Below are 72,089 nucleotides of genomic sequence, written 5' to 3'. Positions count from 1 at the left end.
GGTGTTAACACCATGACCATATTTTTGGCATCGAAAACACCTCAATGGATTTGGGATGTAGACTGCAACTGTGATACTACAGTAACCAACTTTAACAGACTGAGGCAGACTTGGAGTTGAGAATGAAAATAGGTATGTGTTTGTCGGAATTAGTTCGTTGTTTTGCGGGTGGTAAATCGTTTGACATATGTCACACCCTGATCTTTCATTTCCGATACAATGTCCAGTTCTGACATGTCAGCTAGCAAACGGTCTCTGTCTCTTATAATGCCTTTGCATGTGTTCAAGGTTCTATGGGGAGTGACTGAAACAGGGATGCCAGCAAAAGTTTGCATTGTCAATAGGTTCGATGCCTGCTGTTTTCGACTGCACTCAATCAGTAGAGAGCCTGAACGTAAGCGTTTGATGTTCTTAACATCGCCTGCAATGCCATATATCCCCTTAGAAATTATAAAAGGGTTCAACTTGAGTGGAGTCTTGTCAACAGTGTCAAGAACAAGGAAACGTGGCCAATTTTCCGTAAGTGTGGATTCATTCTCTTCATTGTCATTGTCTAGTTGTCGTTTGGTCTTTTTCGAGGGAGTTTGGTAAGCCATGTTGAGTTAGTAATTGTTTCATCATCCGAGCTCCCCACCCACCACGGAGTATCATGAAGACAGTGCTAATTACAAGTGGGTCTCCGACTTGCAGCACCAGGGATACCCGGATGACATACTCAAGCAGAACAAATGAAAAATCAATTATTCTACCAGATTGGCCCATGAGCCACCGCCTTCTGGCACCAGCATCTAGGCAAAATTTCAGAAATTTGAAAATCCATATATATCACAGAGAAGATACACAAAACAAAACATGTCAATATTGTGTCCAAATAAAACCAAGCCAAATAATGTTAGAGCAATGAAATTTAGTGCTCAGGGCTCGGCATGACCAGCCGATTGGTTGAACCGGGCCCATTCAACCACCCGTCTAGGTGAAGTAAGGGGCGAAGTGGTGTGTTGGGCAAAGGAACACTGTTCCTGGAACCAGTGCCCTCAACCACCAGACTCCCGTCCTCCACCGACACAGGGGCGCAACCCACGGCAAACGGGTTGGTGGACCAAAATATCCCCCCCGGGTCCACAACGGGGGGTTGAAAGGCGCTTAGCGTGACCCAGCACCCACCACGAGGAGGTGGCCTTTCATGGGTGCCATTACTGCTGCCGGCATTGAGCTGGAGAATATAGCTCCTTCCCGTCTTCTTTCTTCTCCTCCTTGGCAATTGGTTAGGCCTGAAGTTGACCTAACTCTGACAAAATTTAAGAAATCTGGAACTAATGAATTACAGTATAAAACAAGAATATAATCAATTAAAAATCAAATATAACACATACAAATCCTTATTTACAGATGGGTCCAAGGACGGTGGCGCAGTGGCATGTGCCACTGTCATTGGAGCCAGAACAATATCTTCTAGACTACCTGATAACAGCTCTATATTTACAGCAGAAGCAAACGCCATCTTAACAGCTCTTAAATATATTCAAAGACATCCAAAACATAACCAGTATATAATATTTTCAGACTCTCTTTCTTGCCTTCAGGCTATTAAAAATCTCTTGCAAACATCCACTTTTAATTGAAATAATCGAATTATATAATGATCTTGCTACAGGCCAATGCGACATCGTCTTCTGTTGGTTACCCAGCCACGTTGGCATTTCTGGGAATACAATGGCCGATCTTGCTGCCAAGGTAGCACTAAATAAATCTGTGACACCACTTCTTCTTCCTTACTCTGATTACAAAGCTTGCATTAGAACCTACATCCGTGATCTGATGCAGAAGAAGTGGGACACCCAAGTAGGTATTAATAAATTACATGCAATAAAACCCTATATCGGTTACACTTACTTGGGTTGTCAGTCCAGATTTGAAGAGGTCATCATGCGACGATGTCGTATTGGCCATACAAGGTACACTCACAAATATTTGTTAAATGGTGAAGATCCTCCGTTTTGTATCCCTTGTGATGAGAGAGTCACGGTCAAGCATCTCCTGCTTGACTGTGTTGAATTCTCCATCATAAGGGATAAATATTTCAATGTTAAAACTGTTAAGGATCTTTTAATTCTGTTCATCTTCATTTAATTCTTGGTTTTTAAAAGAAATTGATTTCATTAATGAATTTTGATTAATATGTTCTGTAACTAGGTGTGTTTTAATAATTGGTAGTTTGATTAGTAACTTAGATTGTTAGTGGCTGTACTCTCAAGGGGTTGAAGAATCGTAAAATATTGTCCCCTGAGGGGTACGTAAGTCCAAAAACTTCGAAAGTCAATTTAAACTTACCAGGATTTTTAAACGTAGCATTTTGTCATTTTAATTGTAGCTAACATTTCTTGCAATCGCCAGCAGCTGAACGGATGGTGTAAACCAACTAGGGTCCATGCAGGTAGCCAAGGTACTGTAAGTCCCCATGGTCCCTAGTATGGTGATCGACCTTCAGTTGTTGGCGATCTATAGCCTGTTTTTATCTTGTATTGTCCTAATAGTGCTATTAGTTTTAACCTTACACACTAGTTTTAAATCCAAGTGTGATATTCTAGTTGTTTTACTGTCCTTCGATGACAGGTTTTATAATATATACATATTCCATTACAATGTCAAATGTTCTCGTCACGATATGGCTGAAATATTGCCGATGTGACGTTAAATAATAACTCACTCACTCACTCACTCAAATGGCCTAAAAATAATATGTTCCTTTGTATAGACCGTTAAGCTTTAATATAAGGCTTCGATAATTTCTGAGGTGTGAAATCATGGTTAATGTTTTTGCTGTCAACATATCTTTGTATTACAAGGGGGTATTAAACGAAACCCCGAGAACAAGAAGGGTTGGTTTCTACGGTAGTCTAAGTTAACGCTCACCACGCACCGCACGTGCATTTGTTTCACTGTTCCAATTACTGCGCGTACCCTCTTGTAATACAAACCAATAATGGCGATCTAAAACTATGATCGTTTGTTAAACAACTTTTCTCAGAAGTTGAATAAAATTCTGAGATTTAAATGTTCAATTAGCAAGGTAAACTTATGAGATCAGGTTGCGTTTTGGAGACCATTTCCTGGGTTCCATTCTGAGTTAGCGAAGGAATGTCTTTGCTGGAGTTTGAGATGCTGTCAAAAATATACAATCAAAACATTAAATGAGTTTACGCTGTTTATATACAACGATTGCCATTTCAAAAGAAACTTGGGATGAGTGCAGAGAATCTCAACAACAGTAGATTCTTGAAGTATGTCCGATTTTCGAAGCACAGTAATCTCTTTTCCCTCACATTTGAGTGCCATGCTGAAAGAAGCATGTGACGTACAAGGTTAACGTTGATGTAGCAATAGACTACGATGGTTCTGTTGTGGAGGGGAATGTGAGTGTGCTGCAGGCCAGCGTCCATCGGGCCATTTCAAGCCCATTTATGCAGTATTATTTGCTTGGGAAATGCTTTGACGTGTTAACTGGTGAAACATGTACACAGAGATAGCATACATTTCACAAAAAGCAAACCCAATACAGACAGCCCATCTAAGGTCTCTGATCTTGACATAAATATGCAAGAGTGAACTGGGGTTATATACTGAGTCAAAAAAGAAACTTCACAAAATGTAATTTTAAAAATAATGAATAATTTTTCTCTGATGATACATCTATGTATCCGAAATGGGATCCCTATCTTTCGACTCTAGAAAAACGTTAGCAAAACCCACTCAAACCCATCCATTCGTCGTGCAAATGACGTTAGTGCCAAATCAGGTTTTGCACGTGCAGTCGATCACGTGATCTTCGCATCGAAGTTTTCTTCATATGCACGTGTTTGCATTGGCCTCAAGAATTAAAAAAAACACTTTTAAAGCACAGTTCTAACGGTACTTGAAATGCCACGATTGTCAAATGTGCAACGTGAACGTGCCGTTGGCATGTTGCAAGCGGGAAGATCAGTTATTGACGTCGCAAGAGCAATGGGATGCAGCCGTCGTACTGTGTATGACTTGCGAGGTCGTCTACAACAAACTGGCACCACTTCTGATCGCCCAAGGTCGGGTCGTCCACGTGTGACGTCACGAGCAGAAGACCGTCAAATCGTCCTACGTCACCTACGTGACAGATTTCTTCCGGCTACACGAACCAGGGCTGAAATGTTTAGAGGTCGACTGTCCTCACAGACCATTCGAAATCGGTTGCGGGCTGCCAATCTCCATTCTCGACGTCCATATCGTGGGCAAATATTGACGCCGTTTCATCAACGTCAACGTCTGCTGTGGGCCCAACGTCACCTCCGATGGACCCAGAGAGACTGGAATCGAGTCGTCTTTAGCGATGAATCCAGGTTTACCCTCAGATTCGCGGACGGCAGGCATAGAGTCTGGAGACGACGTCGTGAACGGTATGCCCAATGTTGTGTACAGGAAGTCGACAGATTCGGGGGCGGAAGTTGCATGGTGTGGGGTGCTTTCTGTGGGAACAACCGTTCCCGACTTCTGGTCATCCGTTGAAACCTCACAGCTGCTGCTTACCGCGACCAGGTGCTTACCCCCTGAACTTGTTCCTTGCATGGCGGCTCATGGCCCAGGTCTACAGTTCCAGCATGATAATGCTCGGCCGCATGTTGACACGAAATTTCCTTCAAAACGCTGGGATCACCGTCATGGACTGGCCATCGAGGTCCCCTGACCTTAATCCAATAGAGCACGTTTGGGATGCACTTGGGAGAAGGCTTCTCGGTCTTAGGAACCAACCTCAGCATTTGCAGGAACGTGGCGCTGCCTTGCAAGAGCAATGGCGCAGAATCCCCAACCACGTGTTCACAAGCATCAGGCAGTCGATGAGGAGACGGTGTTTGGCAGTGGTGAATGCGCGGGGCGGCCATACACGATATTGAACTGAGAAATTTCGCATTTTTATTCTTGTGACTTGACATTCTGTATACCCATGTTTTGGAACGGCGGTGTAGCCTAATGGAACCGATTATGGCACTGTCAGTGTATCGAGTACATCACACAGATCTCAGCAATGAAATAATACCAATTTAACCATCTTACCATCTCTTGTTCTTTTATAGTGCCCTGAAGAAAGAATGTGAAGTTTTTTTTTGACTCAGTATATTTGACCACAACCAGTAAAATATCGCAAAGTGACAAATTATCCTGATTATTTCCGTTTTGTGTGGTTAAACCACCCTTAATAATGCATTAACAGTTGATCAAATGTTTCCTGAAGGAACTACGTTTGCTGTTGGTCATGATCATGGCCATGATTATATTGAATTAACTTCAGCTGACCAATACTTGAATTCTCAGAAAACATCAGAAATATCTGATATGGACAAAACCAGTTTTGAACAACTACCCTGTAAACAGTCAAAGAGTTAAGAACTGGACACAAAAAGATAATTTCTTCGTCCAATTTTGGTAAAATCTTTCTGTTTTCGTGAAGGTCTTTAAGGGTCTTTTATGCTCACGCTCAAGTTTTGCAGTGGGGTCTTTTGTGATGATGAGATAGGTTGGGGTATCAGAAAGGCTGTTGTTTATGAGCTGTTCGAAGTCTTGTGTATCCATGATAACAGCTGCTTTACCTTTATCGGCTTCAGTGATGGTGATTGCTTTATTTTGTCCGAGTTCAGCAATTGCTTGTCTTTCTTGCACAGAGAGGTTGCTGCGTGGCCTGGGCGCTTTCTTGATGGTGTCTATAATCTGGTGGTTGTCCACGTTGCCATTCGGTGCAAGTTGTTGGAGACCACTCTCTATGCTTGTGATGAAGGCATCAGTGTTTATCTTGGCGCTCACAGGTACATACTTTAATCCTTTAGCAAGGAGCAAAGTCTGGGCATCTGTCAGATTCTTACTGCTTAAATTCACTACAGTCTTTTACAGTCCATTTAGACTACAGCCTTTACAGGAGACTTTAGTCTCCTTTGTACAAATTCACTACAGTCTTTGAACAATCTGCTTTAGTCTTTAAAGCCAGGATACTAGTCTGTTCACGAGGATCCGTCTTTTACAGTACTGCGCAGCACCTCTCACGCATCCTGGCACCCTTAGGTAAAGCAGGGAAGGCATTCATCAGCGATTCATCGGCCTTTATAAGCAAGTTGAAAGAAGATCAACTTTCCGGTACCATGGTCAGCTATGATGTAGTTGACCTCTTCACTAACATCCCTTTGCAAGAAGACCTGGAAATTCTCCGGAACAAGCTCCAGACTGGAATCAAAGAATTTGATACGATAGTTAGCATCATTAACCTCACTACCACCTGTTTTGAATTCTCTTATTGCACATTTAATGACAAGATATACAGACAGATACATGGTCTACCTATGGGCTCACCATTGTCACCTCTATATATGACCTCCTTTGAACAATCTGCTCTCTCCACAGCACCCTTTCAACCTTTGTGCTGGTATCGCAAAGTAGATGATACGTTCCCAACAATAGACAAGCAAGATGACCCAGCACAGCTACTGCAGCACCGAGGATAAAGTTCACAATGGAGACTGAGCAGAACCGGCAACTTCCTTTCCTAGATGTTACCCTCGAATCTACTGACAAAGTTCTCGTCACCTCTGTGTACAGGAAGCCATCTCACACGGGTCAGTATATCAACTACAACTCCTGTCGCCACCCACAGATCAAACAAGCAATTATTGCTACTCTCACTAGAAGAGCCAAGTCGACCTGTCACCCAGATAATTTAAACAGTGAAATTGATTACCTCAAGAGAACCTTTACTGTCCTCAATGGCTACCCAGCCCGTCTTGTCTCCAGTACTATCACCAAAACGCTTGAATCATCAGAACCGCGCCTCAAGCCTGAACCATCCCCAATCAGGATCACAATACCCTACGTGGGACCAGTCAGCCATCAGATAGTCCGACTAATCAAGAGCAATGCAAGCTTTGATGTAACTTTCTCGAGCGGTACAACAATTAAGACACTCCTCCGGGCAAATGGAAGAGGATCTAGTAATGGAAGCCCCAACCCTAGAGGATGTGTATACCAAATACCATGCAGCTGTGGCGATCAATATATTGGCGAGACTCTCAGGCCCATCAACACCCGGGTTGCTGAACACAAGTCGTCAATATGCAAACAAAATGATAAGTCAGCTATATCGGAGCATCATGTGGAATGATAACAACGACTGGCATCGGAGGAAACTACAGGAGGCTGTGGAGATAAGGAGACATATACCGGCAATGAATCGTGATCAAGGTGTCTACCTGCCAAGTGCGTGGGACCTCTTGATTAACTTTTGATGAACTTTAGATAAATAAAAAAAAGCCTACTATTTACTTTTTGGAAAGCCTGCTATCAAGTAAATTTTGTGTAATTAGCAGTCGTTGTGTATTGACAATTCAACTTTCAACTCTATTATCCAGCATGAATTTTCATCATTATGTAATTAACACTTCAACCTCACCTATACTGTACTCTCCCTCGTGTATTGTGATGTCACTTGCATTGGGACGTCATAACTCAGTTATGACGTCATAGTGACAACGTCATAGTCCTAACTGTCAGTTCACCTAATGAAGGGACCTGGAATGGTCTCGAAACGTCGTGAGGGAAATTAAAAAGAAGTTTAATCCATAAAAATATCTTGGACATCAATGTACAACTTCTAAATGCCATTATCATTTGCAGCGGCCCGCTCATTTCTAATAAACTTGGGGGTGGTTTCATGATAATTCCGTCCAATTTAGGTAAAACACTTTTATTTATTCATCATTGTCAGATTTAGTCAGTGTGCACATAATAAACATGTTGAAGTTTGAAAAGGAGCTACTTTTTCTGGCGATGGTGTAAGTTCAAGGAGTGATATGATTCACCTTTGACCTAGATAAACTTTGACCTGGTTTAAATAATGAATTTCGTTCACGAAAAAAACAGCGTAAAACCAGTTGAATTAGAATGGGGATAACTGTACTGTTTTGACGAATTGGGGACGTACATATTTCGTCAAACACAGTACAGTTATCCCCTAATTACCCACTGTTTGGAGATGCCAAACAAACGAAAACATGACAATATACACATAACACAGGGATGAGCAACGCATGCTACATACAGCTAAGAGGCATTCAAAATCAAGATTAGACAAACACAAGTGCCGATACTCCCCATATAAATGAGAATATTTCTCACATCAGTCTGTAATTGTCCCTGAGGAAACCTGATTCCTGTCTATGAAAAACCCCAATCTCGCTAAATTATTAATATGTTAACACACGAACTGCTATTTATATTTTATAGTTTGTCACGCAGTAAGCGTGTGTGCGTATATATAAACTAATTATTTGTATATACCAGTTGATACAATATTGTAGCAGCTACATGTGTCGTTTGTACATCAGCTGCATCTTCCATTACGTCCGTGAGGTAGGTGTCACATCATATCTGTTCTCAATAGGGCGGTCGTTCAAGGGTTATATTTCCTTTCGTTGGTTATCGTGGTGCAATGTGAAAGACCTTCACAATGTACTTCACTTTTGTTTGTGCGTCTAATTTCACGACGTTTATTTTATTTGATTCTTTTCAATGTCATTAGTGTTTGTCTTTGCTAGTGCACAGCCTTTAGAAAAGGTCGGACCAGGCAACGCCGTCTTTCTTTGCCCGATTTATCTGGAGGCACCAAGTGGTGTAAGAAGCTCTAATCCGCCCGTACAGTATCGTCCTCTTGAGAGGATACAAAGAGTATTTATTTCTACCACATTTTTATTCATAGAATGTTTGTTCGTTTTGACAAAATGTGTCAATCGCCAAGATCTGAAAGGTAATTCCAGCTAGGGTCCACACAAGTAGCAAAAGCATTAAAAGGCCCGATGGTCCCTTGTCTGGTGATCTACTTTCAGTTGTTGGCGATATATATAGCCTGTTTTTATTGTATTGTCTTCAAAAGTAAACCATTTTTAAATTCACGGGCTACGTTTCCGTGATAGTCTAGTTATTTTACAGTCATTTGATGACTGGATTATAACATCTATTCATTATGTATGCAAAACATTTCTAGAAACGGTATGGCTGAAATACTTCCGACGTGACTCTAAACGTTAACTCACCCACCGTACAGGGTCATGTCCTTTCCAATGCCACAGACCTATGATCTGGTGTACAGTTCCGGTTCGTCCTAATTATATTTCAGTGTATACCAGTATTGTAAAATTTTTGTCCTCCTGAGAGGGTACGTAAGTCCCAAAACTTTCAAAGCTAAATTTAAACTTACCAGACTTAAAAAAAAGTATATTTTTGTTCTTTTAAAGTTGGCTACATATTTCCTACAATCGCCAGCGGCTGAAGGGATGGTGTAAATCCAACTAGGGCCCATGCAGGTAGCAAAGGTACTTTAAGTCCCCAATGTCCCTAGTATGGGGATCTTTTAGTCACGATATGGCTGAAATATTGCCGATGTGACTTTAAATCTTAACTCACTCACTCACTCACTAGTATGGTGATCTACCTTCAGTTGTTGGCGATCTATTGCCTGTTTTTATGTTGTATTGTCCAAATAGTGCTATCAGTTTTATCTTTCCACACTAGTTTTAGTGATTGTGATATTCTTGTTGTTTTACTGTCCTCCGTCGACAGGTTTTATAATATACATATATTCCATTTCAATATCAAATATGTTCTCGTCACGATATGGCTGAAATATTGCCGATGTGACGTTAAATATTAACTCACTCACTCAATGTATACCAATGCTGACAAATGTCTCAACACCTGCATCAAAAGCTGACACGCCGTGACAACTGATATTCTTTCAAAGCCACAGGACCCGTGAAGGTCCGGGTTGGAATGAGCCTTCAGTAACCCATGCTTGTCGTAAGAGGCGACTAACGGGATCGGGATAACTAAACTCACTCACTCACTCAAAGCGGCAGTAAACCAAACTGTCTGACTCCATCAGATACGCTTTGTTCTTGACCAAGCTTCCGATTGTAATTCGTGTTGCTTAACTTCGTCAAGTTTTACAGACAAGTATATTCGTTTACCTCTTTCAAAGGTGACTTACAGGGACGCCGATACATGTAAAGTACACTGAACAGAAATAGAAGCTTGACACATGTAGTTTCTGAGGTGGAAAAAAATCGAACGCAAATTTCGAAATATTGTACAATCAGTGAACCTTATGAATACACATTCGCCGCAACACAGCCAAACTTTTTCACCAAATGCCTTTATTGCACGTGCAAATTGAAACAAAACACATGGAAAATCACAAAACTTGGTGTTACCCCGACAAATTTGCAATCAATCAGGAAATTGTTTCTCCATACGGCTCATGGTGATCGTTTCATACAGGAAAACACTTTAAAATTGGAATAATTTAAAAATTGTTGAAATGCCAAGACTGTCAAATCAGGATCGGGGGCGCGCCATTGGAACGATGCGCAGACTGTCACGTATGTTGCACGCGCATTTGGACGCAGTCGACAGACAATTCATAACCTCAAGACACGCCTGCTTCAACAGTATTAACAGCTGATCGCCCACGGCCAGGGGCGCCCCGTGTGACGTCACAACGAGATGACGTTGCAATACGACTGCGTCATCTTCGTAATCGATTTGTGACCGCTACTTCAACTAGTAGAGAGAGATGTTCAATGGTAGAGTGACAACGAGAATGCGCAATCGTTTACGACCATAAGAGCCCGGAGACCATACACCGGACCCATTTTGACTCCTGTTCATCGACTTCAACGTTATCTCTCGGCGCGACGTCACCTGAGATTTACCCAAAGACAATGGAACAGAGTAATCTTTAGTGGTGAATCACGTTTCACATTGCGTTTTGCCGACGGAAGAGTGAGAGTATGGCGTCGGAGAGGGAACGACATGCTCAGTGCTGCGTCAGGGAAGTTGACAGGTTCAGGGGTGGAAACATCATGGTGTCTGGTGCCTTCATGGCAAATGGACGTACTCAACTCATGATTGTTCAAGGCAACCTAATTGCCAAGGAATACAGAGATCAGATTCTCATTCCCATTCTTCTTCCTTTCTGCAGGCAGCATGGCCCAGGTCTTACGTTTCAGCATGATAACGCTACACCTCACGCTGCGGTTTTAACCAGAAACCTCCTGCAAAATGCTGGTGTTGACGTCATGGAGTGGCCAACTCGCTCATCTGACCTCAACACAATCGAACACATCTGGGGTGAACTGGGCAGGCGATTACGCATGCAACAGATTGAACCACAGACGTTGCAGGATCTGGGACGTGATTTGGTGAAGCAATGGCGTCGACTTTTGTTACGATTCTTTGTTCAAGTCTTGAGGTCAATGAGGAGACGTTATGCACGGGGGCCAGCGTCTGACGGCGGCCACACAAGATACTGACATTACTTTGATTGCCTTTGTTACCAGTGTGATTTCCTTTCCTGACAGTCACTATACATTTACCCTCTTCATCGACAAAATATGCTCTAGAGAACAATAGTGGGTGTGTCTTTTTCTGGAACAACGGAACAGAGTAATTTTTAGTGATGAATCACGTTTCACATTGTGTTTTGCCGACGGAAGAGAGAGAGTATGGCGTCGGAGAGGGGACAGTAGATACTGTCTTAAGCGCAATTAAGGGTAAAATCATCCATTTTAAAAAGTCGTGTTTGTAGGGTCGAGTTTTACCAGTGTCAAGTTTCTAATTTTGGTTGAGTATATTAGTGTTGACAGGGAGATGCATTATAATGTTAATGCTTTACTGTTGGCTGATACATCGTCAATATCAGAGGCTCATCATATGCTGTTACCTTTAGTACGACGACGTACAATGTACGTAACTCACCACGTGGCCCGTTCATGCAACATCGTCCTTGGTGCTACACCAGCATCATACGTTTGAATTCTACAGTCACAAATGAAGTCGTTAAATGTAGATCGATGTTCATACTTTTTGTCACAGGATTGTCTGTTCCAGACTGGATTATTTACAGACCTCCGTCATATATACGTGTAACTATAACATTGCCGATTGCAGTGTCAAACAACAAACCATCATTATATTAGGGTCGGAGAGAAGTCGGAAAACAAAATAGGAGGTAACTCTGTTTACAATGTGAGGTGGGCGAGCTACTGTCAGTCATCAGAAATACACCCACCAACGGTTACTGCCAAATAACACTAGGCAATGTCTGCGTTTTTGTATATTCCACAATCACTGTGTGTTGTATATCACGGCACTCGGCGATGTTCCGGCCATGTGACCCCACTCTGTAAATAATCCGCAGTCCATGTGTTGACATCTGCACATCTGGGATACGGGGGCATATATTCTGCCATGAAAACGAATCTGACAATATAGAATCCCCTTGCATCAAGCATAGGTTTGTGGGCACACATATTTTTCGTTTGAAAGCGCGTTCTGATGGTTTCATATGGATGGCCAAAGCAGCGGTGCTGATAGACATTGTATTTTACTAAGGGTAAATCTTATCACACCATCATCGAAGACATCGCAGTAAATTTGATACAATAAATCATCCCTGTTGCAAGGGTCACAGACTATTATCTTCAGTATATATTTCTATCCATTACCTTTTGTGTCAAATTATTATTATATTCTGATTATTCATTGAAAATGTCATTTGGTCAATAATTGACATGTGATGTTTGTTGTCCTGGTTCATGGCCGCAAAAGCTAAATTCGAGACGTTTCTCGGTTGAACAAGCGTAACATTGGCGGTACTTGCAATGCAATGTTGTGGGTGAATGAACATAGCACCTAACTCACACAAATAACAAGGAAAACAGGATTAACGTGAACACTCTTCAATTTGGGAACCCAAAAAATATAAGTAAAGTTATTAACACATTTTCATGTCTATTCTATGTATGTATCAAAGATAAATGCACGTACGCCGATATCAAAGGTATGGAACATGATCCAGAAAAGCAAGGGTAAGGGCTCTAAATCTAGCATTCACCACCTGCAAGATGGGGACCAACTATTGACTAATAAATCAGGTATTGTAAACTTGGTGAAACTCTGGCCAAACACTCTTCCTCTTCAAATTATGTACCTGATTTTCAAACATATAAAAAGCAGCAAGAAAGTAAAACTATTAATTTCACTCCAGTTAAAGGGGAAGATTATAATGAAATATTCTCTATTCATGAACTCCATACTGCTCTTGAACAAGCTCATGATACTGCTACAGGAGCTGATGATATAGATTATCAGCTCCTGAAGCACTTACCAGAATCCTGTTTAGAGACCCTTTTAAATATTTTTATGACATTTGGACGTCGGAGACATTTCCGTCATAATGGCGAGATGCTATAGTAGTCCCAATACCTAAGCCTGGACGTGATCCTTCAAATTATCGACCAATTTCACTCACAAGCTGCGTTTGCAAATACATGGAACGCATGATAAATAATAGACTAGTTTGGTACTTTGAAACCAATAACCTCATAACAGATATTCAATGTGGTTTCCGAAAAAACAGAAGTACCATTTCACTTAGTGCGTTTAGAATCATTTGCCAAAAACGCTATAATTAATAAACAACATACAGTGTCTATCTTTTTGGATCTAGAGAAAGCATATGACATTACGTGGAAGCATGGGGTTTTAAAAGATTTACATGACTTTGGATTACGAGGCCGTTTGCCTCAATATATATCCAATGTGTTAAATGACAGACAATTTCAAGTCCGAGTGGGTTCAACCCTGTCTGGTCATTACACTCAGGATCAGGGTGTCCCACAAGGTAGTATTTTGTCCGTTACATTACTTAGGAATAAGATTAACAGTTTATCAAAGGTTTTATATTATTCAATCGATGGATCACTTTTTGTGGATGATTTTAATATTTCTTGTCGCGGTAAAAATATGCATACTATTGAACGGCAACTGCAGTTGTGTTAAAATAAAATAAATAAATGGTGTCTTAAAAACGGCTTTAAATTCTTTGAGTCAAAAACTAATTGTATACACTTCTGTAGAAAATATAAACCTCATAAAGACCCAGAACTGTTTTTAAATGGCACTCCCATCAAAGTTGTCAAGGAGGCTAAGTTCTTGGGTCTAATTTTTGACTCCCATTAACTTTTCTTCCACATATCAAATCCCTTAAAAATAAATGCCTTAAGGCACTAGATTTATTGAAAGTCGTCTCTAATTCAAAGTGGGGAGGGGATCAAGCTACTCTCCTACGTCTAGTCTATATAGATCACTGGTCCGTTCGAAGATTGATTATGGCTCCATCGTATATTGTGGAGCCTGCACAAGTAACTTAAAATTATTAGATTCTGTCCACCTCCAAGGTCTAAGACTTTGTCTTGGGTCCTTCAGAACTTCTCCTGTTGACAGTCTCTATGCCGAGGCTGATGAGCCATCTCTTAATCAACGCCGTATAAAATTAACTTTACAGTCAAAACAAAAAACTATATTCCAACAAGTCTAACCCTGCACATAACTGTATCTTTAATCCCCTCTATGAGGATCTGTATAACAAGAAGTCTTCTCTTGTTCCACCCCTTGGCATAAGAGTGAAACCTTTCCTTTCTGCTGCTGGCATTGAACTAGAGAACATATGTCCTTCCCGTCTTCTTTCTTCTCCTCCTTGGCAATTAGTGAGACCACAGGTTGACCTAACACTGACAACTTTTAAAAAATCAGAAACTAACGAATTACAATATAAACAAGAATTTAGTCAATTAAGAAATAAATATAATGCATATAGATCTATATTTACAGATGGGTCCAAGGATGGGTGCGCAGTAGCTTGTGTCACTGTCATTGGATCCAGAACAGTATCTTCCCGATTGCCGGGTAACAGCTCTATTTTCACTGCAGAAGCTAACGCCATATTAACAGCCTTAAAATATATTAATAAACACCCTAAATATACAGAATATATCATCTCTTCAGACCCTTTTTCGTGTCTTCAGGCTATTAAAAACTTATCGTGTAAACATCCACTATTAATAGAAATTATTGAATTATATAATGAACTTGCTACTGGCCAATGCGACATCGTTTTTTGTTGGTTACCAAGCCACGTTGGCATTTCTGGTAACACAATGGCCGATCTTGCTGCTAAGGCAGCACTCAACAAATCTGTGACACCACTTCTTATCCCATACTGCGATTACAAAGCTACCATTAGATCGTACATCCGTGATCTGATGCAGAAGAAGTGGGACACCCAAGTAGGTAAAAATAAGTTACATGCAATTAAACCAACTATCGGTTACACCTACTTGGGTTGTCAGTCCATATTTGAAGAGATCATCATGCGACGATGTCGCATTGGCCATACGCGTTATACTCACAAATACGTGCTAAAAGGTGAAGATCCTCCGTTTTGTATCCCCTGTGATGAGACAGTTACGGTCAAGCATACCCTGCTTGACTGTTGAATTCTCCGTCATAAGGGATAAATATTTCAGTGTGAAAACAGTTAATTAACTGTAGTAAAAAGATCCTTATCATTTAATTATTGGTTTTTTAAAAGAAATTGATTTCATTGATGAATTCTGACTAACATGTTCTGTAGATAGATGTATTTTAATGTTTGGTAGTTTAGATTAGTAACTTTGATTGTTAGTGGCTGTACCCTCAAAGGGGGTTGAAGTATTGTAAAATTATTGTCCTCCTGAGAGGGTACGTAAGTCCCAATGCATTCACAGTAAATTTAAACCTACTACTATATTTAATCGTATTATATGTGTTATTTTAATCTATGGCTAGATTTATTTAAATTACTAACGGCTGAAGGGATGGTGTAAATCCAGCTAGGGTCCGTGCAGGTAGCAAGAGTACTGTAAGTCCCCATGGTCCCTAGCATGGTGATCTAACTTCACTCGTTGGCAATATATAGCCTGTTTTTATATTGTGTTGTCCTCTATAGTTCAAGTATTTTAGTGTTAATTACTAGTTTTAGATTGAAATGTGTGATATACTAGTTGTTTTACTGTCCTTTGCTGACAGGTTTTTATAATTTACCTTTATTTATTGTAAAATTATAACTTGTTTGTAGTCACGATATGGCTGAAATATTGCCGATGTGACTTAAAATCTTAACTCACTCACTCAGGTCTATTCTTCATATACATTTTCATTAATTCAACATTAAACTACCATTCCCATATTAACACTTTATAAACCCGTTCTAGGTTTTCATCACAATAACAGACTATTGTCAATGTACTTGATGTTTAGGAAAGTAGTTCGGACACGTGGTCTGTGTGGGCGATGTCCCCGATGATGTAGTTCATCGATTATTTTTCCGTTAATTATTCACAGTATCTTTACCATTGACGATACACGCCTATTCCCTGAAAAACTAGCTCTCCCCTGATATCCGATATATATCTTAGCCTTCGCAGCACGACACTGTTGTTCTCGCACTAAAGCGTTCATAAGCTGTAACGGTCTCTATCGCCTAAACGCAACCACACGGTCCCTGTGACCCAAATTCTTGACCTGTGCCTTTATCACAATCCACAATGTAGAATTGCGTCAGTATGTGTTACAATAGAGAACCTGCATAATCTCCTGAGAGAATCAGTTATATGTTGTGAAATCACCTGCGTTGTGTCTGTGAAAATCTGTTTTAAAATGAGTCGGCGATTTTTCGAGGGCGCGAAACACGCAATGATCTATGCTGCAGCTCGACCTCGCTACTCTGACAAGGTGTTCGATCACATCTTCAAATACTGTCAAACAAGAGGAGGAAAATTCAAGCTGGCAGTAGATGTGGCGTGCGGAACTGGACATCAGAGTACTCTCCCTTTGGTGGGCCGTTTTGAGAAAGTTATTGGAGTTGATGTCAGTGAGGAACAGTTGAAACAAGCACCTAAAAATGTGGCAAATTTGGAATTTAGACAGTCGACGGCGGAACATTTGTCGTTCCTTGATCCAAATTCGGTAGATTTGGTTACTGCTGCGTGTGGCCTGCACTGGTTTAATATTCCGGAGTTCTTCTCAGAAATAGAACGGGTACTTTCGCCGGGTGGATGTTTGGCTGTCTACTGTTATGGTTGGGTATCACTTCAGCAATCTGCTGCACAGGATATACTACGAAGGGTAAGTATTCGGCATACTCACGATCAACTATCAAACGACATGTGGTTGAACAGATGTCACTGACAAGTTTTAAATAATCTTCTTCTTTATATCTTGTGGCCGTGGTCTATCCATGCATCTGAAGGTCAAAAATGAACTGTCATGACTTGGGTCTTTCGGGCGTTCTGTGACATTGTGGAATGCGTTCATTTCCCTGATTCGTTCATATTAAAATAACCTTGTTGCTGAGCACCATGCACATGCTCGTTGTATTCAGCAAAGAGGTATATGTCACTACCACGTTCAGTAGACGAAGATGATATTGTTCAAATGTTAAACAAGTAGCCAGGTGGAGAACGCATCTGTGAAACTTATAACGATGTCCTAATAACAAATCTAAAATACGAAACGAAAAAACGATAGAAAGCAAGTAGTGGCCATTAATGTGAATTGGATGAGGGTCATTTATGATTATATGACTGCTGATGTGATGTTCAAAGAGCGTTTGAAGTTTAAATGAGGGAAAATCAATTTGATTTCCATTTGACAAATTGGAAATGTTCAGTGTTCAGTCAATTCCTGGTGTCTCCACACCTTCCCATTTGTATTACAAAACGTAGCTCAGCTCTTCAAACGTCTGAGGATAAATACAAACTACACAACGTTTAGATTCCGTCATGCGCCATGTGTGTCTGCCGGAGACGGGTATATTATGAACCCAGATGGTTTATTATGAACCCAGAGCATTCTGGCAACAAATGTTGATCTTGTGTTGATGTTTGGTTAGGTGACCAAGACATATTGTTTATAAAAGCGTAAAATCAACTCACTGACAAAGGCTCGGTGACTTGAGTACTCCAACGGAATGTCGTGAAACGTAATATTAAAATGTTATATTTGACAACTTTCATTTTCCCCATGATTACAAGAAATGTATTGACTCATTTTTCATTTAGTTCATCAGGTCGAAACTGTGTGACTTTCACAATGACGGTACTCGGATGTGCACGGATGGCTACAAAGACGTGGAACTTCCGTTCCAGGACACACAGAAGTAAGTCCTTAATTCGTATGTACAAAGTCAAATCCGAAAAGTGTACCAAAATCAGTTTATGGATGTTATAAAAGAAATGGTGTCATGGGTAATAAGTGAATTTGGTCACTTGAAATGGCCTAGTTACGTGAACATCCTAGTCCTTTATAAGAGGTAAGACGGACATGGGTAATTGCTGATGTATTATAACAATCACGTTAAGGTTATGGATATTTTAATCCATCGTGGAAATAACCTTGAGACATGTAAATTAACCATTCTTTATATTGTTCATGGAATATTGCCATTCCAGACATTCAGTGGACTTGAAGATGGACTGGACAGTTGATCAACTGTGTGACTTCATTCAATCAACTGCGCTTTGGCAGAATCGTTTGAAGAAAATCCCTAACTGTGATAGCCTCAATGTTTTAGCAAAGGAGTAAGTAAACAATAGCATGAATGTAATTATATAAACTAAAATGATTATGTCCAAAGTAAAAAAAAATAACCAATAAAACGATTGTAAAAATGCATTCCTAAGTGAAACCTTTTGGGTATCACTGTCAATATTTGAAGATGTTATGGAAGGACGTTAACAACGAATTTTTGTCATTTGGTCAGATAGCATGTCTTCCACGATCCAAACAGGAATATCACCGATCTTAAATCGTTCAATAACGGTCAAATGCCAATTCCCTTCCACAAATGTACCCATCTGACCAAGAAATATAAGTGATCAGAGCCTCATCAGTTTTATAATAAGACCTTTGCATAAAGATGAAAAAGACAAAATATCTTCAAACACTGTATATCAAGTCGGAGATGACTTTCATTCGTCCACCCGTATATTTTGAGCGGTACCTCCAGTCGTCGGTGTACGATCCTGGCATGCTGTTGTTTTGCCAATTTCAAAGAGTGCCATACAACTCTTGCTCATAAAGTATCTATTCACGGCTAGATGATTCAAGCCCCAGTTAAGTACGGGTGCCAGTTGACTTTGAATATATTGACTATGCAAGTGTGATATGCACCATTGATGCCATACTCCCGTTCTGATAGTGACCCATAAACACAAAACACGTCAGATTGAGTGAAAGTGCAAAGTTATTTTATTAAAAACTTTTGACAGGGAATGGTAATTTTTCAACAAATTTTCGTTTTATCACGCGGTAACACGAGTATTAGAGAGCCGCAGGACACATATGCAACACTGAGTGCATTTGGATGTTTTGTATTGAACGAGAAGATGTCATGGGAGCAGAGTATCTCGAAGAGCTCGTTGTTTCTCTGCTCCCATGACATCTTCTCGTTCAATACAAAACATCCAAATGCACTAGTATAACGTTCTATATATGTATTATATACACTCTTATCTTGCATTAATCTGTTACTAAATAAAACAAATTATATCGTAGCGATACTTATTTTCACGCCTTTCGATACTTCGGCATTCAGGTTAGTTTGACATTAAGTATCACTCCGCGCGTGGGCGGATCACCCGACTGACCTAGATCATACAAGCCTCCGCATGACGTCATGAATCAAGTCCCACTTTCACAACTTACCATAGGCACCATTGGCACCATTCTAACGAAACTGATTCATATTTTCATACATACAAACTTGTATGAAGGAACGAACAAGCTATTCGACTTTTAAAATCGATCCGAGCTCGGAGAAAGTAGAACCGGCAGGGGTTCAATACGGAATCTGGGTTACAATACGGAATTTAACCACATCATCCGTATTGCACCCCTGTATAACTATCCGAAGTTTACATGGGTATATAATAAGGTAGAAAAACCCTTTGAGGGACGAACTGAAAATCAAAGATCACGAGAGCAGTTAGTGATCACACACAATAATATATATTGTTTCACATAATATTTAAGCTTCATTGAAATCCTCATAGTTTGGGTTTCATGGTGAATGATATCATTTCTATCTTTGGTGCCTTACTGTTTTTCTAAACGAAACCCCCACAATAACCCCGGCATGTTTTAAATGACGAATGAGAACTGTCGGAATATTCTTTTGACAATCTACCATAATTCATAGCTGAGGTTAATTTGTAGAACAGGCACGTGTGATGTTTTCATTTCTAAACAATATCCTTTTCAACTTTGGAACTTCAGAGTTGAAACAAATGGAGACACAAATGACACTTTGAGTCCCCAGACGACATCCAAAAACTCAAAGATTCAGCAGCAATTATCCCCACCACTGATTATGGCATCCACTCCACCATTCAACCCTTCAGTCAGACGTCGGATCTAAAGAAGGAGCAGCTTTTGGTGGACGATTGGTTAGCCATTGTCATTGCAAATCAATGTGCTTCAGTAATCCTCCTTTGGTCAATAATGATGACAGGACATTATTGAACATTGCAACTTTTGATTTGAACATTTCACTTTGAACAAATGTGTGACATGCAGCAGGTGGATGGTCATATTTTGACGATTGTCAACCGACAACAGACCAATAGCATGGAGTGAGTAGCTCGTTTATCTAGTTGTCTGAGGGCAATGGAGTGGCAGAAAGTGTAAGAAAAGTGGACTAAATCCTGGAGGATAAGACAGAACTCTCTCATTTGCCACCCAATCTTCAGGCTACAAATCCTCAACATTTAATCGACTTTACCTCAACATGGAATTTTATCAACGCCTTCAATAAACAGAGCCAATCTTTAATACTCTACCGTTGTCATCTTGTATGACCAAAGTAATTTGTCATGCAAGTGAAAAAAGACATATACGTTCCAACGTCATTGTCAAACATCCTCACGATGCGACGACACTCTGAATAATAGTTTTCACTGACAGAATCGTTGATGGCAATGGTGACATGTTATATTTCATTATATCAGACGGTTAAAGTAAAGAATATTGATGTTTTGTTTGTTTTTGTATTGCCTCGAATTAAAGAGGTTTTCAATATTTATATTATTCATAAACTGTGAGGGCCTTACTAATAGAATGCCTGGCTTCACAGGGAAAGTGTAGTTATCCAAACAATGCCCCCTCTTATCGTCAAACAGATATATGGCTGGGCAAATGAATATTTTGGGTAGATATAAGCCGTGTTTCTAACAGGATGATGTTGTAATTTTGAGAATGAAAACCTCAACTCTCTCACATATTGTGCTTCAGTATAAGGAAGTATTTTCTGAATTATATTTAGGATCTTCATTGAGGAGTTTTGAAATCGTGTAGATGAGAGAAATGGAACTGTTCACATATACACTGTTCTTTGAAGGACAGAAATGGTTTTGCGATTCGAACATATCAGTGTTATGTTACATGGAGCCTTGTTAGAAGGAACAGTCTCAACCCGGGAACCGGTTCCCTGTGACACAGAAGCCAGGAATAATCTTACAGCTGTCATAATGACTGAATCTGGAATTGCCATTTCACCTGGTCAGGTGAGATCCGTTCGGTACATTCAACGATTCGTTATGGCAGCTGCAAGAACATCAATCATTCGGTCAATGGATTCAGGAAAAAGCTATTAGTGCCACATTATATAACAGATACAAGTATAGTGAAGGCTTTCAATATCTGGCAACGGTTTTCCTCACAGCTATCAAACAGTCGTGAATGTATGTGTAAACATAATTCTCCTTCTCAGTCTAATATGTGTGTTTCTGCACATAAATCTGAATTTACGCTCGGATTGACACAAGAGTGTTTGGCCACTTCCTTTAGCACACGTTATGAACATCGATGATTCAAAATAGCAAAAATTCCTCTGATCGATTTACCCATCTGTACAAGAAATCACAAAGGGGAGGCAAACTATATCTTCTGTTTTATATTGAGATCTATGCACAAAGAGTCAAAACACTAAATAACGTTGTGTAAAAAGGGGAATGTTTCAACGGTCAAGTTTCTGACGGTTTCAGTTCCAGTCGTTGGTGGTTACTGTAGATACACAAGTACAGCTTTGCTGCTCACACCGATGATACACGAACGTATAGCAAATTCGTAGATGAGTGTACATTGATGAACATAACATTGGAGGAACGGCACAGGTATACATCAGAAGTTTTGTTCTGCTACTCCAAGCTTTTACTCACACACTTGGGCAAACAGATACTGATGCCATACACACGTGACATGTATTCACAGAATTTAGTGTTAACAACCAAATCAAGATAGCACAACGCTACGTATTTCCTTACTTTCTGATGAGGTCACTGAAAACCAACCTTATTGCAGTTAATGCTGAGCTAGCAATACTGCGGTCACAACCCCAATGGTTATTATTTAACACCTTTCGTTTCATAAACCCCCCAAAAAGCTAAATGTAAATGTATATTTATTTGGAACAAAAATAAATGCCTCAACGCTCTTTAGACAGCTTTGTATGCTTCACCTGCTCCAAATAGTAACAGAAACGTTTTTTAAACTAAGGACGCGTCCAGATTAACATAGTATTTATCAAAAACATTTTCATTGGGCATTTTTGTGGAACGGTCACGTAGATGTTCAATATTCATCTCTGTTGTCCTATACATGTACATAGCGTAGTATATCAAACGTCCGCTGCACACGAATCAAAGTGTTTTTGTTCCAGCGCTGTTAAGTTATTTATGAGCTTTTGTACCCATAGGCTAGGGATGATTATGATTATAGCCATCTGCTACGCATACTATTCTGTATTGTTAAATTTTACATATATTAACGGCCCATAATGCATTTTAATTAAGACACGAGCATACAAGGTCCTATATACCATGTGTTATTACTGAGGGAACTTTGCCATAGCACTTATTTCAATTTTCAATTTAAAGATTTAAAAAATAAATTGTATTTAAATATAATTTCCAGCGGTACCGATCATTGTTTGCACCTGCTAATTCGAAATGGAAATAAACTGCTACCAGATCATATTAAATTAATAGTATTGATAGTTTAATTTTGAATAATTTGCGAGATATCACACTTCGTGCAATATGGACAATAACTTTGGTTGACATATCCATGAAACAAACGGAAGCGGTATATCGTGTTGCTGTTAGTTCGAGTTGGATTGCGCTGAACATGTGAAAATCTAATTATGAGAAAACCATAATATACATATTTATGATTAAATCAAGATGCATATATGATTTTGTTACAATGTGAATTGATTAAACTAGTTCATAGAGTCATCACCATCTTCCATATCAAAGAAACACATGAATACGAGACGCTACAGTGATGTGAAACTACAATCCAAAAGGTATTTTCTTATCACCATACCCTTTCTTTACGAAATTATCATGGTAACTAGATCGAGCATGTTACGACGTATTCATCAAACAGTTTTCTGTAGAAAATTTCTTAGGACTAACACGTCGGGGATCCAATGTTCCCATAAAAAGATCTATGATTCATCGTATTTTCATCCTTCATCTGTATTTGACACAGTTCACTATTTGTTACGAGGGAGGAGAGCAGAGAAAGGGACAGCCAGGTGTGCGAGAAAGGATTGAGACGGCACAGCAGAGGCTAATGAATCAATAACTTGGTGGGCACTTGTGCACGTGCTTCTCTAACACCTGGCTGTCCCTTTCTCTGCATTCCTCCCTCGTAACAAACAGTGAAGAGAGAGCGATTTATTTCCTCCAGATGTTATCACTCATTTACAAACGAACATGGACAATAAAGAAAACACTATACATATGTACAGGTAAAGTGAGTTCTAAGTGAATCATATCAATCATAAAAAATAGAGGTTTTCTGATGAAATACACGAACGATGCAAATGTGATTATGATGTCAGTCCAGGTTTGAATCTCTATACATTCAGTCGGGTAAGTATCACCTTCAAACAGGAACGACAACATGTCGTGTTCGTCCAGCATTTCAAATTTGACATCTAGGTGATCTATTAGATAAGACAAAAAATGTGTTTCTGCTTTGCAGAAGTTTCTCACAGTGGAATCGCACATGACAATCGTAATCATACGCATGTTTATGAAGGAGTGTACATGTTTTGGAAACAATATTACAGGATAATATACGAATACATAATTGTAGCATTGATATGTGTTGAGGATAAAGAAATATGATATCCCACAGTACATGATATGTTAGGTTACAGTGGATTTTCCTATACCGAAACATACCGGCGTTTATGGAAACCTTGTTGAGCCATAGTTGCTCCTCATAACCGTGAATTGTATCAAACACCACCTGTCGCCATTTATCTTCTGGTAGAAATATTCCATGGTTCACAAAGGAGCTAACATATTTGCCCAGCTTATACTCATTAGCAACTGTTAATAGATTTGCCGTTATAGCAAAACATCTGAAGTTGTGACATCATGAGCATCCGCCTGCACATCTGGGATATGATGACTTGCAGCCAGTCTCCTCTTACGTCAAGTATTGGTTGCTGTGCACTAGGGCTGCGCAATATAACCGGTTTACCGGTATTTACCGGTTCAGACGTGAAAACTATACGTATTGGGATACGCTGATCGAAAACCGGTATTTTGACTTGCATTCGGAAAACTTCGTAACACTCGGAAATCTTCGGATATTTCCTTTTTCGTTCGTGCCAAATATTATTCACATTTATATTTTATCATGATTAAAAGTTGTTATTAAAGCTTTATCAAGCATAGTGATTTTGTTGTGTTTTTCCTCTAAAAATCAAGCATTAACTGGATTATAAGTAGTTTTTGTTTAGAAATACTTCATGCAATATATTGCAATACATATCGCAATACATGCTTTCGCATCGCAATATATATCGCAATATGAAAATTCGCTGCAATACCCACCCCTAATGTGCACACATACTCTCAATGCAGTCGTTTGCATTGAACACCAAGGTGCTGACAAACCTTGGTCTTTTATTAGGGTAAATGTTAACACGATCATGGGATACTCTTAAGATTCCACGCAATAAATCATCGCTTTTGTAAGGGTCACAGCCGATTATCTTCAGTATTTATTTGTATCCATTTTTTTACATTAATACTATTGTTCTTCAATAAAGTCGGAACGCAGACCGTTTGGTGAATAATTCACGTGAATACAGATGTTCGTTGTTCCCGCAATTAAACGTATAAGCTGAAATGGTCTATCGCCTAAACGCAGCTGCGCAAATTGTTGAACCGTAACGCTTGTGCCTTCATCGCAATGCACAGTGTGGAAATGTTTCAGCATGTTTTTGAATTGAGAACCTGCATAATATGTAGAGAAAAAGACTTACATGAATGTATACAATTGGTGTCAACCCCTATGTCGTCTGTAAAAATCTGTTAAAAACATGAGTAAGCGATATTTTCGAAGGCGCGAAACACGCGAAGATTTATGCTGCGGCTCGACCTCGCTACTCTGAAGAGGTGTTTGATCTCATGTTCAAATTCTGTCCAGCCGGTAGAGGAAAATTCAAGCTGGCAGTAGATGTTGCGTACGGAACTGGACATCAGAGTACTCTCCCTTTGGTGGGCCATTTTGAGAAAGTTATCGGAGTTGATGTCAGTGAGGAACAGTTGAAACAAGCGCCTAAAAATGTGGCAAATATGGAATTCAGACGGCGGACAATTTGTCGTTCCTTGATCCAAAGTCGGTAGATTTCGTTACTGCTACGAGTTGCGTTCACTGGTTTAATATTCCGGAGTTTTACACGGAAGTAAAAAAGGATAGGGGTGTAACGACGAAACCACCTCCTCCTCAATCAAAGTTTCTCCACGTAAAATACTTGTAAGTCTCCGCCGATCATTATACGCCACTACTCACCGAAAATATCTTCATCCAAAATTCCAAGCCAAAATCATGGATCAGCCAAGACAGCGAAAACTCAACTTTTAAATTCGTTCATTAATTCCAGCCACGTTGACAGCACCTATGTGGGGCTAGATTTGATCTGCAGCGGCATTCCACGGGTCTAAAAACTTATTGCAACATCTACATATCATTTCCTCGACGGTAAGCAGGCATTTTCTCCAAAATCATCGGCACTCTACTATCTCGTTCACACAATGCCATTTAGAAAGTGAAATCATAGCTTTCGGCCGTGGGGGCCGTCCCATGTGCACTTATCAGAGGAGTATACTTGTACGCGGAGCCTTACAAGACTTTTACGTGGTGAAATCTAACTTTGATTGAAACGGGGGTGGTTTCGTCGTTACATTCCTTTCTTTTTATATAGTAATAGGGTAGGGTCTATATACTTATATGTCTTTCTAAGCGAGACGCTCCTATGCCTAAAAGCACAATGTGAAGAGTCAGCTGGACGAGAATTATTATTATACACAACCTCCCCACTTGTATATCAGAGATATTGTGTATGTTCATATAATTTCAACTGTAATTTGTCCTTTACGCCTGGTGAAACCTGTTTCGATCCGGTGACTGGTTAATATTTGGCGTTGACGTTCAACATTCACCTTGGTTTTCGCCGTGAAGAGCTAAAAATTGCTGATGTGGCGTAAAGCACTATTCATTCATTCTACATTTCCCTCGGAGTTATCATTTTCCTTTTGTTTAGTTTTTCAAAAACACAGAAAATGTTGTTTTTTTCAAATGTAAGTTACATTTATTGAAACAAAGTATTTATCCAAGTATTTTGGGTATGTATTTTTGCACGCTACTCCTTCGAGATACGGTATGAAGCAACTGCACGAAGAGTAAAAGAGTGCTTGGGATATTCATATTCTAGTATTTTTTACAACCAACAAGTAGTCCTGCTTTTGGGGGAATTCTTGACAAAACAATTATAACCAAAACAGTTACGACTGCATTTAAAAGCGCTGCGATCCTGAATGTAAAACTTCATGTCACAAAACCTTGTAAAGTTTATTCAGAGCATGAAAATTTTCGCAGAGAAAGGTTTTTAGGCTGGTTTTGAATGTCTCAAGGGTGGGGGATTCTTTAATGTTCTGAGGTAGTGAGTTCCATAACTGAGGTGCTGTTACTTGAAACGATCTGTTGCCGTAGGATTTTAATCTTGAGTTTGGTACTGCAAGTAGGCGTTGGTTTTCAGACCTTAGACATCGTGAAGGCTGGTATGGAGAGATCTGTTCTGATAGATAGCTCGATGCTGTACCATTCAAAAAGTGTTTCGCAAAACACAAGATCTTGAAATGGATCCGGGCTTCTGTGTAGAAACATCAATACCTTGTTATGTGGCATTTTTTGCGGTGCACGACTCACAATACGAGCTGCCCTATTCTGTACCTTCTGGAGTCTGTCCAGCAGTTCCTGACTGAAACCATACTACAGACTGTTGCTGTAGTTGGAAGTAGCAGGTCTGGCACACTTGATTAACTTGTTTATCTTCTGCATGGCAGCTCCTGATTGACGTGTTTTATAAGGGTAACGCGGCTTGGGCTGGTCAGTTTGACTTATCTCTTCACAAATCAGCTGATCTCTTCACAATATATCCCCCCGCCGTAATTGCTGGAATATTGCTAAAAGCGGCGTAAAACCCATCTCATTCACTCATTCACAATAAATCTGGCTGACCTGTGCACAAAAAGTCAACTGACCCCTGCTTACCAGTGACTATTGATTATTTGGCTGATCGTAGACAACGATAAACAAGCGCATTAATCTATGGCAGGCTCGCTCACACATACCACTGCGTGAGAGTACGTTGTCTGAGGGGTAACCGCATATATATTTTTCTCCACAGTTGACACCTTCGGAGTTTGAAGCACAAATACTGAAAACGATATATTCTCGACTATGAAAATGCACGTGGTCAAAGGTTGCCAGGTGTACACACGAAGTTTAAAACATATGTTATTAGCCATGTATGAGTTATCTTCGATTGACAAATCAAAATTTGCCTGCAAAAGCTAAACGTTAACAATGTCATTGTTAACAGTCCGATCCGTTGCTTTGGAAACGCATAAAACAAAAATAAAAAGAAGGCAGAACTAAATGTGCATACAAAGTTTCACAGTAACTATTTTGCGAGCACTGTTTATGAGTTTAGGCTAAACACTAAAACCCTTTTTTATAATCCAGAATGACACGGAAACCTTCAGAATCTTACTGGTAAATATACAGTTTTATACGTGCTTCCAACATTTCTTCCAACAGGAGAGACATTTGAAACAGTATTGCCAAAATACCACAAAAATCAATGCCTCGAATGTTGTAGAATGCGGCATCAAACAACAGACAAGCAGGGATATCAGTTATGTGACGTCACTAATGTCACGTGTGGATCGGTTGGTAACAATGGATAGCCACGTCCAAAGTATCATTCTCTCAAGAGCTTATCTTTTATACCTTTCTATACAGCTTAACGGAGAGTATTATATCTATGTCTTTGTATATGCGTCTTATACTTTCATTATAAGTGATGGTGTGTGGTCCTCTGCATATACCTCAGGTCACAATTCAGGTGAAGTTAAGCAACGTTGGGTGCGGAGAGTCCTTGGAAGGGTGACCGTGTTTGGCAGCTTGACTACTGAGAGATTCTAGGACTTCTGTCCTGCCCCACAACGAAGCACATGCCATGCATGTGGTCTCACCTTAGGCAAGTGAGTTTGTTCAAAATTGCCTCTGTTCACCCAGCAGAAAATGGGTACCCGGTGGGATAAGTCATGTGACTTCTAGAGCCTAACAGGCAGTTTAGGTTTTCCGGGGTAATAAACTAATAATGTACTGTGCTATTCATTGTTAGCGTTATGGGCATACCTAGTGTGGAGTTTGGCGCTATATAGGGGGACACATTATAATTATTATTAAGTTATTTTTAACCTCTGTTTTTTTCAGGTCATATTACCTTTTGGTGGTCCATTATTGTATTGTAGCGCTATTGCTAAATACGACATAAAAACGCCACGCCTGATAAACACATCTAATACATAAACCCGTTCTTAAGAACACGGTTTCAGAGTAGGAGCAATCGCAGAAATTCTCTCAAAAGGGGAGGTCACTCTAAATCATCCTCGTAAGAAACGCTTACTGTCACGAGTTGTGTTAGCGATCGGTGTCGTCGCGATGCAGAGTAAGTAATCCGAGCATCATGTGACATAAACTGTCATTGAAGCAATTCAGTCACCTGAGTGGCCTCATTTAAGGGTGACAGATCTGGATCGTGTGTTGGAGGCATACTTGTTTACACGACAGGCACTGAGACTAAGTCACGACAGTGGCTTCAAATTCGTTTTCCACAAAGTGCACGGTTGAATGAGCATTGACAGGGGTGTCCTCAGCTTTCGTTTCACCGGATCGTCGTCGTGCATTGTTGACAATGTCGTTCCTCAGAAGTCTCTTTGTGGTTGGAGTCGTCGTTGTTACATGTTGGTCAGTGTCAGGGCAGTATGTGGTGGAGATGGCAAAAGATTTTGAAGAAAACATGATATGTAAGTATCCTTGATATCGTTTCATAAAATCAAACACCCGTTTATAATCCTTAGGTTTGATACCCATTCACCAGCCCTTCTTCAAGGACAGCTGACGATAAAATATTGACTACTTTTGTCTGTGTTATTTCAGATACATTCGGAAATATAAGTTAGGTGGATACAAACTTTGAGTGCATATATAAACTTTGAGTGCACTTATTCCAGTTCCCTGAGTGTAGATTTATCTCGTATGCAGAAGGGAGGGAATCAATACACTGGACATACTGGCTGCCGAACAGGTATAGCCATATTTTAGCGGTATTTCCAATCTCTGCTGTTTGTTAAATTAATGAAACAGAATAAATATACTTAGTTTTCTCACAACTAACTGTAACAGTTATCGCTATTTCAGAATTTCTCAAGCCATTTGTGAAATAATGTCTATATCATACAGTAACCTCGAATAATTGATTGTGTAACTATTTGAGTGTTTCTTTTACAGTAGATTGATAGAGAATGAAACAAAACTTGTGAACTTGAACTTGCTATTATATAGATCGTGTGACATCCCCCTAACTAGGTGAAAAATTTTTTTTTACAGGGTTCATAACTTTATCTTTAAGTTTTCTTTTGCTGTCCTTTATTGTTGTCAAATACCGTGGGAAAAATACTGGAATTGTAATTGACCGGAACTGTGCACGTGTGATACTGATGTCTTGGCGATAACTGTTACACAGCGGTAACTGTTCGCTAGCCAGTAGAGTTACTCCCCTTCATATCTGATCAGGAGGTCATCGATATCTTGCATACCCATTACACTGCATGTAACAGACTAAGGGTTTGGAATAGTGACTGAAGTCACAAACTGTGATACTGAAATACTAATCATGAAAAGTATCATCAAACTTCCATCATGCCCATAACAAAGATCAGGGCCTTCTCATGACCTATCACAGAAAGGTACCCAAAACATTATTCCAAAGGTTTAAGACTGAAGACATGAGGGCCCTAATTCAAGTGACCCAAGCTAACCGTAAGATTTGACATGTTTGAAGAGAGATTTGATAGCAAACATATTAAAGATATAGTAAGATTTGTAAATAAAGGTTTTGACAGCCATGGCACAGGGCATCAGAGAAACATGGTCTGGTCAGTGAGCTTAATCCTCGATAATCTCCAGGGTATACATTACGATCAATCTCCACTATACCCTGGATGCATCCACTGCTTGGCCCAATAAGTTTTTGACCTCCCTTTGCTGGCTCCGCATTCTCACAGTAGCCAATCATCTAAGCCGCCATTACATCCGAGGTTGTCAGTGTCAACAATGATAGCAGTTGCAGTCGCGAAGGTTTGTTCGCAGTGCCACTCAGATTTTTGGGGAAATAATACAGACAAAAACTCCTTCTCCCTCTTTCAGAGTACCTCTGCATTAATTTTGTTGCCAACTTTAAACGGTTAGATAATTTAAGAAGCGAACGTGAGTTGTGATTGGTTCGCTCAACTTCCCAGCGTAAACACCTGATTGGATAAAAAGTCAGCCAAGGGAGGTAATAACATTATCGGGCCAAGCCGTGGATGCATCCAGGGTATCCCATGCAGGATTTTGACCCCGGATTTTTGGAATGTGTTTTCAACGTTATAGTATCTCAGTTATTCCACGGTATTGCAGCTTGATATGGCCAAAACGTCCGAAGTGAAACATGTTTCAAGCACATTTCATATTGGCACTGTTTTTTGTGATACTCACAACAATATATCTTATACATCGATGCGATGCCACTCAATCCGACAATGGTATGAATGAATTAGGCATTTAGAAAAGTATAATCAAATAATCTGTATCTAAAAAATGAATGTTTTTCTAAATTCCGAATGCAAGATAATCTGTCAAGGCATCTACATATGAATATTTGTATGGTAATCTAAGGCGGCTGCCATTTTAAAACATTGCAGTTTCAAAACTTCATCTTTGCAGTTTCATTATACATTGGCAACCTCTTCAAAATCTGGCTCATGTTTAAGAAGAATTACGACGAATCAGAGTTAAATATTTTTCAAGAATCAGCAAGTCAACGGAGAATTGAATTTTTTAAATTATGTTGTTCCCGAAATGAATAATGCCTGGTCAGGGTATGACAATGACAGGGTATGTGGTTGTCTTGCTGACGTGAGGTCACGTGTGGACGGCCAATGTCTAGTGTTCCCATTATGTTGAAAACGTCTCCATGATGACATCGTGTTTCGATGGACACCAAAATGTCTAGCCGCTTCATTCTGGGCCATTCCAGTCTCTAGCATACCCGCGGCGCGGATGCGCTGCTTTTCTGTAAGCCAAGGCATGACGTACGGACAGTTGAAATTTACATGATTTCTACAACATTCAGAGGCTAGAGAATAATCAAAACGTTCTTCAATTTATTTTCAATATCAGGTGTGTGAACTTCAGGTGTCAAAAACCATGCAAAAAGTGAGAAAGTTCACTGTATAGTTTTGAAATAACTTTTATCTCATGCAAATATATGTTATGCACAGTTATTTGTTTCCGTTAATATTTATTGTGAAAGACGATGGTATTTCAAAAGTGCCAAGGGAAAACAACTTGTTATATGCATGGATATTTACGAGAAATTTGCCAAGAAACTATCTCTCGGAGTGGTAACTCATAGTAATGAAAGAAATGAGTGGATGGGTAATTAGAGCTAGAGAAATTTAACAAAACTTTAACCAGTTATAGTCAGACATATGTGGGTATGCGTTGACCTTGGAGAAACCTATAAGCACATGTGATGTGTTGACAAAGCAGAGTGTAGCTAGATGAATGTTGTTCAATGAAAGTCGACTACATGATATGTCAATGATCAGTTCATCAGTACTTAAAGAACAAATAAACTTTGGATTTTTGTACTCTTTTAACCATTACTTATGAAAGATTTGTGGTTAGTCTTATGCGGAACACCAAATTCATTCTTATTAAACTTGTGGTTAATTAATACCGAGCGATTAAAAGTTGCCAAAAAGTCGCCTGCATCTCTCTTGCCCGCCAACGAAACCACAGACAGGTTACGTAACTCTGTCGCCGGAGCACTGCAGTGACGTCGTGTGCGGAAGGATTTTCAGTTAGTTGTATATAAAGTGTGTAGCAAGCTCGTCATTTTGATGATTTCTCGAATCAACGAAGCCATGCCGAATCGTTGCGTTGTCGTCAATTGCTCCTAGGTGTCGGGCGATGGTGTCACCATCCACAGATTTCCACAGGACCCGCAGTTCGTGCTAAATGGGTTATGTTTGTGAGTGCGAAGCGAGCGTTGTGGAAGCCTGAAACGATATCTTACTTGTGTTCAGATCGCTTCACAGAAGTTAAAGAATTAAAACTACGTACTAGTTGTAGTAAAATATGTATATGATTGATGACCATAAAGATTTTCCATGACACAACTTGTAACATAACGATTTCTTCTTCCGAAGCGAGGTTGTGGTCGAAGTAACAAATATATTGTAAGTAGTACTCTCGCTTCCACAAGAGAAATTGTTATGTAATAAGCTACGTCATGCAAAATCGTATGGGCCATCAATCAAATACGTATTTTACAACTGGTATCCTCAGACTGGCGGATGTTCGCGTCAGGGCGCCCCCATTTTTGAAAATCGTAAAGTCACAGGATATTTAAAGTCTGTTAGAATTAATGAGATTATGGTTTGTTTTCATCAAATTAGAAAATCAAACTACTTTCTACTCGTATTTAAATATGTATTTGAATCATGACCAAAAGGATTTTGCATGACACAACTTGTAACATAACAATTTCCTCCACGGAAGTGAGGTGGGGGTCGAAGTGACAATACTGCGCGATAGATTTCTTGCTACATTCACGTGGCTAACATCCACTCACCAGTATGTAGATACTAGTCAATGTACGTCTTTATATTTGGTCTTATAATCCTAATTAGTTTATTATCATACTTGTATGCATTTTGAAACTAAATAAAAAGCAGACGATCTGCTGATACTTATAGTGAATTTATAACAGGACTGTAATATCTAGACATTTTATAGTTTACCAATGTGAATCATAATTCGCACACACGCCCTAGTGTATGTTGTCTGTCTCATTACACTTCACGGCGAAAACAATGATTCTGTTGAATGCTACGACAAATGACTAAAACAAAATGCAAATATTAAAATTAAAACAGATTAAAGTTATAGGAACAATGTCAGGCTATTACCTTGTTCGAGGAATGTATCCATCAATATCCACAAAAACGAGTGATATGCCATTCATCTGCAGCTGTTCCAAGTGATGTGTCTTTTAACAGTCTAATATACGAAAAAGTGATATATTGTTTCAGGTATTTCACATTGGTGTATAGTCTCATTAGTCACCCATGATAGCACACCTGGCAACTAATTGCATAATGTACGCCGTTCGTTAAGAAACAGTGATTTAGTTAGCCAATAATGAGCAATCAATCAATGTATTGGCGGTTAATCCTTTGAAAGAAGGACGCAGCAATTGATCACGTAGACATTCAGTGTCCTCACACATCCTGAATCTCCTTTCGATGACGTTCAAGGCTCGCTGTCATCACTGCATCTCCTTTCGATGACGTTCCGGGCTTGCTGGCATCATGCTTCACAGGGTCAACAACACTGACCATTGTAAATTCGGCATCAGCTCTCTCCGGCCGTCTCTTTTTACAGACATTTTGAAGTTTCATTTGAGATAAAACCATGAAACCACTGCATATAAACAAAGTCCCAGATGTGTAGAAGGACGATGCATATGTCCCCGTAATGTCGTACAGCCACCCTGGAAGATGATATGGGAAAATATTAACATGATTTATATGTTTATCTAATATCTTACATTCCGTTCTTCAGTGTTCACCCATTAGATCATCTCCATGAACTTTCCTTTTTTCGAATGTCAAAAAAGTTGAGTTGAGTTGAGTTGAGTTGGGCTTTACGTCACATCGGCATTATTCCAGCCATATAATGACGAGAACAAGTCTGCATTAATAAACATTGTAAGTACAGAGTCAAAATGAGTTTTATTTCAAAAACGTATATTCATTACATTCTCATTTAAAAAAGAAAATGGTGATAGCACTAAATTTAAAAGCAGGCAATTTGTTAGTCACATTACACATTTACAATTTATGATACAGATCAACTTCCCTCAGGTAGTTCACTATCAGATGAGCGCTCACGCGGGAGAACAGATCTTTCACATTTGTTGCATCATAATGTGAGTCCCTTGCAGACGATAAGTCCACACAGTCAAGCAGAATATGCTTGATGATGAAAACCTCATCGCAAGAGACACACATGGGAGGTCCATCCCCATCCGTTTTCAGCAGATAGTCATGAGTAAACCGACTGTGGCCAATACGACATCGTCGTAAAATTACCTCATCACGTCTTGACTGACAACCCAAGTAGGTATAAACAATTGTTGGCTTCAATTCATAAAGTTTATTTCTCCCTACTTGAGTGTCCCACCTGTTTTGCATGAGGTCCCGAGTATAGCTTTTGATAGTGGGTTTGAAATCACTGTACGGGATCAGCAGTGGAGATAAGGGCTTGTCAAGAGCTGCTTTAGCTGCAGCCTCGGCTTTTGTGTTACCTGCTATGCCGACATGACCCGGCAACCAGCAGAGGACGATGTCACATTGGCCAGTAGAGAGGTCGTTGTAAAGTTCTAAAATGTCCAGAATGATTGGGTGACTTGAAGTAACATTTTGAAGTGCTTGAAGGCAACATTATGAATCTGTAAAAACGATGAAGTGTTTGGAATGATTCTGCTGTTTAATGTAGGTCAAAGCTGAAAAGATAGCTTTGGCCTCGGCAGTGAAAATGGAACTGTTGTCGGGAATCCTAGAGGAGACAGTCTTAGATCCATTGACTGTAGCACTGGCAACGTGGCCCTCATCCTTGGATCCTATTGATTGTTTGTAAAGGAGTGACGTCCACCTCCAGAGGCTCATATGAGTTATGAACCTCAACAGGTGTAACAACAGGAGTGGGCGTCTTCACGTAAGTGAGAGCCTTTTTTTTTTTTTGCAATGTCTTTTTCTCTTTTCTAGTTACATTTGCATCACCCACAGGTGTACTTTCGATTGAGTCAGATGGTACATCACTGGTAGGATTGTTCGTTTGTGAAGTTGTTGATTTCAGACTACCTTTCGGAGATATTTCAGTGGACTGCTGCAGTACAGTCTGGTCGTCCTTGACCCAGGAGATGTAGGTCTGACACGAAACAGAGACTGTCTTGCAAACTGGAGTGGAGGATGCAATTGCTGCGGAATATGTTTTTACATAAGTTTGAGCAGAAGATGGAACTAGTTTTTTTGCTTCTTGGTAGGTGATGTTATTTGTATGTTTAATTTGTAGGATTTGGGCTTCAAATTTCAAAAGATGGACAGGATTTAGAAGACGCCATGTGATCTCCGTTGCAGTTGGCACATTTGATGTCATGTGTGCACTCAGAGCTGGTTGTATTCCTCCTGGAACACCAAAGGATTTGTTTCAGACTTTTTGCGTTTAGTGAGGGTAAGATCGACCTGTGGTTTTACCATCTGCCAGGGTGGTGAAGACAGGAGTCGGTAAGGTGCTATGACATTGAGATCAATTTTTGCTGCAGATATGTGTGGTTGAATTCTGATTCCAAGTGGTGGAACCAGGCTTGGCAGTTTAGGAAACAGGTTTTCATAGAGAGGGTTGAAAACACACTTGTATGCTGGATTGGACTGATTTGAACGTAATTTAGTGAAAAAAAGACACATGTAAATATTTCAACAGGCTGAAGGATAAGTAGTGTCATCAACTAACCAGATGTTCTCTTTTAAATCGTAGAGTACTGTCACATGTGTCATGAAACACCATATAAAATATTATCGTTAATCTCATCAACGCAATTATACGTGTTACAAGTGCAAACTGTTTGTTATGTGCTGAACGCATCTTCTCAATGAATATAGCACACCTACCTGCAAGTGGGGAACCAACAAATCCAGCAAATCCTTCTGCAAACATCAGCAGACCAAGACCTTTGCCAAGGTGCTCAAGGCCCACAACATTCAGCAGAGCCACTGTCTTCAAACCCGCAAAAATGCCTGCCAAAAAACGAAAATTATTAGCTCGGCTGACATACAGAATTCCAGGTTTACCAAGCACTTCACATTGCAGAAAAGTGATGAAGTGAAATATCAAGACACAGATTCTAAACAGGGATAAATGATGATAGTTGCTCCTGGTGACATGAGAGAGAGAGAAGAAGGAAGGAATCTCAATTCTGGCTTCATCGCATTCCGTTATATAATTTACATGTCCAATAGTAAGGCTGATAAGGTCAGTGACATATACTAGCCACATAAAGAAACTGTGCACACAGAAACTTTCTTCAGAATTGGAATACAACACAGAAAAGACGACATGATGTAGACACTTTATAAGCTGAAGTATCGGGCCTCAACAACATGTCAACAGAACATGAACAATATCCGTAACGATGACGTCAGAAGTTCAAAATTGAGTCGGGGACACGTCGAAGTCACAAAGTCAATAACGGGTATGACCATCATGCGCGTGAAGCACAGCAGTGCATCGACGAGGCATAGAGGCTACCAAATTTTCCAAAGAAGGCCTGGGGAATGGTTTGGGACGTGGTCACTGCCGTCTGGAACCTGTGTCTGATATGAGTCACCCGAATCCATCTGTCCTGTCCTGTCTTGGCGTCGTTACTCGGGGACGCCCAGAACGTGGGTGGTCGGCGACGTCATTACTGTTTCCCTAACGCCTGACCAATGCAGATATCGTGTTACGATGGCATTGGAAATGTGCTGCCACCTGTTGTTGGCTCATGCCTGCTCGAACCATTCCAATGGCTTCATGACGTTGAGCACATGTTAATCTTGGCATGATGTGCATGTGACTTTTCATTTGAATTTGTGAACGTTTGAATTACCAAAGATCCAAGCTTTCGACAGTGACATCAATTTCTGAGTTTCACATGTTGTGTGCAGCTGCACAGGCCGCACGTGCAGTAACACATTGCAAGTACACAGGCCACCATCAATGACGTCACGTCGCCTGGCACCTGCATGAGCGTTTGATTGTCTCCAATACTTGCTATATTCACACCTTTATTTATGCATTAAGACGCTGTCTGCCTATCTTTATATTTTCTGTGTGCACAGTTTCTTTATGTGGCCAGTATATATTGTGCAAGACTGTGGTACATACCGATTGCGACGAGATATAATATGACATACAAAGGTAAATGATAATCTATGACTACGAAATGTTAATATACGTGTTCACAACTTACCAGACAAAGGACCAAATACCACAGCGAATCCTATTAATAATGGAAATGATGTCAAGGAAAGACTCACAATCACAGAGACCCCACAGAGTATGCAGGACCACGCCCATAAAAGTCTGACATTGACACAACTAAAGTCACCAATCCAGCCGAAGATCAGTCTTCCTGCCACACTGGTACAACCAATGAGAGGCAACAACCACGCCACCTGGTGTTCTGGGAGCTGCAAGTCTCGTGCTCGCCTTGGAAGGTGTGCGAAAGGAACAAAAATACCTATTACCGAGAGGGCATTGGCAAATATGAAAAGACAATACTGGAGGTTGTGGAGCAAGTGTATATACCCATGGATCATACCAATCTTGCAGCAGGCTTTGTTTTTACTCTGCAGTTCGGAAGAACCTGAAAGACAAGGTTACTGGTATCAGATATTATCAAAAATATGAGTCGATGGTCTGATAATCGTAGCTGTGTTTCTTTCACCACCATCATCAAATGTTTTATTTCAATATGTTGTACGTAAACATAACGTTTTCTGTAAGCTATTCCCAAACTCCAGTTAATCTGATGTCACAACACCGGATGGGCAATCAAGTGAACAGTGATCCCTGAGTGGGTGAGTGAGATTTTCCGCCGCTTCTAGTAATATTGCGCAATATCACTACAGGGGACACCAGAAATGGGCTTCACCCATTTGGGAAATTGAACCCTTATCCTACCGAGTTGTCAAGTTTACCCACTAAGCTACCCAAACCCCCCCGTGAACAGAGAAACTTGAACAGCGGATTCCCTGATAGAATTAAATCATTTAACTTAATCATTTTAATTTTGCCACGTGTTTAGCCGGCCTCCTTATGAATATATTTCTCAATATTAAGAATCACAATCAGTTATCAGAAAGTCACTGAACCGAATCATACCTGAGTGCGAGATATTTGAAACAGATAAAAGTTATAAAGGATATAAGTCACAGGTACACATAATATGCTGACAACTTTGTGGTATCCCCTCGTAATATTTATACGATAATCAAAGTTTTAATAGACGTAGTCCATGCAGGTAGCAAAGGCACTGTAAGTCTCCGTGGTCCCCAGTAAGGTGATCTACCTTCAGTTGATGGCAATCTATAGCCCATTTTTTATATTGTGTTGTCAATAAACCGTAATTTACTATTATATATGCCCCCAATCTGGATTTTATATCGTTTAAATATATTTCATACATTTCTTATTGACGTATAAGGTTCTCTCGTCCCGTTATGGCTGAAATATTGCCGATGTGACGATACATTTTAACTCACTCACTCACCCATTTGATACACGTAAGTGTACAAGTAAATAATAATATGTGTATTTTGGATTCCATACAAAAGTGTATGCTCAAAGCGCTACATATAAAGGTGATTGGAGGCATAAAACATGTGTACATAAAATGGTTGAAACTTTTGAGGATATGTTTGTTAATCATTGTAGTATTTTCTGAAAAGTATTGTTTCAAGGCACATTTGAAGGAATCAAGCGATGTTGTTATTTTGAGTTCGAGTGGCAGCTGGTTCCATAGTGTTGGGGCTCCATAACTAAAAGAGCGGAAACCAAAGGCTTTTAGTTTCCGTTTTGGGATGACCAATAAATGTTGATCAGCTGATCGTAAGGCTCTTAGTGGAACATGTTTGGTCACCAACTCATTGAGGTAGTCAGGAGCAGTTTCATGATAGCACTGATGGGCTTGACTCCACTCTGGCTCTTATGGGCAACCAATGTAAGGCTCGTAAAACTGGGGAGATATGTTCTCTCTTGGACACTTTTTGGACAAGTGAATACAGCGGTTATCATGTGAAAAGATGGTCTAAAATGTGAGCGTGCTATTTAGTATAACATGTGCAAAAGATATACTCCCTTTACCCTGTAATACAGGAGATGTTTCCCTCTGTCCTTGATTCCGTGGACGATATAAAGATCCACAAACTGCAGCATTGAGTACAACCGCCCCAGAGATCAGGAACATGCCCCTTAAACCGTAGGCTGTGTGGAGCATTTGGAACATTGTGGAGAAAGCCATCATTCCTGCGCCTCCTCCCGATGAACATATCCCATTAGCCAGAGATCGCCGTTTCTCCATGTACTGGTTCACTATCACCTTGGACGGTAAGAACATCAGACCCAGGCCAATTCCTGAACCATATGTATATTTATGCATCAATTCTAATAGAGACCCATAACAATCAGATGTTTGGTAGGCATTTAGAAGTTGGAAGTTAACATAACAACGTATGGCATGGATTTACAACATCTGTATTGTTTACAACACGACGTTTTATTACAATCTTCGCGAAAAGGCTTATCTGTTTGACATTTGTGAGACTGTCGTAATACTAACTGACTGTTATAATACTTTAGAAACTCACCTACTACAACACCGTAACTGATATAGAGGTAGTCAATATTGGTTGCAAACGAGCTGATTACAAATCCTGAAGAAGCGATGACAGCACCACTAATAGTCACAGGACGACAACCATATTTGTCCGTAAGGATCCCTGCCACTGGAGCTGAGAAAAAGTGCCCATTGCAAATATATAACAGAAGACGCTGACCAAACTATCTGAAACAATTGGTACAACAGTTACAACATGTTGCTCTAGTAAGGCTTAAAGCTTACGAATCAGATCTCCAAATAAGTTGGGTAGACAGCAAACTACATTCGAGAGAGGGTATTTGAAGTTTTCTGAAAACTTTTCCCAAGGCCCCGTTTTCAAAGTTATAGTGTTTAGTATAGAGTCCTAAGTCTAAGTGGTTGATTACTATCACCTTATCCCAACTAATGCTCTGAGTAACGGGCCCTTAAATGTCTTATTACACAGCACAACAAACGCTGTGTAATGGCTACGCATCTGGACAAGAATTGCCAGGTGTATGTAGATTAAAGTCCAATCACATCGTAAAACACTCACCTATAAAACTGAGAAGACCCGTTGGAATTGAGCCAATCCAAGCTGTCTCTCCGCGTTTCGCGTTGAAGTATTCCAACAGAAATACGTACATTACACCAAATGATAGATTTATACCAGAGAACATGACGTGGTTGCAGAAGGATGCGAAAACAATAACCCATCCAAGTCTCGAATCTGGCTCTGAGGCTGGTCCTTTCCTTGAAAGCAAATGTTGAGTATGGGTTTCTGTTTCTTCTTCCCTTGACAACAAACGCTGAACGTAAGCTTCTGTTTCATCTTCTTGTTCGTTTTGTGGCAAATTTACGTTCTTGTTTGACATGACTGAAAAACAAAACTAAACAACCAACAACAAATAAAATAGGCTTTGGTTATATTGTAATACGCTGCATGCATATATGTCACAATAGCGTACTAATACTTCCATAGCTAAGACGAAGAAACTCATCCTCAACAAGAATCTCATCCTTAAAAAGCTGGTCAAATATTCATCAAGCGAGCGTTCAGCACGGTCGAGGTAATTCATCAGAATAACATGCAGAAAAGTCATTCGAAGGACAAGATATCCTTTCATTTCTACATCTTAATTTGGAACTGTCGCTTTATTTTATACGCTACTTGTAATCAATTTGCAGCATTGTACCCTATGTGGTAAACCTAGCGGTTTTATATAATTGTTCACTGCATCAGTCAAAAACAACATTTATCTGTATTTGCAACCGACGTTATGAAATTCTGTTTCGCAAGCCTGATTCCCAAATGTGGCTTTGACCTGTATTACACAACAAAAAGTAATATTCCTTCGAATTCCATGCCTTACCTTCGGGCACCTAAAATCTTCTGTCGTTCAAAGATCCTCGATATGTTTTAACTTTCCCACAAAAGCTGAGGCAGCAGTTTACGGCCCTCCTAACAAGCCACTGTCTGTACTGCTTATCCGTACAGTGATTTCAAACGAAAAACACGGTAGGAATAAATACATGTCATGAATTTAAACCCTCAATCATCTATTCAGGTTGCCAGTTAACACACGATGATGTCTTATTGCGAGGATGTTACATTACCCTCAACCGATTTACTCACGAACAGCTCCTTAAGTCAAATGTGATCAAGTCTCTTAAGAATATGTGTGGTTTGTCTCTTGCGTCAATCATAGTTTGCAATTACAAGGACTCACATTATTAAGCAGTAAATCCCAAATTACTGCTTACCCGTGTATCCCACTTAATACTTTTTGAGGGATATTGGTCTTACAAATTTTAAACACGTAAGTTTAAACCTAATGAATTGACTCGTTTTAAATTTGGTGTGCCTGGTTTATCAATTTGAAAGCTGGTCAACACTGATAGGCGTTGAGTTCAAATTGCATGTGGTCAGTGATCGAAGTTGTGTATTGCATATTGTCATTAGCAGACAGGCAGGCAGACACATAGGTGTCAATAAAACAGACATTGAGTTTCGTCTGTGACAGAGGCACATCTATATCACAGTCAGACATTCTGACAATGCTAAACAATGACGTTGCTTTTAAGTATTGAACTGAGAAAGTGACTCGGTTAGAAGAACGTGTGGTGAAATAGTCAAATGAAATGATATAAACAGTTAAATCGGTAATCTACTGTCATAACATGTAAAAAGCTCGCGCCTGTGAAATATCAACAAAACATTAGAAAAATAGCCTACTCCGATTATTCACCACCAGCGAAGGTTTTCTGTCTTGAAATGTCGCTTCCAAGCTGCGCGAACCTATTCACAGCGCATGCGCCATGAGCTCTGTGCAGCGCAGCGCAGCACAGCTGTTGAAACCACTTTTCACCCCAGCTGGGGTGAATTTAGTGAATCGTTTGAACGCTGATTTCGCGGGATTTCTTCATCGCGTTATTTTTCAATTTTATAAGTTGAATTTGCCTTTTGATCATTTGTTACTGTAAGTCCATACCAAAAGTTATCAGAATCTGCAAAGTTGTGGTTTACGTTGCATGTGACCTTTAAGTCACTATCAAGGAGTTTGAAGTACCATAAATCTTATTTGAATTCACTCACTGGATAATTTAGTAATAATGTTGTTTATTGTATTAGTTTCATTTCATTTCACATTGAATTCCTTGCGATAAATATTTCTGAGTTAATTTACTGCCTTAATTCGGTAATCGACAATGAAAAATGTGAGTTCTTGACACATGACGGTTTACAAAGAATAATATTTGCCACATCACGCATACCTATGCCATATCACGAAATCAGTTAGAGAGCAGTAAGAAATGCTAATGACATGCAAATGTGTTTTGACCTACTCATTTCTAAATAAACTTATTTGTGGGATCGTCGTGTTCAGTTAATTTTATTGGAGCAGGACTGGTTCCCAACATCTCATTAGAAGGTCCCAAATATTGGTTTTCGCGTGTTTTATCCAGCTACCATCAATGTAGTCATTCTCTGCGATACGGGAAACGTGTAAGACAGTTACCCTCTCCTGGAAACAATGTACTGATGTTGTATCCAAAATAGGGCAATCTTGCATCCTCTCAACTTACAATTTTAGATATTATTTGGCAATTTACACAGATGGGTTAACGTTCTGTTTATCACCACTTGTTTGCAATACATCGTCCTGAAAGACTGATGTATCACTTCCTGGCGTTATTTTACTCGAAGTCAACCTCGCCTCATACAGCAACTTAGTTCGCCGTACAGTTACACCCATTCGTTCGTTCGTTCGTTGACCCGTGAAGGTCCGAGTTAGAATGAATTTTCAGTAACCCGTGCTTGTCGTAAGAGGCGACTAACGGGAGCGGGTGGTCTGTCTCGCTGGCTTGGTTGACACATTCCACGATGCTCATGCTTTTGATCACTGGATTGTCTGGTCCAGACTGGATTATATACAGACCGCCGCCATATAGCTGGAATATTGCTGAGTGCGGCGTAAAACTAAACTCACCTATTCACTCGTTCGTTCGTTCAGTCATTCGTTGTAGTTTATCTTTGGGTGCCGGTTTACGTCAGCCGAGGTCATCCCACAAATGTTCGATCGGGTCGGGAAAGTGATTGAGTATTGTAATGTTTTCATTCTGAAGATAGTTAACAGTGGCATGTGCTTTGTGTGGCCTGGTATTAGCTTGCTGGAAGAATTCCCTTTGGTGGTCAATGATCGGAACCATGTCAATCCTTGAGATTTCGTCTCTGTACTAAATAGCAATACTGAACCATATATGTCGTCAGTTTTGTAGATTCGAGAATCGAACGTTATTGCACCACTGGACCCGTCGACGTTGGTGAACTCGTCGCAGTACAGGGCCCAAATAGGGTCTTCTGGATCGAAGTCCAGCTTCTCGTAAACTATTTCGAATGGGTTGCGCTGGCATTCTCCTCAAACCAGGCACTGCACTTGCAGTTGCTCTCACGGTTCGATTCCGCAAATGAAGTACCTATCCTGTGCCGGCTGCTTCGAGGCCGATCTTGCGTAGAATTGTTTTGCTGATATCGGTCCCATAAACGAATGATGGTACTCTGGTGAACATTGAGGTGAAGTGCAGATTAAGACTATCCAGTTTCCATTTACAGCAGTGAGTCGCGGCATAACGATATTCTTTCATTTAGCTAAAAGTTCCAGTGACTGTCTAAAAGCAAGTCGGCATTGTAAAGGCGACGTCCCTGCTCATTATTCCTCAGAACTGAACGTGCATATCGTGAACGACTTTATCTCCATGACATTTTCATACAAGTGGACCCTTTCGAACCAAAACGTGCGTTAAAGCTTCCGAAGTTCCGTTTTTGCTCTGTGCATTCGTTCCATATACACAAAACATCATAATGATGGCGAAATTATAACAATCAAACACTAATTTGAAAACAATATTTGAAATTTCATATAATAGCACCCATGCGTTTCTTTTCTGGATGAGTATACATTTGCATACATTTTCGTGAATTAACCTTTTTGTCCCCATGCTTGAGAAATTATACTCTTGTTAAAGGATCACTAACTCCCGGCGTTGTGTTATGAAATGAATCAGGACACACTTTCAGTGATTAAAGTTACAGATGACTGAAATTTGACAATGCCCAGTCAAAGATCTGCCTTTGGAAATTGCTCGATTTAAATACTCCCGGTGCAGTTGAATCTTTCTCATTAAACAAATAGCATAACTAGACAAATATGAACTTATGAAGTTTCACAGTGAAGGGATTTAAAGTCAGAATGAAAATTTGGTAACAGAGATATAAATCCTGTTTTGATCATAGGAAACAGTGAGTGGGTTAAGTTTATATTTCTTTCAGTAATATCGTGACTTGATAAAGTGAAAAAAATTAAAACCAAACATGTAGGTTGTATAAAATCCTATTAGCGAAGGGCAGTAGAATAATTGGACTATCAAATTTTTTCAGTGCGAGGGCTTGTACAAATATAGTAAATTTACGACAGAAAACAAATAGGATACAGACCACCATCAATCATACTATCAGGAATAGGAAACTCCTTCTAATTCTTCTATTTGCTTGGAATTTACAAAATTCCTTGTGCTACTGGGGATTGTACGCAGTTTTAACCATCAAAATGTGCAAATATACTAACATAACTCTAAAGTTGACAGTATTTACTACAGTACTTCAACCCCTATCGAAGGCATATGCACTACAGATATCATATACCACTGATTTACACATATTTAACAATATACATCAAAATATATGAATTTATTATATTTCATTAAACTGAACTATTTATCCTTTATGATGGAATGATCAGTTCAGTCAGGAGATAGCAAAGAGAAAGTGAATCAAGGAACAGCCCTGTCTTACACCGCTGATAGTTTGTAAATATCTGTATATTCATATTGGGAAAATGCAGTACATTCTATTCTTCAATAATGAATATCAAAGTAAATTTGTTTATTCAACTGAAAACATTTTATCACAATTTTCAAATACATTTATACGTTATCCCTTATTCATGGAATAATATGCATACCAAGGAATTTTGAAGTTAATTCAGACTTATATCACACATTTGCAATGTCATATCCACCAAACAAAGTCACCTATAACTATTTAAACAATACGGTTAATCTCTCCATGAAGTGGAATAGGGATTTCGTCCGCCCATTCCGAGGAAATATACATATATTTTCATTATTTCGTTAAATGATTGCAGTAAAACTTGGCATTAATATGTGCGCACAATGAATAATAATATCAGCTTGATGTTATCTGGGCCAGCTGCTTTTGCGAAGTTTAATGCATTGTATGTCGGCTTCCATAGTATGTCATTTATTAACATCTTATCAAAATCATCATCAAAACAACTGTTGCACATGTGTTCATTAAGGTTGTCCATTTCTGACTCAGCGGGTTCGAGAAGGTCATATTCTATTCATTAACGTTCATCTCGTTTTCTGTCTGAACTTACTGCTATAAGATTCTCACTGCCATGGCAAAATTAATGCCAATTTGTGTCATAGCTAGAAACCTACGATATAATTGTCTGTAGTCTCTCTCAACATTGTTGTAGATCACATTCATACGACAGGTATATTTGGTGGTCATTGTTATCTACATTTTGTGTTTTTTACATTGTCACATCCTCTGTACATGTACGATAGTTGTTATGTACGCGTGTATCCTATGTGCCAACGACTATGACAAGGTGTGCAATGTCTGAAACCACCACAGAATCTTTTCCTTGACACGAGGAAGGGTTACTCCTGTAATTCCTGCTACATGTACACATTGTGACTTTGTTGGGGCAACTTGACCCTAACACTTCATAAATTATGTTTTGACACTTTCAGCCAGGGTTTATGGTATGCAGGGGATACACTGAGAGTGAGTGAGTGAGTGAGTTTAGTTTTACGCCACACTATTTTAAATAAATAGATCTAACATTTACTACCCAAAATGTCTGTGCGGTCTAAAATGACGACAGGAGAGCTTTAGATGTTGTGCTCTCACGGGACACACACTACCACACAGGTAAACAGATAGGCAACTTGTGTTGTGAGTTTCTTTGTTTAACGCCGCACTCAGCAATATTCCAGTTATATGGCGGTGGTCTGTAAATAATCGAGTCTGGACCAGACAATCCAGTGATCAACAACATGAGCATCGATCTACGCAATTGGGAACCGATGACATGTATCAACCAAGTCAGCGAGCTTGACCACGCGATCCCGTTAATCGCCTCTTACGACAAGCATGGGTTACTGAAGGTCAATATTCTAACCCGGACCTTCACGGGTAGGACACACTGAGAACATACACTCCCGTATATACATTGGTGAGTAAACATGTAATCAAAATCTGCATTAAGAGGTATGAATAGATGTGAGCAATTGAACTTTATGCTCACAACATATCGATTTTCATGCACATGGTTCAACAGGTACTAGCGGAATTTAATGACGTGACATGTGTGAAGGACAATTTGCATGTTGTGCATATTTTAGTTTTTGAAGGTCGTTACAAACAGAACACAAGCTAAGTCTGATTGTAGTGCTTTAGGTGGTCATGTTGTTATGGAGCAAACCGATTGCCTTGGCGTTCTTAAAGTCAACAGGAAGAGAACATATAGGACTCGTATCCGATTACTAGCAACACGTATTTATGTCTATTCATGCATCTTTTAGGAATTGATTCCACATGGCGGATGTCGTCTTTAGATATGTAATATGACACTCAGAAAGAGTCAAAACAAATTTAAAATATATAACAGAATTAACCATGTTATATAATTTGAGATTTATGAGACATTTGCCTTGACACGACATATTTGTTACTCTGTTATTGGTGATATAGAATAAAACGTAAATGGGTGAGTGGCTAGATATGTGAATGACTTTGCTAATATATGTTAACATCAACACTTTGAACAGAGGTGTTTGCTTTCTAGGCCCAATGTATTTGGGAGGAATGATCAAAGAGTCGCTTGTTGTAGACGTTTATTGCTTTAGTGAAACCCATGCATACCAGAGTGGTGCTGACAAACAGGTAATAAGTAAGGAATCAAAAGTTCGGACACGTGAAATTCGAATCCCCAAAACTGCGAATCAGTGAGTTGCAGGTACACAGCTGTTTCATAAAAGACAGGCATGTCGCATATCAATGATTGACCCAGTCTGTCAACCACAGAGGAGTTGATCAATGTTCGTCTTGCTATGTTGACTTGAAAGTCTTCTGCTCACCACTTTTGGACTTGCATCCCTAGGCCTCTGCCATAAGGAAAAGCATAACACTCAGTGTCAGTGGTCACCCTATCACCCAGCCTCCTGCCTCTGGTATGTTCGAGATCACATCCACCCTCCTACATTAGTGTGTAACACATCACCACAGAGATCACACCGACCTTCCTTCATCTGGTGCGTAACACATCACTTTAGTGATCACATCCACCTTAATCCATTAGTGTGTAACACATAACTTCGGGGATCACATCCACATTCCTCCATCTGATGTGTAACACACCGCCACAGAGATCACATCCACCTTCCTTCATCAGTGTGTAACATATAACTTCGGAGATCACACCCGCCTTCCTCCATCTGATGTGTAACACACCGCCAGAGTTCGGGGATCACACTTCCAGTGCCTTATAACCTCCATCTGATGTGTAACACACCGCCGCAGAGATCACATCCACCTTCCTTCATCAGTGTGTAACATATAACTTCGGGGATCACACCCGCCTTCCTCCATCTGATGTGTAACACACCGCCAGAGATCACATGCACCTTCCTTCATCAGTGTGTAACATATAACTTCGGAGATCACACCCGCCTTCCTCCATCTGATGTGTAACATCCATCGTGTAACACACCGCCAGAGATCACATGCACCTTCCTTCATCAGTGTGTAACATATAACTTCAGAGATCACACCCGCCTTCCTCCATCTGATGTGTAACACACCGCCAGAGATCACATCCACCTTCCTTCATCAGTGTGTAACATATAACTTCGGAGATCACACTCGCCTTCCTCCAGTGTAACACATCACTTCGGATTTGAGATCTCCAGTGTAACACATCACTTCGGATATAACATCAACCTTCCTCCATATGGTGTGTAAGACATGAGTTCGAGGTCCAATCCCCTGTACCACTGATATGACATAGATGACATTGACGTGTTCAGGGTGTATGGGCACCCTCACCACAAATGTCTCCTTCCTCCTGTCGAAGGCATTCCTTCTGCCTTTGGTACCATATCTATTTAATGTGTACCCTCTCACCAAGCTTCCCCCAGCCATATGTATCACATTAGTTTAGGATTGAACCTGATAACGTACATTGTCCTTCCAGGATATGCAACAAACACTACACTTCCCCACTCTGTGATAATTTACCGTCGTTTCCTGAATTCCAAGATATGTTACACGTCAACGTTCACACTCATCACATTTTACGGTGTCCACAACACTGACCACTGTAAATTCGGCTTTAACACTATCCGGCTGTCTCTGTTTGCATGCATTTTCAAATTGTATTTGTGATAAAATCATGACACCGCCGCATATAAACAAGGCCCCAGCTGTATAGAAGGCAGCTGCATAAGTCCCCGTGACGTCGTACAGCCACCCTGTAGATAAATAACAAGCCAACATTGTTATGTGTATCCATTGTTCATTCATCAGATTATACCAATAGTATCTACGCCTCTTTTTCAATGACAAACTAAACTGCAAAAGGCAACAAGGAAAGATGTAACTAATCAGTTTTTTCCTCTGAAACAGCCAACACTACTGAAAATTCTTAAAAACGCAAATGTCTTCTTGAATACATTCATATTTGCGTTTGGCCAAGTTTTCTACTTATACGTCAATTTGTGTTTCAAAAGGCATCTTCACACTACATGCCAAACACTTACCTCCTAGCGGGGAACTGATGAAGCCAGAAAATCCTTGTAAAAACATCATCAGACCCAGACCCTTGCCCAGGTTTTCGAGGTCCACTAGATCTAATAGAGCTACTGTCTTCAACCCCGTCCAAATGCCTGTTAAAGACCAAAATGCCGAATGATATGTATTAGTTTTTGGCGTTACATAACTTGACAGTATTTGAGCACTAATCAGCAAATTCTAGGTTTATCAATCACAAGCAAATATTTGCAAAAAAGTAACGGAAGGATTTTCTGTACATTGTACAGTTACATGCCCCATACACACTTTGCTGTAAATGAAACTCTATATATACTCCCCATCTAATGTTTAGACTCACTAGTGTAAATGTAGCCATTTACTTAAGTCAACTGTTCTAAAATAAATTTTGCAAAACGTTCCATACAGTTTAAAGGTACTGTTTACACATGAACTGATGTATTGTAAAACACATTTGTAACGTTGAAAAGATTATTGTAATGAGTTCAACAAATGATGAAACTCAGTGAAAATTGACGAATTCGTAACAAAACTTTACACCAAAACGCAGCTTTTCACGTGCATGATATTTGCACATGCTTTACAGCAATTTGGTGCATGATCCTCGTGCAATTCATCTTTTCAGTTGGTTCCCCCAAGTTAGTGGAGAAATTCATCTTCGATGTAACCATACATATATACATACCATATAATGAGTGCTTTAAGTCAGTCTAAACTTTTGATGGGTAGTATATATACTGGCTGCACTGAGCAGCAATATGCATGTATTATGGTGACGTTTACTGAACATATTGTGGTTTCGCCCTACCAAGTTTGCGTGTGTAAAGAGATACCTTACGCTTGTGAAACCCGTAAGTCTTCAGATGAAAATGCCGCTACAAACAAACGAAAAGCAATGTGAGTTAAGATAAATGATATTTCCAGTCGTTTATAACTTACCAGAAAAAGGACCATATATCACAGCGAATCCCATTAACAATGGAAATGATGTCAAGAAAGGGCACACAACCACAAGGACCCCGCACAGTATACAGGACCACCCCCATAAAAGCTTGACATTGACACAATTGAAATCACCAATCCAGCCAAAGAACAGCCTTCCTGCGACACTGGTAAAACCAATCACTGGCAACAACCACACCACCTGGTGTTCTGGGATCTGTAAGTCTCGTGCTCGCCTTGGAAGATGTGCGTAAGGAATGAAAATACCTATTGCTGATATGGCGTTGGCAAAAATGAAAAGACAAAACGGCAGATTATGGAGCATGTGTGAGTATCCTTGGATCGGGCTGATCTTGCAGCAGACTTTGTCTTTACTTTGCAGTTCAGAAGCACCTGAAAGACAATGCTATTATTGATTGATTTTAAAAAGTACTCACACTCAGTCGTATGTGTTATGTTGTCTGTTTCGGTTGTTTCATAATGTTATTATTCCATTAACATATATTACACGTATACGTTTTATTGACCACACAAATAACGAAAGTAAGTTTATATCGTCTTTAAGCAATGTATAAGCTTTATTCTGGGTGTGCATATGTATTGTCCATGTAGAGATAGGGAATGAACTTTGCGATTGCAAACATTGTACTCAAATGAGAGTCTCTGGACTATAACCACTGGGTAACCCAGATTATATATAGTTTCATAAAGGTAATTTAAATCAAGATGATGATTTCAATTTCTAAATATAAAATTAGTACATGTAAATGGATGGCCCAAATCGCCCGTTGGTGGGGTAAGAAGAACAGTACATGTGTTGATAAATGTCCATATCATCATCCCTTACCTTCTGATACAGGGGATGTTTTCCTCTGTCCTTGTTTCTTGGGACGATATAAAGATCCACAAACTGCAGCATTGAGAACAACCGCGCCAGAGATCAGGAACATGCCCCTTAAACCGTAGGCTGTGTGGAGCATTTGGAACATTGTGGAGAAAGCCATCATTCCTGCGCCTCCTCCCGATGAACATATCCCATTAGCCAGAGATCGACGTTTCTTCATGTACTGGTTCACTATCACCTTGGATGGTAAGTACATCAGACCCAGGCCAATTCCTGAACGATATGTAAATTCATGCAACCATTTAAAGGAACCATCATTTATGACTAACGTAAATGTATTTGTGCTTAATATAAAGTCGTGTGTAAATAACAATATCTGGTCATTCGTGTGATCGAAACGATTTCATATTTGGAGAAAGGAGGCTGACAGATACTTCATCAGAAGGGATGGAGTAACATGCTCAGTGAGAGATGTCTCTAACAGCCGGCCGTAGCAGTACAACAATATGCTACGGCCACCAAAACTCGGTTAGAGCGTGTGCAATACGTTAGAAACTGCACTTTCCTATTACACTTTGAACTGCATTACGTGTCACGCCCCTGCTTGTGCACACGATCCCTGAAGAGATTGATCTCGAAGGATGTCCTAAATTACTGTTAACACTGCTAAATGTGTTCCCCCATGCCACCCCCTACTTTTACACTTCCACTCAAGAACTGTAGACATTGAGCAATGCTAGAGTTGTGGAAGCCTGCTGATCTTCGGATGACTATCAGAGCTGTTCTGATGAAACCTGGACTTATCTATGTCTGCTGCCAAAGTCCTTTCTTCTTTCATGCTGTCTGCACAAGCTAAACATGCCTGAGGGTCAAAACCATATTTGTGGTTCCTCAGCCGGTTGCGTACGATTCTGTCACAAACTGGTTTCAACACAGGAATTACCAGATTTGTTAATGTGTCAGGTTGGTATCGATTCCGTAGATGTACCAACTGAATAAGGTTGTCCGTTGACGTGACTGTTTTGCGGTTCCATGAACGTGAATTTGACTTCTGTAACATTTCTGTTGGACCACACCGGAGGTGCGTTGATTTTCATTACGCTATGACATTTCTTTACAGTTAAACTAAAGTGTTATATGAGCACTCGATGGCTAAACAACCATGGGATGCTGTGTAGCTTCAAAGCATTAGGTGAGAGACACTTGTTAAACAAAAGTCCTCGCATACCTTCAAACGGGCGCCATGCTTTAACATGCGCATGCAAATTATGAACATGGACTATGAAGTCGACGAAATGTATATATACTGAAAGATGCATTACTCATTCTTCAGACTTTAAATAAATTAATTTACTTTTTCTGTAAGCATACATATGCCCTCAAAGACTGCACTGTTTGTGTGACATGTTTTAATACTTACTAAACGTTTTCATTTCTTATTCGTTGCAACTCACCTACTAAAACTCCGTAACTGATGTAGAGGTAGTCAATACTGGTTGCAAACGAGCTGATTACAAATCCTGAAGTAGCGATGACAGCACCGATTAAGGTAACAGTACGGCAGCCATATTTGTCCGTGAGGACCCCTGTAACAGGGGCTGAGGGAAAGAAAGTAGTTTTAGAAACATATATATGGCGGAGGGACAGACAAAATAAACTGAGACATTAAATCAATGATGTTGTTGTGACAAGACGTTGTTTGTGAACAAAATTCCATATCTGTTCCCCTCAATGCCATTCCCATGTTCGTGACCTCTGCTGGGAGTACAGGCATATAAGATTGATAGGGTGGTCAGTGTCCCGAGCTGGTAGAGTGGGTGTCATCGTACTCAAACGTTGTTGCTCATATGAAACACTCGGTTGTTTATAAACCACCACGACATAGGTAGAAGACTGCAGACTGACTGAGATTAACACATGGAAAAACACGAGACGGAGTCCAGGATTGTACGAATATTGGTTACAGGAGAACACTTCCGGAAAACACCACTTGTACATTTCGTCATACTGACTGACGCGGTGGGGTAGCCGAGTGGTTAAGGCCTTCGCTCTTCACGACGAAGGCCCGGGTTCGATTCCCCACATGGGCACAATGTATGAAGCCCAATTCTGGTGTACCAGGTCGTGATATTGCTGGAATATTGCTAAAGGCGACGTAAAGCGAAACTCACTCAGGCACCCATACTGTCCAAAGGTCTTTTGAATATGATCGTTTGCTCACAATGTATTCTATTCTATTCTTATTTGTATTCTACACTTTACGTGCTGTCTGTGCAGTTTGATCTCTATGTTTGTTCATCTTCGAACTTTAATTTCTTTTCAGTCTCTTCAGTGCTGTTTTTGACGGGTTTTTAACCTTTATGATTAAAGCTAATTATTCACCCTAAACGATTTTCGAGCTAACAACTGTACTCGACTTATATGAGATATGGAAAAGCAACCGGAACTACCAACAATTCCCCACCAACAACTCTCTACCTTAGGCTATTCTATATTATTTATAACTTCCCAACTCAAATGTAATTACACATTCCGCCCCGGCAAGATGTCAAGTGCAAATCCATAAAGGTGCGTGCAAGGTTTATGTTAAAGAGAAGTCCTAACATATGCCAACTAAAGATATATTCGAGACTATTCAGACGACACTAGCTTTCATAACGGAGGCACAAGTGAAAGGACCAGTGTCATTACGTCTGTACAAGAACTGTGTAACATCAACTGTGAATTTGGAGAAATTATCAAGCATCAAATAATTTTTCATAAACTAAAATACTTAAATACTAGATACTTATTTGTCTATAAGAGTTACTGTAAGTCCCTATGGTCCTTGTTTTCATCGCTATATGGCTGTAGTATTGCCGATGCGATGTAAAATTTTAACTCACTCACTCAAAATATAGTTGTTTGACAGCAGCATAGGCCTGTAAGCTAATATTTACAGTAAAATATTTCTGGTTCAATTATTATCAGTGGGTAGTCATTTTGATAATATGTTAAGACACAGGATACAAAATGCAAAGCTACGTGAACTACAATATTTGTGTGTTTTTGTGTTTGTGTTTGCGGCTTAAAAGGTGGAACGCTTGCGTCACAATGTTTGTTCGTTGTTACATGTCGCACATCTCAATGACTGCAGTCTGTAATCGAGGCTGGACAGAACAAACCAATGTTTGATATCATGATCATCGATGTTATGTGTTTTTTGCGCTTATTCAGTGTAGTTCTGCAACGCACAATGTGATTAATAAAATATCGATTCCGTACCAGACCGCCAAACCTTTCTAGCGGCAGAGCCTCGTTTTGAGATTTCCACGATTTCCAGTTTTCCGTTTGTCAGAGCTCGCTGTACGACAGAGCACGCTGCACAACGTTTTTGCAAGCATTAGAAGGAGCATAGTGTTGCAATTTACAAGTGCTTAGATGTATCAAATAAAACTGATTAATATTTATGTATCCAGTTAAATGAATTGGTCTCAAAATTCTGGACTGGTTATTGTACTAAGTTGCGCAATAGGACGGAGCCCAGTCAACAGGAAACGAGACTGTTGTGTAATCAATGTTTTGACTTGTACGTGACTAGACAAAAGTTCCAAAGTAGAGAAAATTCCAACTGCACGTCTTAATACTCACCCACAATACTGAGCAGGCCCGTTGGGATTGAGCCTATCCAGGCTGTGTACCCGCGTTTCGTGTCAAAGTACTCCAAAAGAAAGACGTATATCACACCAAACGATAGGTTTATACCGAAGAACATGACGTGGTTAAAGAAAGACGCGAAAACAATAATCCATCCCAATCCTGAATCGGTCTCTTCAGAGGTTTGGCCCTTCTTTGCCAGCAATGGTTGTACTCGAGCATCTTTTTCATCTTGTTCTTCTTCTGTCTTTTTCAGATTTTCAAACACGCCACCTTCAGACATTACTGAAACAAGAATGGAATAAAGAAATTCAAATATAACAGGAACTTCATAGTGATATTGTTCTACATACGTAGCACGTTTCTCAGAATACGCAAACTAAGATGAGGACAAAACCAGGCAAAAGGATAGGCACATCGGGCATATGTGTTTTTAAACAGCTTCCAGCACTTTCGCTAATGTTTTAGGCGGCAAGCGCAGAATCTGAATTTAACGTCTGATTGTAAGCAACCCTTCTGTTAACCTATTTTCTCTTAAAGGCACTATTTCACACCACAATGCTCTGATAATAAATAATGCATCTCTCTCAATAATATTAACTATCAACCCTCAGGGAAGCTACATTTATATAATTTATTCCTAAAAAATAATACGTAGTTTAGATTACAATATTAAATTAATAAGTTCGAATCAATTAATGCAACGTTTCATTAAATCGACTCTCGTGCCCTCTACCGGCCGAACATTATTTCACGCTAACCCCAAAGAGTTATGTCCCTTGAAGCGCTCTTTACGAATATCCTACGCACATCTTGTGATTGTAACCAGTTCGGCAAACGCCGACAGCACTATATATAATATAGGCCAAAATATTGTCGAAAATGTGTGACATTGTAACACCTGCTGTCGGTGTGATGAGGTGCGTTGGTTTCGCGCTCTCTAAGAAGAAGACACAGACAATCCAAATTTCGGCGCCTTTGCAGAATATGTGAAAGGACAGTGAATTGTGGAGGGAAACCACGAACGACCAGCTACGTCAACATTGTTATTCAGGCGTCAGTAAGCGGCAGCCAAGCCACCAGAACCTGTTGAAATTTACAGTACTATAGGTAGGTTATAAATCTCCCTGTATACCCTGTCAAATTAACACGCACGCACGCACGCACGCACACACGCACCCATAGACGTGGGATTTAAAGCCTGTAACAAATAAGAATATACGCCTACCACTGGTCACCTGTAAAACAAGGTTATTATGCGATATGTTAGGAGAACTTTAGTTAAGGAACAACCTCGGAATCTACAGAACTGGTAGTGTTCTAGCTATAACTACTGAAAATCTACAGTATCATATTACAACTGGATCTGCCTTTGAAACCTTCGTCTAACGTTGTCACTAGCATGGTAATACTGGTTTAAACACTACCCTCAAGGGGGTAACCCGGTCACCATTTGATGAAAACATATTCACGTTGCAAAAGAACACGCAAGACTGGTCATTATGACAAAGCATGCTTCACTCGGGTCGTTGATATATTATTATTATCATTTTATTATTATTATAGGATATTTATAAAGCGCACATATCCAGGCAACTAGTACATGCTCAAGGCATGGTGCCGTTGTTTAAAACAATCTTAGCGCTTCGAGTCTCGTGTTCTTAAGGTATTACACAGTGGCCTTGACACTTGAGATCGATTTATTCAACGGCCCCAGAACCTTAAATCGTCAACAGGGTAGTGATAAAGTCTGTGAAGGCATTTACAGGCGATATACATAAAACTCAAGAATTAATGGATATCAACTTCTGTATTTTAAGGAGAACAATGCTTCGAGTACGTTCTTACACCTTCATCAGGGGAATGAAAACACCAGGAAACAGATATAGGTACATGTGAAACAACAACGGGGACAGACATTATCTATCAAAGGCTTTGCTCATTGTATGAAATGTTTCCAACATCAGCAAGTATCTCCCTCGCTGAAGATGCGCCAGGTCCTATCTACACATTCCAACTTTAGACAAACCCAGCATTGTACTTGTACAATGTTCTTAAGATGGGTAAATATCAAGGTTCGTTTTCATGACACTTTGACTATATCTGCAACATACCTGCTTGAATGACCTAGCTGCCCCTCTTGACTCTTGTCGGGTCCAGTGTCACGGTTGTTTATCCCCCACCTCAAGATGATGACCCCCTCCTGACGCCTCCGGCTGAAGATTAGGAGGTTAAAAGGTCATGAACTGACTCCCCGCGCTGACTGTATTTTATCATTGTGCCATCTCGCTTCAACACCAGGGGTAAATGCAAGCGATTCACGGATCGCTTTTCACACGCTAGTTTTAACAATCTTCAGCATGTGTAAGCAGATAGGATGGTACTTTGTTTACACCACTGGGTTGTTTCTTTGAACAGGTATACTTCTTCATCTGTACCTGATTAAGTAGGCACGGTCAATTCCACTGCACAACTGCCGGGGGCAGTCCAACGTTCGGCGTGTTTGTCATCATTGTATATAAGATATCACCGTAGCTAATGCTAAGCCTCCTTTGTATGATACTAGCGGTACTGCCTCTTCTACTTGGGCAATTGGTAGCCCAGTGGATATACAGCGTTCCCTCGTCACGGATTCGATTCCCCATATGTGTACAATATGAACAGTCCGTTTTGGATGTCACTCGACGTGGGATTGCAGAAATATAGCTCAAATCGGTGTATACTCTCTGTCTCTGGCTCTCTGTCTCTCTCTCTCTCTCTCTCTCTCTCTCTCTCTCTCTCTCTCTCTCTCTCTCTCTCTCTCTCTCTCTCTCTCACACACACACACACACACACGTAATCACTCTCTCTCTCTCACACACACGTACTCACTCACCACTCACCCACTCACTCGTTCACTCACTCACACTCACGCACGCACTCACGCTGAAGGGGTCGTTGTCGGCACAGGTACTACAGATATGTACCCCAGGTACGTTTCTGTATACAGATATGTACCCTAAACAAAGTCATACTACAGAAACGTACCCGGTACCCTAAACGACGGACGAGTCCATATTCCGCGACCCAATACCGAAACCGTATGTGGGTATTCCCGTTCAGCTGATTGCGAGTGGTGTCCGTTGTGCACCGTAAAATATTCGTTAAACTGTGTATGCTCTTATATAAGGCAATCAAATGCATCTAATACAACAGTATGACAGTTCCGATCAAGAAAACTCCACAATGCAGAATGGAATCGTCCTAGGGTACATTTCTGTATTCTGATTATGGCCAGGGTACATTTCTGTATACAGAAACGTACCTGGGGTACACATCTGTAGTAACCGTGCCGACAACGACCCTTTCAGCCGCGACCCGTGAAGATCCGGGATAGAATAGGTCTTCAGCAACCCATGTGCTTGCCATGAAAGGCGACTATGCTTGTCGTAAGAGGCGACTAACGGATCGGGTGGTCAGTTTCGCTGACTTGGTTGACACATGTCATTGGTTCCCAATTGCGCAGATCGATGCTCATGCTGTTGATCACTGGATTGTCTGGTCCAGATTCGATTATTTACAGACCGCCGCCATATAGCTGGGATATTGCGGAGTGCGGCGTAAAACTAAACTCACTCACTCACTCACTCACCTTTCAGCCGCACTTATAAATACATTTCTCACACAGTCACACTTGTCTAATATCATGAACAATCTGCACAACTAACATACGATGGCATGCATCAACCAAGTCAAGCGTGTTTCTGACCACCAAATCCCGCCACTCGCGTCTTACGACAAGCAAAGGTTGTTTGGTGGAGGCAACAGGATTTATAACATTATGTGAAAAATGGAACGTCATTTTCTAAAGATGTGAATGAAGTGGACTTAATATTGAAACTGAATGGGAAACATATCGTTCAGACCCTCTATCAGTTTTCAGCACTTTCGTCTAAAGTTATAACATTAAGACCTCGGACGTAATACTATTGTAAAGGTACTTACTTTAAATATGTGCGCGTAGGTACATTCTTACTAAAGATAAGATACATCGAAACTAAATATGAGGTCAATAGGTTATTGCAAGATTTCAAATCATAGTTATGTTTCAAATAATCAGGTAGTCTAAATGTGAACTGACAGCTATATGTAGGTACATTCAATACGTCTTTCAGAGGAATGGGTACAGACGTGTGTACGTTGAATATAATTTAATAGTTAAAATTATCTCGTATTAATCACGTAATGCTAACCTATGAAAATGACCTTTTTCACAGTTCGGACCTACTCCGTTTGGCATTTCGTAACAAACTTAAAATTAACTTGAGACGGAACGAGATGGTCATCCTCCATCTATTCGTGGGCACGTACGTGTATGTTCCATCACGAACTGTTTGAAATGGATATAGAAATACCTGTGACACATTAGCATGTTTCGGTATTATGTATCAGCCTGACACGTGGAGGACTTGGGTATCTTGTATCAATATAAGCTTCATCAAAGAAGGGCTGGTTTGTGGGTCACAACAATATGATACGGTTCCTGTCTAAGAATGATCCATAACACCCATTCTGTCACTCTAGGAATTGTGGCATCAAACATCAGTTTTGTGTGTGTGGGTCATTGGTTCAAATGCGCAAATTAAAACCAGTAAAGAAATAACATGGGCCTGGTTTTCATGAACTGGCATATCAATGCTTTAGCAGTTGTTATTACGTCATACAACGAGCGCTACTCTCTATAGGGGCGGTGGGGTAGCCTTGTGACTAAAGCCTTCGCTTGTCACGATGAAGTCTCGGGTTTGACTTTCTGGTGTACCCCGCCGTCATATTGCTTAAATATTGCTAAAAGCGGCGTGAAACTAAATTCACTCACTCACTCTCTATCGGTTTACATTCATTGGTCATAATTTTTACTTTCCCTCACGTGGCCAGGTGTGTACCATTTTTTGACGTCATAGTACCCACAGTAAACCTCGTCTTCACAGTAACTGTGTTCGCCGTGGAGTTTACACTGCACTGCCAAGGTGTACTCGGGTCGCCATAGACATCGTATGTAAACCTTCCCCTAACAATAGACCTGTAAGACTGTGGTGTATCTCGAGTAGACATAGACCTGTACAACTGTGGTGTATCTCGAGTAGACATAGACCTGTACAACTGTGGTGTATCTCGGGTAGACATAGGAATGACCCTGTACAACTGTGGTGTATCTATGGTAGACATAGACCTGTACAACTGTGGTGTATCTAGGGTAGACCTGGCCCTGTACAACTGTGGTGTATCTATGGTAGACATAGACCTGTATTACTGTGGTGTATCTATGGTAGACCTGGCCCTGTACAACTGTGGTGTATCTAGGGTAGACATAGACCTGTACAACTGTGGTGTATCTAGGGTAGACATAAACCTGTACAACTGTGGTGTATCTAGGGTAGACCTGGCCCTGTATAACTGTGGTGTATCTAGAGTAGAGCTTACCCTGTATAACTATGGTGTATCTAGCGTAGACTTGACTCTGTATAATTGTGGTGTATCTAGAGTAGACCTGACCCTGTATAACTGTGGTGTATCTAGAGTAGACCTGACCCTGTACAACTGTGGTGTATCTCGAGTAGACATAGACCTGTAGAACTTTGGTGTATCTCGAGTAGACATAGACCTGTACAACTGTGGTGTATCTAGGTAGACATGGAGCCTGTACAACTGTGGTAGAGAGCTGACCCTGTATAACTGTGGTGTATCCAGAGTAGACTTGACCCTGTATAACTGTGGTGTATCTAGAGTAGACCTGACCCTGTATAACTGTGGTGTATCTAGAGTAGACCTGACCCTGTATAACTGTGGTGTATGTAGGGTAGACCTGATCCTGTATAACTGTGGTGTATCTAGAGTAGAGCTTACCCTGTATAACTATGGTGTATCTAGCGTAGACTTGACTCTGTATAATTGTGGTGTATCTAGAGTAGACCTGACCCTGTATAACTGTGGTGTATCTAGAGTAGACCTGACCCTGTACAACTGTGGTGTATCTCGAGTAGACATAGACCTGTACAACTGTGGTGTATCTAGAGTAGACCTGACCCTGTATAACTGTGGTGTATCTAGAGTAGACCTGACCCTGTATAACTGTGGTGTATCTAGAGTAGTCCTGACCCTGTACAACTGTGGTGTATCTAGAGTAGACCTGACTCTGTATAACTGTGGTGTATCTAGAGTAGACCTGACCCTGTATAACTGTGGTGTATCTAGAGTAGACCTGACCCTGTATAACTGTGGTGTATCTAGAGTAGAGCTTACCCTGTATAACTATGGTGTATCTAGCGTAGACTTGACTCTGTATAATTGTGGTGTATCTAGAGTAGACCTGACCCTGTATAACTGTGGTGTATCTAGAGTAGACCTGACCCTGTACAACTGTGGTGTATCTAGAGTAGAGCTTACCCTGTATAACTATGGTGTATCTAGCGTAGACCTGACTCTGTATAACTGTGGTGTATCTAGAGTAGACATAGAACTTTGGTGTATCTCGAGTAGACATAGACCTGTACAACTGTGGTGTATCTAGAGTAGACCTGACCCTGTATAACTGTGGTGTATCTAGAGTAGACCTGACCCTGTATAACTGTGGTGTATCTAGAGTAGTCCTGACCCTGTACAACTGTGGTGTATCTAGAGTAGACCTGACCCTGTATAACTGTGGTGTATCTAGAGTAGACCTGACCCTGTATAACTGTGGTGTATCTAGGGTAGACCTGACCCTGTATAACTGTGGTGTATCTAGAGTAGACCTGACCCTGTATAACTGGTGGTCTGTATCTATGGTAGACTGACCCTGTATAACTGTGGTGTATCTAGAGTAGACCTGACTATGGTGTCTCATACCTGTACAACTGACCCTGTATAGACCTGGCCCTGTAACTGTGGTGTATCTAGAGTAGACCCTGACCCTGTACAACTGTGTGGTGTATCTAGAGTAGACATGATCCCTGTACAACTGTGGTGTATCTAGAGTAGACCTGACCCTGTATAACTGTGGTGTATCTAGAGTAGACCTGACCCTGTATAACTGTGGTGTATCTAGAGTAGACCTGACCCTGTATAACTGTGGTGTATCTAGAGTAGACCTGACCCTGTATAACTGTGGTGTATCTAGAGTAGACCTGACCCTGTATAACTGTGGTGTATCCAGAGTAGACTTGACCCTGTATAACTGTGGTGTATCTAGAGTAGACCTGACCCTGTATAACTGTGGTGTATCTAGAGTAGACCTGACCCTGTATAACTGTGGTGTATCTAGAGTAGACCTGACCCTGTATAACTGTGGTGTATCTAGAGTAGACCTGACCCTGTATAACTGTGGTGTATCTAGAGTAGACCTGACCCTGTATAACTGTGGTGTATCTAGAGTAGACCTGACCCTGTATAACTGTGGTGTATCTAGAGTAGACCCTGACCCTGTATAACTGTGGTGTATCTAGAGTAGACCTGACCCTGTATAACTGTGGTGTATCTAGAGTAGACCTGACCCTGTATAACTGTGGTGTATCTAGAGTAGACCTGACCCTGTATAACTGTGGTGTATCTAGAGTAGACCTGACCCTGTATAACTGTGGTGTATCTAGAGTAGTCCTGACCCTGTATAACTGTGGTGTATCTAGAGTAGACATATAACTGTGGTGTATCTAGAGTAGACCTGACCCTGTATAACTGTGGTGTATCTAGAGTAGACCTGACCCTGTATAACTGTGGTGTATCTAGAGTAGTCCTGACCCTGTACAACTGTGGTGTATCTAGAGTAGACCTGACCCTGTATAACTGTGGTGTATCTAGAGTAGACCTGACCCTGTATAACTGTGGTGTATCTAGAGTAGACCTGACCCTGTATAACTGTGGTGTATCTAGAGTAGACCTGACCCTGTATAACTGTGGTGTATCCAGAGTAGTCCTGACCCTGTATAAGTGTGGTGTGTCTAGAGTAGACCTGACCCTATACAACTGTGGTTAATCTAGGGTACACCTGACCCTATATAACTGTGGCGTACCCCATGTTAGCCTGACTCTGACAACTGTAGTGTATCTACAGTAGACCTGATCCTGTGCAGTCAAAATATATCCAGAGTAGACCTGACAGTAGGCACTGTGTTACATTGCAAATTAATTATTAGAATAAGTAACAAAAAGATGTAACATTGTGCTGGCACTTAATTCATTGCTCAACCAGGTTCATTTTATATCAATATTTATTGCTCACAAGAACGACAATGAAATCATATAAAAGTTCGTAATAACACAACACCCAACGCCCAGGTACTCCTACTCAGACGATGGTTGTTCTATGCTTCTAACACGTAGTATTGTCTGTTGGAGTTGACACGGTTAGTGTGGAGATACTCGGGTTCTTCCTTCGTCTCCACATCATTTCAACCTTCTCTTGCATTAGCAAAATCACACTGCTTGCGATGAACATACATCCCATAGTGTAGAAGGAAGCAGAGTAATCTCTTGTGGCGTCATATATCCAGCCTGAAACAGCAGTATACCACCGATGTAATCTGGTTTAGAAATTGAAGAATATATAGTGATCCAAAATGTGGGGTGTCAGCTATTTCTCCCTTTATACAAAATTCATTCGCTTTTCAAGTATAGTCAAGACTGAGCATTCTTTTGATCTGATGAATAGTGTTTAGATAATTCCAGGGTCGGTAGGGTAGCCTAGTGGTGAACGCGTTCGCTCGTCACACCAACGACCCGGGTTCGATTTCGTACATGGGTATAATGTGTGAAGTCCCCCGCCGTGGTATTGTTAGAATATTGCTAAAAGCGGCGTAAAACTATACCTACTCACTCACTCTCTAGATGATCTCTGGTGTCCCCTGCCGTGATATTGCCGGAATATTCCTAAAAGCGGCGTAAAACCAAACTCACTCACTCTAGATGATCTAGTTCAGATTCGATCCTTCAATATCAAAAGCCTCCTTTAAATAAAGAGTTATCTTAATTTTGTCAGCAGTGTTGGTTTGTTGATATGAGAAAAATATTATGAATGCAGCACAAAACTACCCTCACTTAATGTGTTGTGCTGGTGCCAAGCAAACCCAACTCAACTGAATGTATAATGTAGACAAACCTGCTAATGGTGCTCCCAGTATGGCAGATGCACCTTGAAACAGCAATACGATACCAAATGCCTTGCTGAGGTTGTCGACGCCAACAACTTCTACCAGAACAACGTTTCTGGTACCATAGAACACACCTACAGCGATAAGAGGGTAAAATGTAGAAACATGATGCTCTAGTCCACACATGGATATACTGAGTAGGAAATAACATTATTTGTGCGTCGTGAACATCGTTTTAGACCAGCGTCAAAACTATTTACTTTCTGTCAATAGTTATTTGATAATAATCATATTTTTCCCAGACAAACTAGTGACTAATAGCACCCCGTTTGTCTCTCATACCCGTTACCAATTATATTTATCTCGCCGTAACATACCAAAAGACTATAAAGTAGGGTACATATTGTTAACTTGACTACAATAGGATACTAGTACAGGCCAAACCGAAATCAGTGTACTGTGTTTGAGTTGATGCATGGGCCAGAATAAACTTATAGTTAGTCTCTGAAATCAGCATAGTTTACAGAAATAAAAGTTTTTAATCTAGACTTGCCACACATTCTGTATTTGCATGGGCTGCACTGGGTATATTTGTTTCAGGGTCTGACTCTGTATGACAGACTGGGGCTAGCACTATAAAACAGGCTTTAGTCCATACCAATAAAAACAGACACACGCACGGACACATGCACATACGCATGCGTGCACACTCATCCTTGTAGAAGTGTCATAAATAAACCCTACCTTATTTCGTTTCCTTAATAAAATCTTAGCATATAATTTCCATTTAACTCCCTGTTTTTCTAAATTATCATAAGAACCCACTCATTTTACTTACGGGTCGGCGGGTTAGCCAGGTGGTTAAAGCGTTCGCTCGTCATGCTGAAGACCCGGGTTTGATTTCCACATGGGTACAATGGGTTAAGCCCATTTCTGGTGTGCCCCGCCCTGATATTGCTGGAATATTGATAAAAGTGACGTAAAACTGAACTCACGCACTCATTTCACTTACCAACGAAAACTCCAAACACCACGGCGAATCCGACCAGCATGGGGAAGGTTGTCAGGAACGGACAGACAATGGTACTGATGCCGCATATCATAATTGCACTTGCAAGCAGATGTCGGTTGTTCACCCACTGGAAATCTCCCAACCAGCCAAAGAATAATTTTCCAACAACACTGGCAATACCAATGATAGGCAACAACCAGTTTACCTCAGTCTCTTTTACCTTCAAGTCTGTTGCCCTCCTCGGTAAATGAGTGTAAGGTGTATAAAGTGCATTTATTGCCAAGCAGTTGGATATCATGAAAAAGCAAAAGGGAATGTTCCGGAAAAGTTTCGTGAAGTCATTCTGGCAACAGGTCCTCCGAAGCGTAAAGTTTCCTGTGACAGGCATTTCTGAATACAGAAATGCATTTGCTGGTTATTGATAAATTCGGCATTTCATTAAAGAGAGTAAAAAAAGGCAAATGTGTACAGCATAAAATTGCATAAAATATGAGTTTAAATAAACATGAAGCAAAGCACTTTGCATGAAATTTGATGTCACGTATCGCGCGTGGCACGTGCACTTTGTGCACAATGAACTTAATCACGTCTTGCATATTTTTGAAACATGAAGTTCACACACCTGCTCTTGAAAATTGGAGAACGGTTGATTATTCTCTTGCCTCTGAATGTTTTGGAAAACACGTTAATTTCAACCTAAACAGCGCGTACGTCATGCCACGGCTTACAGAAAATCAGCGTCTCCGTGCCATGGGTATGCTGGAGACTGGAATTGCCCCAAATGAAGCGGCCCGACATTTTGGTGTCCATTGAAAAACGATGTCATCCCTGTTTTTCAACACAATGGGAACACGACAGATTTACTTCAGACCGGCCGTCCACTCATGATGTCACGTCAGCAAGACCATCACATTCTGCTAAACCCATCTAAGGAATCGATTCCAGACTGCCAGTTTGACTGATCGGACCATTCATGGCTTCAATCAATTCCAGGACTGTACGGAACCGACTCAGGCAGCACTACATTCGTCCCCGACGGCCAGCAATACGTCCAATTTGGCTACAACGTCTACGGCAAGCACGTCCTGCCTGGTGCAGACAGCATGTACAGTACAGGAGGCAAGATTGGGATGGTGTTTCGTTCACTGACGAGTCGAAATTTCATCTGGACAGCTAAGATGACAGGACAAGGGTGTACAGACGGCAAGGTGAACGGTATGCTGACGCGTGCGATGTTCCACGTCGACAGTTTGGTGGTGAAGGCGTTATGGTATGGGGTACTTGTCATTGTCGATGGCAATCTGACAGATCTGCGATACAAAGATGAGATCATTGAGTATTATGAGTAGCCGTTCATTCAAGATCCGGGGAGAATTGATCTTCAGTAGCCCATGCTTGTCGTAAGGGGCGACTAACGGGATCGGGTGGTCAGGCTTGCTGACTTGGTTGACACATGTCATCGGTTCCCAGATCGATGCTCATGCTGTTGATCACTGGATCCTCTGGTCCAGACTCGATTATTTACAGACCACCATCATATAGCTGGACTATTGCTGAGTGTAGATCGATGCTCATGATGTTGATCAAAAATATTTTCAGACCGTCGCCTCATAGCTGGAATATTGCTGAGTGCGACGTTAAACATCAAATAAACATATCACATCAGAGATACCAGTAATGAAACACCACAACAGACATTGTTTACCAGCACCTATCGAGGACATCATAAACGTGCCCTGTCTCTTCCCTGAATTTCCAAAACTCGCTGAACATTACGACTTGAAAAGCAACAGAGCCCGGTTTGATGACTGTAACGAAGCTTTAGTATAGATTATTGTCGCGTCATATCGCAACAAACGTATCAAGGCAGGTACAATGAATCTACCTTGGGCGGTTTTCCTTTTCTTCTTCGGGAAGAAGAGTCCACCAAAGACAACCCCGTTAAGGAGGACGCTACCCGTGATCAGACTCATACCCCTCCATCCGTATGTGTTGCTAAGTTGGTGCAGGGTGACAGACAGAACGCTACTACCCACGCCGGAACCAGAGGACGAAATACAGTTGGCCAGGGATCTTCGTTGTTTCATATGTTGGTTGATGATTACTTTAGAAGGCACTGACACAAGAGCAAAGGCTAGTCCTGAAATTGGAAGATCACTGTGTTTTCCTTTTGCTATTTTAACAGACTAAAACTTAAATATGTGCTTTAGGATACAAGGTGAAACCAGACTACAAACAGAATATCCTTAAACATGTATGATATAGCTTCAAGCACAATATATAACTGAATACGATAGGTGTAGTTTTCGTGCGTCGTTTTTGAAATCTGCATATATGAAATATGTCTTCCCGAATAGTGAGTGAGTGAGTAAAAATTTAACGTCACCTCGGCAATATTTCAGCCATATAGTGACGAGAAATGTGTCTTCCCGAATAAAATACACAACAGAATCTATAATATTTTGCTCATTTTATGCTTTTATCATTTTGTCCTGTACAAAAATGGGCTCAATGTGTAGGTACATGACTCACTAAGATCCCAATCAAAAGGATTTTCATTCATATTTGGATCTTTTCAGATGGATTTTCATGCATATTTGGCTCACCGAAGAGAACACCGTATGTAAAATACAAAACTGATATGCTCGGGGCAAATGCACTGATGGTAAGACCAAACGCTGCAGTGGCTGCTCCACATATGGTGACAGCACGGCAGCCGTATTTGTCCGTTAAAACACCAGCAACTGGAGCTGAAACAAACTGAATCGTTACTTTCCCAGAGAAGATACCCAAATGCGATTTTCCCATATGTCATCTGCTATAGTAAATGAAGGACAACACATAAAACGCCGTACCTTGCTGCCAGATTGTATAAAAGGAATGTGCGACTCCAAGTGACAATAAATACGTAAACAGACGTTTCATAAATTGTGACGAAACCGCATTATCGGTGGTACAAGGGAGGTTACTCTACCACTACATCTCACTAGCGAGTGTGGGACAAAAACAGAGCTTCAGTCTGTTTGGGTGAAAATGATTCCGACGAATCACTGTCTCCAAATCGGTTCATGATCAAACATTCTGAAGAATGTAATGAAAACATCAGACCAACTCTGGAAAACAGTTTCATAACGTCATAGCAAACTATTATCACTTTTTTCATTTTACGAGGGTAAAGTAACAGTAGTACTATTGCAGGAACAGCCTTAAAGGGGGCACGTGCAATTGTGATGTCACATCAACCATTGCCTATCGATTTATTGATTTATTGAAAACGTACCGATGAATTTCACTCTAAACAAAAAGGCAAATCGAATAAAGGGAAATTAAGATTGCGAATCCTCATAATTTTACCTTGCCAATTGAACATTCAAATCTCAGAATTTTATTCAACTTAGGATAAAAGTTGTTTAACCAACGATCATCGTTTCAAATCGCTATTATTGGTTTGTATTTTATTAGGTATGCACTTTAAATGAAACATCGAGAACAAGTAGGGTTGGTGTAAGTTAACGCTCATCGCGTACCGCACGTGCATTTGATTCACTGTTCTGTCCACTGCGTTCACCCCCTTATAATACAAACCAATAATAGCGATTTGAATCTATGATCGTTTGTTAAACAACTTTTATCCTAAGTTGAAAAAAATTCTGAGATTTAAATGTTCATTTGGCAAGGTAGAATTATGAGGATTCGCAATCTTACTTTCACTTAACTTGATTTACTTTTTTGTTTGAAGGGAAATTCATCGGTACGTTTTCACTGCAAACAGACTGTAGTCAGGGAGATTCACCACACGATCACATAAGTCGCCTCTTATAAGCTTCACGGGGTCTTCACGGGTACGTTCATATGAGAACATTGAAAATGGAATAAATAAATACATAAAGTAGCATCGATCTACACAATATTATGATACGATAGTATGTGTCAACCATGTCAGCGAGATTGTCCACACGATCACGTTAGTCGTCTCTTATAAGGGATATTCAGGGGTACATTCATAGGAGAAAATTGCAAATGCAATAAATAAAAGTAACACATAAAGATATACATTTAACCATCTAACTGAGTACAATCTAATGTATCCTCGGTGAGGAGGGCCCACCTGCTACACTCTGGAATCCAAACACTAATGATCCGACCAGTGCTGTCTCCCCTCGTCCTTTGTTGAAGTAGTCGAGAAGTTTCTCGAAGATGACCCCAAATGACAGAGCAAGGCCATGGAAAAGAGCATGGATGCCAAACGAGGAAAACACCACAATCCAACCAACCAAGCCATCGGTTCCCGTGTCATTTTCCTTTTTGTCCTTACCACCTTCATCAGCTTCATCTTTCTGATTTTGTGGTAGGCTCAATTTCTCTGTGGTTTCTGCATCCTCTTGTGACATGGCAACCAAAAGCAGGATGTCCACGTTCTAAAAATATATTTACATGTGAGCATCAGCTGGGGCCTGATATGATCACGGTATGTTATTTTCATATTAAAATGTGTGTCACATTTGTGTGGTGTCCGTTTGCCATACACATTCCATGATTACAACATGTGATATCTGGAACTGAATAATGTATTAGTGCGGAACAGCATGAAAAGGGTTTGTATTGATTATCTCTGCTTCAATAGCTAATATCTGTGCTCTATACTCTATGCGATTCAGTATAAAGGACCATACATATATAGACTCGACGGGCGTAGAATGAGTATTTATTAGATACTTAATTAAGGCACAATCAAACGTCCGAATTCCGCCCCTATTTTGTACATTCTGTCAAAGTGTTGGCAAACAATTATGTCAATATTTTATCGATGCACAAAAGTGGTCCATATACAGAAGTCCAGTTCAGAACATTACCAAAAAGGACATGACAATTGAAGCTGTTATCCTTTACAGCTAATCCCAAATAACAGCTCGCCGACATGTCATCTTTTGTTTTATAAAGCCCCAAACCAACAACATGGCGCCCATCGCAACCATTATGGAAACATATTCTTGTTTTGTTTGTGTCTGTATATGTGTGTTTATAATTACCCTTGCAATGTTACGAAACCCCATGAACTATCTTGTCGTACTTCCTCCATTCCAGACCCGTGAAGGTCCGGGTTATAATTGATCTTCAGTAACCCATGCTTGTCGTAAGAGGCGATTAACGGGATCGCGTGGTCAGGCTCGCTGACTTGGTTGACACATGTCATCGGTTCCCAATTGCGTAGATCGATGCTCATGTTGTTGATCACTGGATTGTCTGGTCCAGACTCGATTATTTACAGACCACCGCCATATAACTGGAATATTGCTGAGTGCGGCGTTAAACAAAGAAACTCACAACACAAGTTAAACATATTAATATGATTGTCAGTTTCCAGTACCTAATAATTACACATGTGTATTGTTGTATTGTACGTGGACCTAAAGGCTTTTTACGAAATATACTTGATTGATTGATCAGCTATAAGTTCATACTCTGTAAATACTGTTCCCAGCATCGGAAGGAAGAAGATGTTTATGTTGGGCGTCCTCTTTCACATTGCTGCTTCCATCTCCATGGCATTCGCAACGAATTTTTCTGTGTTCACATTCCTGATGTTCTTCAACGGCATGTCGAGCACGGCGATCTGGATGAACGGCTTTGTTGTGGGTAAACGGTTTGATGAAATGTTTCAGATAAGCATGCACTACAGTGCCCCAGTGTACATTATGGTGCCATATATACAATATTTTTCTATACTATTATATACCATTTCTCACCAGAAAATTCATACTGACAGTCATTTCATCTTGGTATCGTTTTGTTTCAATATAAATGGTATCTGCAATCTTCAACAGATCTTTTCAAGGATCCACTTTAATATTTCAGGTGTGGAGCTAGTTGGTCCCTCAAACGTCGATGGACTGGTATCATTGTTGAATTTTTTGGTCATCAGGATACTTTATCGCCGTTGGCGCCGCCTACTTTATACGAGACTGGCAACATCTACAGCTGGTTGTGGCAGCGCCGACAGTGCTTTTCCTAGCCTACTACTGGTAAGTGCAGTGTAGTACTAGCTGGATTGCCAAGTATTTGTTCATAGAAAGGGTCGGATGAGTTCCTGTTACCTGGCAATTTGTTAGTCCTCGTGTTCCTGTGATGCGGATGATTACTCGTCATGCTATCAGGGTTGGTTGCCTGGTTGATCTGTAGGCCAACCCGTGGTTAGAATTGATCTTCAGTAACCCATGCTCCTCATCAGAGGAGACTAACGGGATCGGGTGGTCAGGCTCGCTGACTTGGCTGACACATGTCATCGTATCCCAAATGCGTAGATCGATGCTCACGCGGTTGGTCAATGGATAGTCCAGACGCGAGTATTTACAGACCACCGCCATATAGATGGAATATCGCTGAGTGCGGCGTAAAACTAAACGCACTCACGCACTCATTCATTATACAGTGTCACTAAAAGCTCAAATAATAATCCTGCCTGACATCAGTATCACGGGAACCTCATACTATGATACTGCATCATGAACCTCGGACTATAGTGCTGCAATATAAGGTCTCACTTTGGCTCAACGGGATAGACTGAATAGAGGTAACATCTGGCAACAGCAACTTGATAGTAACGGACAGCAAGTTCAGATAAAACACACGCCATTCACTACAAGTGAGTTTAATATGTTTGATAATGATGTACGTATATTACAATATTCTAGAGATTTCATATGGGCAAAAACATAATAATTGTGAATGTGTATATGTTTCAAACAAACATTTAATATCAGTTTTTTCTTCATTAACTGATTATAATAACAGCGAGAAAACAAGTCCGTAATCATAAGCAATTTCGATTAAAAGTCCATTTTGAAATTTTGACTCCTTCAAAAGCTTTTTAGCTGTGATATCAAGTGTTGTCGCGTATAACACACACACACACACACACACACACACACACTATGCACCAGTGACAAAGGAATGCAATGGCTGAACAGTGGTTCAAATTTAGACACAATCGGATGGAGCTGCTTTAAAAAGTTTGCTAGATGTAA

At 40.4% G+C, this 72,089-nt stretch overlaps 6 protein-coding genes across 6 annotated transcripts; 2 read left to right on the top strand and 4 right to left on the bottom strand.

Annotated features, from left to right (window-relative positions):
• Nucleotides 1–5,385: 5,385 nt before the first annotated feature.
• On the bottom strand, nucleotides 5,386–6,347 carry LOC124289942. The gene is made up of 3 exons (XM_046726611.1): nucleotides 6,158–6,347; nucleotides 5,502–5,843; nucleotides 5,386–5,390 (listed from the first exon to the last, which is right to left on the bottom strand). The coding sequence occupies exons 1-3, from the start codon at nucleotides 6,345–6,347 to the stop codon at nucleotides 5,386–5,388; spliced, it is 537 nt and encodes a 178-aa protein (XP_046582567.1).
• A 179-nt stretch (nucleotides 6,348–6,526) lies between these two features.
• On the top strand, nucleotides 6,527–8,693 carry LOC124289940. Its single transcript, XM_046726610.1, has 2 exons — nucleotides 6,527–6,940; nucleotides 8,604–8,693. Exons 1-2 carry the CDS (start codon nucleotides 6,527–6,529, stop codon nucleotides 8,691–8,693), a joined length of 504 nt encoding a protein of 167 aa, XP_046582566.1.
• A 7,842-nt stretch (nucleotides 8,694–16,535) lies between these two features.
• On the top strand, nucleotides 16,536–18,528 carry LOC124289939 (putative methyltransferase DDB_G0268948). Its single transcript, XM_046726609.1, has 3 exons — nucleotides 16,536–17,070; nucleotides 18,006–18,103; nucleotides 18,396–18,528. Exons 1-3 carry the CDS (start codon nucleotides 16,603–16,605, stop codon nucleotides 18,526–18,528), a joined length of 699 nt encoding a protein of 232 aa, XP_046582565.1. The 5' UTR covers nucleotides 16,536–16,602.
• A 15,401-nt stretch (nucleotides 18,529–33,929) lies between these two features.
• LOC124289938 (monocarboxylate transporter 14-like) lies at nucleotides 33,930–39,910 on the bottom strand. Its single transcript, XM_046726608.1, has 4 exons — nucleotides 39,616–39,910; nucleotides 38,072–38,116; nucleotides 36,381–36,506; nucleotides 33,930–34,201 (listed from the first exon to the last, which is right to left on the bottom strand). Exons 1-4 carry the CDS (start codon nucleotides 39,908–39,910, stop codon nucleotides 33,930–33,932), a joined length of 738 nt encoding a protein of 245 aa, XP_046582564.1.
• A 9,449-nt stretch (nucleotides 39,911–49,359) lies between these two features.
• Nucleotides 49,360–55,234, bottom strand: LOC124289937 (monocarboxylate transporter 14-like). Its single transcript, XM_046726607.1, has 5 exons — nucleotides 54,946–55,234; nucleotides 52,770–52,913; nucleotides 51,319–51,588; nucleotides 49,520–49,645; nucleotides 49,360–49,376 (listed from the first exon to the last, which is right to left on the bottom strand). The coding sequence occupies exons 1-5, from the start codon at nucleotides 55,232–55,234 to the stop codon at nucleotides 49,360–49,362; spliced, it is 846 nt and encodes a 281-aa protein (XP_046582563.1).
• A 7,896-nt stretch (nucleotides 55,235–63,130) lies between these two features.
• On the bottom strand, nucleotides 63,131–69,529 carry LOC124289950 (monocarboxylate transporter 12-like). The gene is made up of 6 exons (XM_046726619.1): nucleotides 69,173–69,529; nucleotides 67,671–67,814; nucleotides 66,950–67,204; nucleotides 65,065–65,454; nucleotides 64,061–64,186; nucleotides 63,131–63,456 (listed from the first exon to the last, which is right to left on the bottom strand). The coding sequence occupies exons 1-6, from the start codon at nucleotides 69,453–69,455 to the stop codon at nucleotides 63,275–63,277; spliced, it is 1,380 nt and encodes a 459-aa protein (XP_046582575.1). The 5' UTR covers nucleotides 69,456–69,529; the 3' UTR covers nucleotides 63,131–63,274.
• Nucleotides 69,530–72,089: the final 2,560 nt, after the last annotated feature.

The sequence above is a fragment of the Haliotis rubra genome, unplaced genomic scaffold (assembly GCF_003918875.1).
Source record: "Haliotis rubra isolate DU_JTF1 unplaced genomic scaffold, ASM391887v1 Scf452, whole genome shotgun sequence".
Classification (NCBI taxonomy): domain Eukaryota; kingdom Metazoa; phylum Mollusca; class Gastropoda; order Lepetellida; family Haliotidae; genus Haliotis; species Haliotis rubra.
This window is presented reverse-complemented; position numbering and strand designations above follow the sequence as displayed.

Bases quoted from the DNA above. Each gene is read 5' to 3' on its own strand.
- LOC124289942 (XM_046726611.1), bottom strand. From the start codon at position 6,347: ATGTATCTGTCTGTATATCTTGTCATTAAATGTGCAATAAGAGAATTC. The intron at 5,844-6,157 runs GTACCGGAAAGT...TCCTTGCTAAAG, and splicing joins CTACATCATAGCTGACCATG to GATTAAAGTATGTACCTGTG.
- LOC124289940 (XM_046726610.1), top strand. From the start codon at position 6,527: ATGGAGACTGAGCAGAACCGGCAACTTCCTTTCCTAGATGTTACCCTC. The intron at 6,941-8,603 runs GTAACTTTCTCG...TGTCTTTGCTAG, and splicing joins AGAGCAATGCAAGCTTTGAT to TGCACAGCCTTTAGAAAAGG.
- LOC124289939 (XM_046726609.1), top strand. From the start codon at position 16,603: ATGAGTCGGCGATTTTTCGAGGGCGCGAAACACGCAATGATCTATGCT. The intron at 17,071-18,005 runs GTAAGTATTCGG...TTTTTCATTTAG, and splicing joins CACAGGATATACTACGAAGG to TTCATCAGGTCGAAACTGTG. The intron at 18,104-18,395 runs GTAAGTCCTTAA...TTGCCATTCCAG, and splicing joins CCGTTCCAGGACACACAGAA to ACATTCAGTGGACTTGAAGA.
- LOC124289938 (XM_046726608.1), bottom strand. From the start codon at position 39,910: ATGCATAAATATACATATGGTTCAGGAATTGGCCTGGGTCTGATGTTC. The intron at 36,507-38,071 runs GTATGATCCATG...GTTTTTTGGCAG, and splicing joins CAAAGCCTGCTGCAAGATTG to GCATTTTTGCGGGTTTGAAG. The intron at 34,202-36,380 runs GTAGGTGTGCTA...ATCATCTTCCAG, and splicing joins TGTTGGTTCCCCACTTGCAG to GGTGGCTGTACGACATTACG.
- LOC124289937 (XM_046726607.1), bottom strand. From the start codon at position 55,234: ATGTCTGAAGGTGGCGTGTTTGAAAATCTGAAAAAGACAGAAGAAGAA. The intron at 52,914-54,945 runs GTGAGTATTAAG...TCTTTCCCTCAG, and splicing joins GGGCCTGCTCAGTATTGTGG to CCCCTGTTACAGGGGTCCTC. The intron at 49,646-51,318 runs GTAAGGGATGAT...GGTCTTTAACAG, and splicing joins AACATCCCCTGTATCAGAAG to GCATTTGGACGGGGTTGAAG.
- LOC124289950 (XM_046726619.1), bottom strand. From the start codon at position 69,455: ATGTCACAAGAGGATGCAGAAACCACAGAGAAATTGAGCCTACCACAA. The intron at 67,815-69,172 runs GTGGGCCCTCCT...AGTTTGTTTCAG, and splicing joins TGGATTCCAGAGTGTAGCAG to CTCCAGTTGCTGGTGTTTTA. The intron at 67,205-67,670 runs GTGAGCCAAATA...TTCCAATTTCAG, and splicing joins TACATACGGTGTTCTCTTCG to GACTAGCCTTTGCTCTTGTG.